Source organism: Typopeltis vanoorti, chromosome 4 (genome assembly GCF_054136105.1).
Source record: "Typopeltis vanoorti isolate ZY-2024b chromosome 4, IOZ_Tvanoo_1.0, whole genome shotgun sequence".
NCBI classification, from domain to species: Eukaryota; Metazoa; Arthropoda; class Arachnida; order Uropygi; family Thelyphonidae; genus Typopeltis; species Typopeltis vanoorti.
In genome coordinates, this window is record NC_143552.1 from 6,416,747 (window position 1) to 6,488,835 (window position 72,089).

Consider the following 72,089-nt stretch of genomic DNA (forward strand, 5'->3'; position numbering starts at 1 on the left):
ATTTCCAACACAGAACTTAGCAAATAAGTCAAAATTTGGTGGATTTCTTATTTGTGAACAAAGGCTGTCTTATTCTTAAACTTATTCAATCACATCTGAGAGGTTTCATTCAATATATTGTGCAGTCCTTAACCTTCAGATAGATAGAACAGACATGCATGCAACAAATGCGGATATTAAGTTTTACGTTTCTGTCTGATGAGGACAAAATATTTCTTCTAACAAATAATATATGTAGATTAATTAAACAACAACAACACATTTCTTATAAATTTTATTTAATCGTCATACTTAGTACGGGGTAAATGTTTACCCTCATTCGGGATTAGAATGGTGTTTAAGGTCTACTGTACCTCAATCCATAGTTTCAAAACTACCTAAGTGTTCACATACCGAATCGCGTACGCCTTATTCTTGCTTTTATTATTTTTGCTTCCTACTAACTCATCTTTTTACGTTTATCAAAAAACTCGCCCATGTTAAATTTAATAACTTTAATATTTTATGTAAAAATGCAAACAAACGAACCTCGTCTATTACAAGTGAACATTAACGTCAAAACATCAGAACTTCGACTCGCAAAGGAGTCCACAAAAATGGCCGAATTTACAAAAGAGAAACTGCACAGGCCCGAGTCTCAAGATTCTGTTGCTGCGGTGTCAAAATAAATCTTCAGTGTGTCGCGGAAAAGAAAACTGTGTCGTAAATTTTTAAAGAGAGAGAGAGAGAGAGAATCCTATTCTGCGTGCGTAAATAAACCCTTTTTTTATTGTGACAGGTGATCGCATTGAAAATTTCGATATCTCTAAAATTCAGTCATTTCAAATAGCATTTTCTGGATTAACAATAACTAGAAGAATTATGAAGCTTTGGAATAGCCCGTAGTCTAAAGAACTATTCATGAATACAACGAACTAGTTCATCAACAGTGAAGGACGAATTTTTATCTCAGAGGTTGGGAATAGTATGAACTCAGGGCTGTCACAAATCACGAAAAAAAATTATTTCCCAGATTTTGCAGTAGTTGCCATCGAGTGAACAGGCTGCGAAAAATAAAGATTTTAATATTATCAAATACGCCAACTAGGTGTGGTCAGCGTACCTGAATTGGCATATATTATATCAGTGGCATTTTTTTTCAAATGCTAATATGATAAATATATGCATATCTCTGGCCATTTATTAAGAAAGCAGAGGGCGAATAAACGCAGCTTATCTCAGTCACATGTGTGCTGAAGTTCCTTCTTTCCTTGGATAACAAGCTCTCTCGAATTTTATAGCTAAAGATTTACGACAATATAAAGGCTGTGTGCGAAGTAAGTTTGTCATAGCAGCAGGTGAAGTCACAGACGTCCGAAATAAAGGTACGAACATTTCTTCACTTTCATGAATATACATCGATGCGTCTCTGGAAACTGAATCAAGACTTCAAACAGGTGTTCTTGTGTATGTTTTACGAAGGAAAGAAATAATAAAAGTTTGAAATAAAGAAAAGGGATTTACTGTAGTGAAGTGATTCACCAAATTACAAAGATATATGAATTATAGTGACGAAGGGCGTTTCGGTCTTCTAAGGCTTGTCTGCTATTCTTTATAAATGCTCGTTTCAGGTTTTTCTTCGTTTTTATTGCTTCGCTTTTTTTTTTTTTAATTATCATTGAGTAGGCAATTTTTTCTTTGTGTATTTCTGCAAAATAATAACCTTAAAAGCCAGCTGCTGAACATTTAGTTGGCAGCTAGCTTTTAAGGTCTTCGAAAGTTTATTTTGGAGAATCCGTCATTGTATAATCAAACAAGAAAGCAAGCCAAACTGTCAGACGAAATGCATGTTTATTTGCATTTCGTATTTCACACAGTCTCGGGATTAATATTTTCGTACTCGCTGAAAAGAATTTTTGTGATAGATTTATACTTTTATTATTGGAATTGATAGGAACTGCGAGAAAGTCATAAGATTACGACACCAGTATGTTTGTTTGTGTGTTAATTGCTTTAATTCTGTGTCCGATGTGTATGTTTCTCGGGAGTAAAAATTCGGTCACGAGCGGACAACTCGTCTTTGCTAATACAAACTTTTCATGAGTCTCGGAGGAAATTTTAACCTAATCTCTGTCAACACGAAAAGCCACTGTTGCTTCGTACTTGCGACTGCGCTAAGAAACAAACGGATTACAGTAATAACGTTTATTTCGATGATGCATGAAAAGTTACATGAAATGGTCGAGGTATATATTAGGATAACACAACACGACACCGCGCACCCGTATAAATATTGAGACTGTTGGAATAAATGGGGGGTTATAAATGATATCAACTTTTAATGAGCCTCTGGAATAAACAGTTACACTAGCACAGGCATTTAATAAGCAATTATATTACAAAATGCCATAAGGTAACAGAAATTCCATCAGAAGTATTTCTGTACAGACACATCGAGTGCTTATCACCCTTCAACATCTGATTCGTTACACATTAGTTCATCATTACTGCCCTTTTGCCACACCATGAAGGTAATATCGATCATGAAAGTGAGATTCGAACTGAGAAACTGGTGATCATAAATAACGAAGAGTAGTTCGTAATCAGTTATGATTATGAACTGCTGCAACATTTTAAGCCAGAAATTCCATACGACGTCTTCAGATTTACTAAAAATCTTCCATTCATGGACAAGAAAGTACTTGGTGATATCTTATGATATATTGCAATGAGATAATATTCTAATGAAATGTAGTATTAAATGAATTATTGAAGACTCCAAACAAGTATCATCTGTTAATCAGTAAGAACTACATTTTTTGATGATCACATCAACGGAAAGTTGAAGTGTTAAATTGTATGTCGTATGGCTTATTCAACAGTAAATTCCTATTTAACGTTGTTTATTAATCTCATTTCTAGAAATAAACAAGTTATTAATGGAAGAAGATGAAAGCAATCAGTTATCACCAAGCATTTTTTTGGAAAAAAATTAAAATAAAAAATAGGCTTGATATGTGTACTAACGCAGTCTGCTTTTTGGTCAAAGATTTGTTCTCAACAGCGCATTCAACATTTTTATCTCGTGTCATCTTTTTACAGATGACCGAAGATATCGAAGTAACTTAATTTTCTTCTTAGTCGTAATTATGAATAGCGTGTGATGGTTATTGCAATCTTTCGTCTGTTTTTTTTTTTTTTCAGTTTGTTTTGCAAACGAGTAAAATTGGAAAGCAAATATTTCCAATCCAGCATATGTTCTTCTGAGAACCCAGTGGCGTTTCAGAGATTTTCAATTAAATAAAGTTGAAAAAAAAAATCAAATGGCTTTGTTTGCTATTTATAGTAAAGTTCTTAATGTTTACATTGCATTATACAATTAAGATAACCGAAAACACATCTAATGTACCGCATCATAACTGAAAATATTGCGCATAAAATCTTCGATGGTGTATTTCGAATAATAACTGATTAAGAGACGCACGCCGTAACTGATTTAAAAAAAATAATTCAGACTGTTCTGAAAATCCAACTGCAATTTAAAAAGGGACTGATGATATTGTGAACAAAACAAGCTTCGACATATAATTGCTACTTGTTTATCGTACAGAGCAGTGGCATGGACATGTGTGATCTGCAGAGCAACCAATGCTCCCGAGGTGAAGCCAATCACCGGTGGTCCGGACGTTGATATATGTTCATGCGTGGGCAGCACATGCCTTTATCATTACAGGTAATCTCTGTCGACAAGCTGTCTGTGGCATTTCACATTTCCGGGACACACCCGAGGTGCCTTCAATATGTCATATGATCGGCGACTATTGGTAGTTCACTAGCCTAGGTCAACTAGTTCACTAGCCTACGAGACATCTTGGAATTAATGTAAATCCCAGGGCATCTCTAAGCGTCGCTACTGTCAAGGAAATGCTGCGATCTAACTGTCATCAGTCAAATTAATGTGCTATTCACGCTAGGTTGGCAGGATGTCTGCTATTAATGTAGACCGTCGGAGTAGACCGATTTCCTTGTTTTCTTACGATGCGACCTCCACATGTATACACGTTGTAACAGAAACGCATTTCCTTGACTATCTAGTCTCACTTTCCTTCTTATATAACATAGACCTTGATTAAAGATGCGTTCTGGAAAACTGCCAGGTTTCTCTTCCTCTTTCGTAGCAATATGACCAGGCGACCATTCGTAGTTAACAACCTCCTGGAGAACGAGTAATCTGTCAGAAGAATCAGCAGTCAATTATTTTCCACTTTTCTTTCTTTCTTTCTTTTTTTTTTTTGCTAATATCCAACACACAAAACCGCACACATCATATTTTTGGAATAATGGGAATTGCATGGAGTAAAAAAAAAAAAAAAAAAAATTCTAAAAATGAAAGCTATATATCGATCCCAGTTATATGACTTCCAGACTCGAGAAATACACCAAAATCAACATGTGCATTGTGTTTTATTGGTTTGTTTTCTATGTTTATTGTAACTTTCATAAAGGGTCATCGTTTTACCTCAAAGGAGACTCCCTGATTTCCTGGAAGTTGTTAAAGTTATATGTTGAATAATCTCACGATAGCGTCATTGAAAACTAAATGCCAATTTCAGCAATACTTTAATAAATAACACTAGAAGTAAATGCTACTTAAAGTGTTAAATTAATCTTGCGCATAACAAGTAGATCTTACCGATTAACTCTCAGCTGAAGCCTCTGAATTTCTTTTCTCAGAAGTTGCCCCCCACAGGATGAACGATGTCGCAATTTTTTCACATAATAGTAAACATTAAATTGTCTGTTCGATCAATCTTAGGACATACGTTATCTAATGATGTGCTTGATTATACCATTATTTATCATAAAGCATTATACATTTTGGGTAAGGGTGGAAGTGGAAAATAAAAGAATTTTCACAGATATTCTTCAGAGACCCTTCATGCTCTTCTTTCTTTTATATGATGGTGTTTATTACTACTAGTTTCTTTGAAGAAAAATAAAGTAAACTCAATTTTCTAGATTTAAAAAATCAAAACATTAATTATAAAATCAGAATTTATCGTTTCGTATTTTTTTTGGGGGGGGGGCTTCAATAAACTATCTAACTTTATTCAACTTAAAGAAGTCGTTATCTCAAGCCTCTTTATTATTATGACAAGCTGGTAATAGGCTGAACCTCTGACACATTAACTGTTAGATAACAGTTAATGTGTCCGAGAAATTGGAGACAACATAAATAGTTTTACTCCACTTCAGTAAGAAAAGTGGGGATGTCATATAGGCGAAGAAAATAATCCATCACGCGATACGTTTTAATCGGTACCCTTTTGATATCATCCTCCAGATATGGCAGAAATATTTATTCAGTACATTTTATTGTATATTTTGAGTTATGAACACAACTTTTGTATGTTTTGTATCTAGTGTTATGTGGATAACAACAACTCTGAATCTTCTTACTGTTAAAAGGAAGCGCACATCGTCTTTTGTCAAGAAATCGTGCCAAAAATAAAGAAGTCCATCCGAAAGAACGCAAGGTATGTTCAATATTCAAAATAATATGCCACTGCAATTTTGTTTCGTATGAATTTGGGTCATTCAAATGACAACAGTACCTACGAATGAGAGTGGTTAGTGAAAAAAAAAAAAAAAGTTGGGATCGCTTCTTTGTGATTCCAGTTTCTATCCATGCAATTTTACAATAAAATATTTTTAAAGGAAGCTGTGAAATTGCCGTTTCAGTCAGCTTTTTCTTCTGAATGACGTAGGGTCATACTTTGAACTTCACGTTAAGATACATTTCCACCATACACATGGCAAATCTGTGCAGTGAAATCCATATTCTGTGCGTTTTTTCTCAACATGTGGGATGGTAATTTGAGTATCATTAAACTAAGAATGACTTACAATAACTGGATGATATATTTTGCATATCTTTCGCGTAATATAATCAGTTTGAAACTCTCTGTTAGCGTTACTTTAGAAATCATTTCCTAGCTTATATCCCCTAGGAATGAACACACTCTGTGAGAGACCAATACAATTAAGCATGTCTTTACTACTTTTCTCTCAATAATTTCCTGTAAGTTCGACCAATTATCAGATCTTGAAAATGTTCATCACTGGAATGCGTTCTATATGTTCTTTCTATGTGTTCGGTAAGACATGACTGTCAAGTTCGTTTGGATCTTTTTTCTGCCTCCTGAATATGGATAATATTGCCTGCCTAGTTAGTCTAGTATTTCTGCTTTCTAGCCTGCAGATCATGTGGCATGAATGTCTTTAGGTAGTAGATAGTTTCATCGTCTAGTATAATCAAAAACTGTAAAAGTAATGACGAGCGTTGGTTTAGCTGTTGGCTTAAGTTTTCATTCTTTCATTTTAACACTTTCGTTGACAATTTGCTTATTTGCGCTGTCTAGACGGATGGAGTTCTACTCAATCACATGCTGACTACACATGCAGCTCAGTAATAAAAAAAACTTGTCAACCACTAAGTCATTTCTGGTCATATAGTTTTCTTTTCCTCCATGAGTTTGCAAATTACACGAAGATCGTAAAAAAAAAAAAAAAAAAAGAAAAGAAAAAGATTAATCTGGTGAGATCGGCAGTCGTTATCGATCAGTAGCACAAACTTGCGAAGCGCATCTCCGTCTTCCAAACAGGAAGCTGGAAACAATTTATTGAAACAATTGTGGATAAGGAACAAGTTCACTAATCTAAATGCGCATGGTAACTCAAATTCCCCAATAATTTAGGAAAGGACAACAGATTCCCTAAGATTAGATCAAAAAAGTACTTTCACCTTTTTTTTTCATTTTTTTTTCTTTCAAATTCTTACCTTCCCAGTCTGCCATTGACGTCACCTACCGTTGTAGACGTTTGAGGTCAAGGTCACCGTAGCTCGAGAAAGCTGTCGTTCAAACGTCTGTAGTGAAGCGCCTCCAAGTCACTGGTCTTTCGATGAGGTTTGCTGACACCGTCTGGGAGTCTATGCGCTATTCAAAAAAGAAAAGAATATTCATTTCGTCTGCTAAGGAAAGCAGACAATAACTTGTGTTCCTTAATAACACTATCTAATAAAGTTGAACAGTTTAGGTGATCTAAGAAAGTAAAAATTACTAGTTTCGCTACTATTCTTTGTTGCAACCATTTACCTGAAAATAGAATACGTTGAGTGTCATTCGCGTTAGAATAACCGTTTATAATATTTCGTGGGTGCAAATTATACTAATCTGAACGCTATGCTTCAAGGTGCATCTTGGTGTGATCTGTTTCTCTCGAGGAAAAGACGGGTTTCATCTTTCATTAGTAGTCGTGAAATATTCATTTGCTGCTGCTGCAGAAGATGATGTTTTCAGAAAGTATAGAAAAAATACACGGGCATCGTGAAAACAGAGAAAAGTTCGAAATCAGTTTATTTGTCTTTTAACTTCTACACATTAGAAAAGAATGCTACCACATTCACTCGTTTGGCAAAGTTTTGCAACTCCACCTATGTTCCGGCAGTAAACATTTCAGATTTCTTCTTCCTGTTATATATGCACTCATCCCTCGACTTACGTCGGGGTTCCGTTCCATCCGGTAGTCGGTCGGACGTAAGTCGACACATTAAATAATTAAATCAGTTATAGGGATTAGGGACTTAACCATAAAGTATTAGGGATTAGGAACTTAACCATAAAAAAGTATACTGTCAATTTAATTTTTAAACCTTATAAAACTGTACTGTGCGTCTGCCATATAAAACAGGAGAATAATCACCCAAATCTTCCTCCACAATCACATCTTCATTACCTTCCTGTTGGAAGGAACAGGTGGCTGCAGCTCTTCTTCGTGTAACCTTTTGTTTTTTTTTTGATGAAAATGTCCGATGTGCTTTGCTTATTCCTCTTCTTCTTTTCATCATAAATTTGTTTATAGCAAACGCAACATGCACTTTCTTTTCTACTAATAAGAAGCATTCAACATTGGGGTCCTTGTCTTCAAAAATTTTGAGAGCAACGCTAACTGCAGAGAACATTTCTGCAAGACCCTTCACTGTGAATTGTTTAACTACCTCTTCTTGTTTCTCTTTTCGCTCTTCCTTTTCTCGTTCTTCCTCTTCTGCAACATTGTTCATCCAGTTTGATCAATTCTTCGTTGGTCAACTCTTCACGGGCACTTTCTATGAGTTGAACTATACCGTCATCATAAAATCATCATCACAAAAACTATTTCTTCGCTTAATTTACGAAGGTCTTCATTTTTTCCAAATCTTCCAAAATCTTGCACAAATCTTTGTAATGTTTTTTTTTCCATATGCCACTCACACACTGAGGGGTCACTTCGTCCCAAGCCACAGCAATATTTTTAATAGCATGATAAATATTGAATGCTTTGCAGAACTGCACGAGAGTTTGATCATTTCCTTCAGCGGCAGAAATGGCTTGTGAAAAACTTCTTCGTAGATAATAAGCCTTAAACACTGAAAGAACCTCTTGATCGGTTGGATCAACGAAGTAGTGTTTGGAGGGAGAAACATCTTGGGGGTGAAGGTCACCGATGTAAGGTGGATGACCTGGAGCATTATCTAAAATTAATAAAATTTTTAATTCTACATTTTCTTTCACACAATAGCTTTCCATTGCACTCGCATAACAGTTGATTAAGGCATCCTCAAACAATTTCTCAGCCATCCAAGACTTCTTATTGTTCCGATAATGAACTGGAAGGGTATGCTTCCTAATGATTTTGAAGACTCGTGGATTCTCACTGTGCATTTTATCACAAATGGTTTCATTTTATATCAGTGGCGGCCGGTGAAAATTTCAAGTGGGGGTACTGCATATACAAAAAAAAAAAAAAAAAAAAAACACTTTTTTCCCTAATCAGTAACGAATTTATTAATAAATAAATTTACATATTAAAAATTGCTTTACTAAAAATATTTCATCCTCGCCACGAACAAACACCAATAATAAAAGTTTCGTATCAATAGCAATGACAAGTGCAAACGAATATCGGCGTTAGATCGCAGTGCATTTGTTTCGTGTAACGATAATAAAAGAAATATTATTCTTTTTATATTTTCAACAGTGACACTCGTCATAATTCAGCCTTGTATCTATAATTAATAAATATGCGGCATGAAACTCTTTGAGTTTCTCATTCGTCTAAGAAACCATATGGGATGTAATATAATATCCCTTAACTTAAACATGTTATGTTGCCGAATTGAAGCCTTGGGCTCTTCATATTATTAAATAATTATATGTTATTTTAACAAGAAAAAAATAGTTCACCACGAACACGCGCCAATAGTAAACGTTTCATATCTCATAGACATAAGGAGCGTAGGCATAAGATACATTGCCCAAGCGGCAGTGTATCTAATGAGGTAACATGCAACGATAGCAAACGAATATCGGCGTTTGATCGCAGTGCATTTGTTTCGTGTAACGATAATTGAAAAAATATTATTCTTTTCATATTTTCAACAGTGGCACTCGTCATAATTCAGCCTTGTAGCTATAATAAATAAATAAGTATATGTTATTTTAACAAAATAAAGTAAGATTTACAAAAAATAGTTCACCGGGCACACGCCCCAATAATAAACGTTTCATATCTCACAGAAATAAGGCGCGTAAGCATACTAAAAATACACTGCCGTTTGAGCAGTTACAGTTGGGAATGACGTAACGTGCAATGACAAGAGCAAACGAATATCGGCGTTAGATCGCAGTGCATTTGTTTCGTAATTTAAAGCGTTAATCGAACAATTCCAATTATTAACTATTCAATCAATGTCAAAACATAAGATGTAACCTTTAACATGTTGTACTGCATTTATATAATGTTGTAAGCATTGTTATTATTTATAAACACAAACAAAATTTAATTTTTTCGTTTTTTCCTTGGGGGTGCTGCAGTGTCGCAGTGCTTATGTACAAGCCGCCGCTGGTTTATATCCAGCCATATTACCCTCTAACAGAATCGTAATATGGTCTTTAAGAGCTTTGAAACCAGGCATAGATTTTAGCGTTTGGTGGATGAATGTTGGTTCACCATACATTTTCACATTATGCAGTGCAAAACGCTGCTTGAATCCATGAACCAACCTCAAGAAGCGTTGAATTCATAGTCATAATCAGGTTCTGCTTTCTCCTTCAGCATGTTGAAGAGACTTAGTGCCTTAGCGGTTATGGTCACTGTGCTAAGGGGTATGCGGTTTTGGTTCAGGTCCCTATCCGTGATGCAAGTAGCGTTTCCATATCACCGACAGGACCTTGTAGTCGCTTCGACACTATCTTCGATTTAATGGGAGCAGATCCTTTCACAGCCTCTACGATTTTATCCTTATTTTTCAAAATGGCCGTCACTGTAGAATGAGGCCATTCGAAGTCATGTGCGATCACATTGATGGGCTTACCAGCTTCATGTTGCTTTATAACTTGCAACTTTCTTTCAAGATCAATTACTCGCCTCTTTTTCTGTGATTCGTCACCAGGTTTTTCGATTGGGCATGTAGGGGTCCATGTTGTACAAAATATCGCGAATTATTTAACGATAAACACGCAAATAACCTATTTCTCAAATAGGTTATTTGTGTGTTCCAGTCTTCTTTAGATTCTGCCTACAAAGATTAACAACAACAACAACAACAATAATAAAAGATAAAATATAAAAATACGAATGAAAGTCTTCCGGGAGAAAAAAAGAAAATACAAGGTCATTCAGTTTTTAATTGCCAGCACTGACTATGGGTAAAACAACAACTAATTATTGATTTAAAAGTTTTTTTAAAAAAATAAATAATTAAAGGAGATGATTATAGATAGAAAGGAATAATCATGGAGTAGGGAAAAGTTTTGCAAGGAGAGGGAAGAGTTAAGAGAAAGAAAGACAAGAGGGGTCTCGGCAATAAAAGTATGTCAACAGTTTAGCTTCTGCTTATAGTTGTGCTGTTTGCTCAACGATCTCAAAAAAGCAAGATAGTGGTCCAGGTCAAAGATCGCGAGGGAAAGAGTTAGTGGACTGGTGAGTCCAATAGCTGAATAATGCAATGAATATTCCGTCGCATAGAGAAACGGCAGAATTTTATCGGATCTCAAGAACGTTTCTGCTATGAATGTGACTTGTTTGCTCCTTTCCATTCTCAATTCGGCTGTCAACACACCGAACTCGCTCTTTCCCCCCCCCCCCCCCACCATTCAAAATTCAAAATTTCTCAAAATTTAGAGCGTACAAATGATTGGATCTTATTTATTATTTTTCTTTTCAATCTTCCAAAGTTATTTAACTGCAAACGTTTTCGTGTTTGAGATTATCAGAAAAGGCGAGCGCTTGAGTCAAGGAAACTATTAAGTTTTGATTGAACTTAATAACTGAAGAGTATTCAGCTGTAAGAAAATAAAAAAGAGCATTTCAGAATAGCCAAAAAATCTTTGTAAATAGTAGATCTCGAATGAAGTGGTAATCCATTAATAATTAACGAAGATAAATAATCAGCGGATGTTTAAACTGATATGCTGGATTTCATTAATCATTTTAGATGGTGTCCTTTTTCATCAATACTAGCAAAGTGTGAAGTTTCGAATAAGAACCCCAAGCGACGAATGCGTTCCTCTTGAACTGAATATACCTTGAAAAACTAGAGAGAGAGAGAGAGAGAGAGAGAGAGAGAGAGAGAGACGGACTTTAAATTAAATAAAAGTTATTAAAAATTTTTTAAATAAATGCTTTGTAAAATTAAGAGTGTTAAAAATAGAAGTCATATCTTAAAGTAATAGTGAAATATAACACAAATAAATATAAAATAAATAAATAAACCTAAATAATGAAATTTATTGATAAACTGAAAAACCCAAAATGCACAGCCTGATGATGTACACGTTTATTTTATTTTCTTTGTTCTGATTTATGTTACATTCTGAGGCTGCGCAGTAACGAAAGTGCTTAGAGTGGATAAGAAACATTTTTTTCCATAGACTATTTTAAGACTAACTGAAAACGAAACAGGAAACTTTGAAAAGGGCTAAAAAATTATAATATAAATTAGAGCAAAAGCAGTTGAAGCTCTGAGTCCAGTGTGTCCTGTCTGCTGTTAATTGCGTGTGCCGCAATTAACACACAGCCAAGCAAACAATTAACAGGATTTAATTGCAAAACAGCCAACAGGCCAGAAGACTGGCCGGTTGCCTGTTTTGCAGATTATAAATCTGAGATCAACGGAGGAAAACACAGCAACCACCGTATTTATGAGACCCGTTAATTCATTCAGTTGAAAAGTCCTTCTAAAGATTCTTCGTATCCTAGTCGGAATTCGAACCCACGTCTTTCCAACCGAAAGACATTGCCAACACCGACTAAGTTTAGCGGATGTGAAGGCAGAGCCTAAAATTATTAAGCGGGAGGATAATAAGAATCCATTGTCATTTTGTACCAAGCAGGCAAATCGTTGACATAATTTTAAATTTTAGAAATATTGAAAGTGATCTTTCTATCTGCAAGAGAGCTTACAAACTTTCATAAATTCATTTCATAGAGTTGCTTTGGTCTTGTTCTACTTAAAATACACGAACTAAGCTCATGAATGGTCTGAAGCTGTTAGCAAATGTTTTCGTAGCATATCTTAAAGTTAGGTAGCTTTCGTAAATATATAGATCAGCATGTTGTTCGGAATTAATGAAGTAAAGAGCCTTAAAGGCTTCTATGTGGAAATGAATTAAAACAGAAGATCATAAAATCCGTCAGCAGAGTACTTACCGATGTTTAAGAACTTCTCCTTCAGGCTTTATAATGCAAAAAAAAAAAAAGTTTGTTTTGCTTAAGCTTTCAAGTTTTGTTTGTGACATGCTTTTCTGTGTCGCAGTATTTTCTCTGCTTTGCAATAAAGTAATGTTCTGTATCCTGTATCGTTCTTGAAACAAGTTCATCCAAATTGCACTTCCTTTGTTGTGAAGAAACCTTTCTTATTGTGTATAAATTTGGTGCATATCAACTAGCTATTTTAATTTATTTATTAACTTTCGAGATTAGTGATTGATCTCAGCCAATATCTTTACGTGTCTTATGGACACGTAAAGAAAAATGGCGCTCTTAGTAATTGACTTCCATAATTGCTTTCCATTTATTTTAATGTCATTAATTAACGTTTTAGGATGAAATTCGAAGCTATTTTCTTGTTGAATCTCTCTAAAAGCTCTCCCACAGAACTACTCAAGTATCTTTATGTTACATTTTTGCAAAGAAGTGTCATGTTTTCTTTTCACTTTCTGCTATCACCTCTTTATTTTATAAATGTTTACTGAAATATTCCAAGCATTATAATATAACTTCTGAAAATTTCGGTTGCGAAAAAAAATTAATTTCTGAAAAAAAGTTATGTTTTTGTGCTGCACTCCCTTTTCTTTAAATGATTAATAAATTTCAGCTGCTGAAATGGGCCAGCTTGGTCTTGCTCTAATTCTGCGTTTGACTTTATCTCATATTTTCAGCCAAATTTCAAAAGGACTCTATGCTGACTCCAATCCGATGTTATTCTTTTCTGTGACAAGGAGTGTTATCGTATTGAACAATTTTAGAGGGATACCATAAAAACTGTCACCATTGCCTAAGACTAGTTGACCAACCACCATGTTGTGTTTTCAAATTCAGCCTGGGCATGGGTGCTTGTCTATACTTTAGTGGTATAAGATTTTCGCCACTCGCTCGGTGTGAGACCTCAATTCCTCTTATTGAAGCGGCTTGAAAAGATTCCATGTTTGGACGCTAGAATACGATTCCAGAATTATCTAACCATCAATCTGCCCACGTCAAAGACGCTAATGTTACGAAAGGTTTACAACTTTTCATGGATGATAGAGTATTAAAAAATGAATAAATATCGATCATGCACATTTGTACAGAACATTCCTGCAATACGTAGCAGTCATGATTCGATACACCGTGACTAACGGAGGTAATCAATACCACAAGAAACAACTTCACATCATTTTAATGCTACACTCAAACTTCATTGTCGGAAAAACATTCTCAGGTAAACGACAGTTTTCAATCAGCCTCCATGTTTTCCACTGATTTCCATGTTTTCCACTGATTGAAAATGACAGTTTTCAATCAGCCTCTTTATTCAAGAGTCCCCAGACACGCGTCCGGGACTCTTGAATAAAGTGAGTGCGTGAAGAGTCGCTCCATAGTACCAATTTACATTGCTTCGCAGTTTAGGTTCTTTGATAATTCATGAAACAGATTTTATAAGATCCGCTTGCAAAACATCGTACCTGGCTTCTCATGGCACATCTGCTTTTGTCAGGTAGCACTTTTTTAAAGACCATTAACTAGTTGTATTAAAGTAAGTTTCTCGGCGTGCACATGTAATAAAGTATATAGAACTTATTCAAAAACTCCAGTACATTTCACCTGGGCATCGTCAAGAAGATAGACAGTTAACTACATTCGAAAGATGAATCAAAATGAGATAATTCATGCGTATATTAAAATATAAAAAATTAATTAATTAAATAAATACCCTATTAACAATTAATAGTGATGACTTCCCAAAACTTGGATATTGGCATACAGTCTGATCGGTTCAGGTCATGATGATTTCTTAACGTTTCACATGTTTCGAGGAAGAGACGTTCAAATTTGAACCTGCTGGAGTGTAGGAGTTTTGTTTGATTCCAAAGAACTCTGTGCCTAATGTCAACAGCGTGAGAAGCAGACAATGTTCTTCAATTCTGATCAAAGCAGAACGGCCAGTCCGACCAAAATAGGAAAGATGACATGAGCAGGATACTTGATAGGCACCTGGTAGGGAAAGAAGCGGCAATATATCCTTTGTTGCTGATAGGAAGGAAGACAGTTTTCGAGCTATTGACACTAGGCACAGAGTCCTTTGGAACCAGATAAAACTTCTTCACTCCAAGTTCAAATTTGGCCATCTCCTCCTTATAACATGTGAAACGTTAAGAAATCGTCATAACCTGAACCGATCAGACTGTATGCCAATATCCAAGTTTTGGGAAGTCATCACTATTAATTGTTAATAGGTTTTCTTTTTTAAAAATTAATTAATTAATAATTATTTTTGTTTTTAATTAATTTATTTTTTATTTAATCTACACAGCTTAATACACTTGTTCCTTTGAACTCTAATAGTGTAATATTGTATACTTCAGCTGCGACCGATACACGAGCTAATATCTGAATGATTTACGATTCATTATTTTCATTCATCTTTTGAATATAGTTAACGGTCAATCTCCTTGACTATGTCCTCGTAACGTTGGATGACATACATTGAAGTTTTTGAATAACTATCTATAATTTTTGTTACGTGTGTAAGTCATGACACTTTCATATTGTTGGATTCTGAATATATAGAGATTGGAGTAATTATTATTTGCTTCAGAACCCAACATGATCTTCCATCACAAAGGCTAGACTTGTAAATATTATTTAATGTAAATAACTTATTTTACAATTTAATATTCATATAACTACTTAAATATTGTCTAATATTTAATTAATTAATCAAAGATATATGTATTAATAATGAAAATACTGTATTAAATATTATTAAGCTATTTTAATTATTATTATGTTAATATTATAAGAACTTGTATTTGATAATTTAACTGCGCATTAATTGAAATGTAAATATTCCTTATTTATTCCTATTTGTAGAAGTTTAGCGTTATGCAATACCTTAATTTTATTATATTTTGTTTGGTTGTCATGGAGACGTATGTAAGTGAGCGAGCACGTTTTGAACACCACGTGAAGAGAAGGTTTATTGAAAAGAGTTTTAGATCACGAGAATAATTTAGGCGGAAGAAGAGATATAAAAATGGAAGAACGCTGAAAATATATAGATATATAGATAGAGATTAGATAGATTAAGAGAGAGAGAGAAAGGAGAGAATTGGCATTAGGTTGGAATCGGAGCATTCGGGAATCACAGTGCGATAATAGCGAGTCGGCAAGTCACTCAAGCAGCTAATAAAGTCTACTAGTCGAGTGCAGTTAGCTAATAAATTGTAGAATAACAATTATTGCTACGGAAGACAGCTGAGTGACTACTAAATAGACTAGCGATATTTGAGTTGAGATTCAATTTCAGGGCCGACCTTTCAAGGACATACAGAACCTTGAGGCAAAGTACAGAGTTATTAGCGAATAGTAGAGGCTGTAAACTTGAAGTTTACGCTAGCTGTGCTTAGAAATATATTGCCTAAAGAATTAAATGAATGCAGGAAGAATGAACAGCTGTGCATACAAAACCTCAAGTTAAGGAATTATTGTGTATTGCCTTAATTCATAAGTGATCAGTAGTATTTCATGCAAGAACGTTTGTTTATGTGTATAGTGACCGACGATTAATTCAGTTATTGCTTAGAAGATTTATTTAACGAGTGCCGTATACTGTTTAAAGTGTTTACAGTTATAAAAAGTGTTTACGTGTAAGTAGATGAAGAAAAAAGATTATCGGTAAGATTATTCCAACCATTAATATTTCTATACAGAGAAGTGTGTGAGTTTCATCCTAGAATTTCCTTATACTAACAGTAGCTATTGCAAAGATTAGCTGAAGTGAAAATTTAAAAGTGTTTGTTTGTGAAGAGGTGTTACTGCAATTTTATTGTATTTGGAACTTAAGGAACTGTGAGAAAACTGTAATAGAGATAGTAGAATTACCATTGTATGACTGTATTGTCAGGAAGGCTGAAGTGTTTCTAATAACTTAATTAGTGATTTGAAGTTAAGTGTAAAATTTGTGATTTTTAAAATTAAATGTTTGTTTTTGTTAATCAAAAGTTGTATTTTGCCTGAATCTCTTTTACTGCACCGTTCATAAAATATTCGAACCAAAGCAGGAGTGATAAATAAGTTAAATATACTCGGCCAGTGTATATATAATATTAACACCTAAAAGGAGAGATAGTTGTGAGTTGGTTTATCTTCAATTCTTGAACTAATTCAGATATAAAGTGGCGCAGTCTTTAAATATAAACTTTCTTTATATTTGAATTAGAAATCAACTAGCAACCTTCTATTTTGTTTAAGAACATCATAGTAAATAACATGTCGGATCCAAGGTATAGATTAAGACGAAGTAGGATCCAACGATATGTCTAGTGCACATGCTTTATTAAAGCTATCAGTGATCTAATTGTATCGATATCACTAATTTTTGATTTCTTTGGAGCATTGCTAACTCTGAACTTCATGAGAATTTGGTTGCTGCGCAAGTGCAGGTACATAATAACCAACTATAATTTTTTCTAAAATGCGTCATTTTTTTCTGTGTACTCATCATTCGGTGTGCAAGAGAGTAATGCCAAGAAATTATATTCTTCTTTAATCTTCTCAATCACCCTCGATACAAGTAGCCCAGTTGTGAAGATACTTCACGCACAAACTTTGTTTGCTAACAACACTTGGATAAAGGATTAAAGAATAACATAATTCCTTGGCAAGTTTAATTTTAAATTGTAACCTACGGGAACAAACTTTCGACTTCTCTATATATCCAGTGTATAATTAAACTATCATTTAGCATTTTGTCACTATCAGTTGACGTACTTAAAAAATTTTAGGCCTGCACTAGGATACGTTATATCATAGCTGAATTTAATATCATAGCTGATTATAGTAAAGCATAGATTGAGCACTTCATTCTAAACTATCATACCCAGATAAAATTGTTAAAATATTTTAAATAGACGTTTCCCGCTTTAGTCAGATTTTTTTTACCTAAGCGATCTTTGGCTATTCATTTCTTGTTTATTTTAATTTTTTTTAATAAATAACACTCATTCTGAATTCGTCAAAACATTACACGAGATTTTAAGCAGCACTCTTATTTACCTAATTCTAATACCAAGGTTGAAAAAAAAAGTTAAATGTAAAAACAAAATATAAAGAACACATATTGGTTTGCTGGACGAACTCGCATGTGGTTAGCATACTGGAAAGTCAAAAATCTGTATTACTGAATATCACATTATTAGTAATGACACTGCGGGAATCAGAGAGAGTGAATATCATTAAACGCTTTGGACGGATTTATAAGTTCTTTTTTTTATGCAACTATTAAACTTAAAAAGAAAAAAAAAAAAGAAAAGAGAGAGAAAATATTTAAAAGCGTATAAGGAAAATGTCCCAATAGCGAAGTGCACACTAAATGTCAATATAGCATTAAAAAGTCCAAAAGAAATCAAAGCTCCACTTGCAGGCTATTTCCTCGAAATAGCCTGCAGGTAGTAAGTTAATAAACTGCTATGAAAATGGTGGTGACCGAGGTTTGTGTGCGTGTGTCATCCTTCAAATTTGATTTTGATTACCCGGATGATATTCAACTTCTGATACTAGTCAACTATACAATTTACAAAATACAACTAAACCAATTTTCCATTTACACGGTAGATTGGTTCCAGAAAAAATCATGTAAATGAAAACCGTGTAAAAAAGAAAACAGTGCACATGGAAAAAAGAAGAATGGTTGCAGATGTGAAAACTCGATACGAACAATAAGTTATTTTCAAACGAAACATATATATATATATATATATATATATATATATATATATATATATATATATATATATATATATATATATATATATATATATATATATATATATGTTTTGCATCTCTTAAAGAAAATAGCGTGTCACTAATAAAACTGAAATTCGAAAAAGTCCACATACATCCGTGAATATGGTTATTGGTTACATTTTAATCGCCGTCACTTTCTGACAATAGTCACATTCTTTTGTATGAGACTGGAATTAAATCACTTCCATCACTTAAAACACTTTGGCCGTGTTGTTCATACTACAATGGCGAAACGTTTTCTTCAGTAAAAGGAACTAAATTAGCACTCATTTCCAATAATTCTGAAGGTTGATTTTTTTTTTTACCACGAACTCTGTAATTAATCGTTGAAATCCTGTTTGCCACTGTGATAATGCTGGAACTACTTCATGTTCTACATATTTACAGGGCGGCATCGGACGATAATTTGACGGTAAAGATAGATTTGTTACCTTTCTTGCAAACGAGTCGAATAAGAACTACTTTCCATGCTGAAGGATGAATTTTGGTAGAATAAAATTAATAGAATAAAAGTATACAAAATGACAACCCAAAACCGGAGTGAATTCTAGAACAGGAACTTTCAGAACAGTTGGAGATATGTTATCAAGAACCAGAAGGCTTGTTGATGTCCAATTTGGTGGGATTCTTACTGATAAAAAATCAAAAGAGGCATTGAATGATATAAGCTTTAAGTGGACATTTATAGAGAATCTTCTTACTTCCCATCCAATTCTTGCACGGATGATGAACCCCGAAGATCCTGGTACCGGTTCAACAAAACCATTCTGCTGATAGAGTGACAAAAAAAAAAAAGAAGCCATGTTTTCTGATATCTTGCCGATACCTATGACAAGATAACAGAAAAACATGACAGCCATTTTAAACGTAATGTAAATCTCTTGATTTTAGAGCTTCCAAAATCAGTTTGGACTGCTGATAGTTTGCTTTCGAATATTTTAATGAAAACTAATTGGAATTTTTTTAAACTGTTGTGGTACATTTCACGGAGAACAACGTAGTTAGAGACGACAGTTTCATAAAGTGTAATTCAGAGTGCATGTTTTCATATTTGTGGGAATTGTTTTAATGATGCGCTCAGTGCCAATGCTCTTGGATAAGAAGACTGAAAAGAAATAATCTAGCCGAGGAAATGAAGCATGAAGCATATACGTCACGAAGATTGTCGTGATGTTGTCGGTGTTCGTGATTGTTATCACAAAGACCAGAATGATAATAATGTCATTTGTATAATGCCAAACAACACGGCGATGAGAGTGACTGTGAAGAAACATGAAGTTGTGATGCGAGTTTCTTTAATTCCCACTGATGTTCAGAGCATACTTGTCGGAAGCATCTGTATGAGTCATTGATGACAGCAAACGTCTCGGCTTCTTTACTTGCTGAATCACTACAGCTGGAAATGAGAAGGCTAGCTGCAGTAAGTAGTGATAGGGAAATTGACAAAAACGATGGCTTCGTAATTAGGAAAGTTGCGCATGAGGAGATCAATACTTAAGTATTGTTTTTCTCATATCTTTTCGATTTCCTTTCTTTAAACAAAGGAAATCAAAAAGTTGAGAATAGATGATGGCTTAGGAGAACGACAGATTTAGCAATGAACATAGCAGAATGGGACAAAGAGAAAGACCCTTATCCAAATAAAATCAAAACGATATTCTAACTTGAGCACTAATAATTCTAACATTCTAATCATTTCCCTTTGCTTGACATCCATAGTTGTTACTTAATATAAGATGAAACTGAGAGTGACGCGGAACATACAGTAATGGATTTTTTTCTAAGTGAAATTTCGATATATGCATGGAGAATTTCATGCAACTGCCGCAGAGATTCTTTTCCCCAGGGCACTTTTCTCCAAACACACCTGCCAGAATGGTGGCTGCCAAAATAATCATTAACTGATCAAAAAACTCTGTAAAATGTTACCATTAGCCAACTATCTAAGGGCAGTCTGCTGAGTAACCGTTTTATGCTGTATCTTCGAAAGAAATTTGGCTTACGCCTTCTTTCTGATGGGTCGAACTGTTCGGGTCATTAGACCTGTTTATAGACCTTCCCAGACACGCTAGCCAATCTTGCATACTATTTCTGCTCCCAAAGAGGTCCTTTAAGGATTGCATTCATTCCTTGTGAATTTTAGGATTTGTCACTTAACTCATTATAAACACACACACACACACACACACACCATAACTGATACTATTTGTAAAAAAAGTAATATACCCATAACATTAAATGGCTAAATGTGTAGGAATAAATACCGCACTCTGTGCTCTGTCTAGAAAAGTAACAGAAAATTAATTGAATATATTAGAATTGCTGCAAAAATAAACATTTTCTTTCTAACAATTAAACTATATTTATGAATAGCTGTTAGTAGTCAGGAAAATGCCGAAAACATTAAAGAAAATGCTGTCCAAAGTGATAAAAAATTTCAACCTGATTGTACTCCACCCAGTTTGTAATTCGGTAGTCAGTGAACTTTGACAGTAAAGGCCTTTATTGCATTCCAAAATCAGCTGGCTATCCAGAGGAGTAGCATTTTTTAAAGATTCCGTGACGAAGTAAGGGGCTTCAAGAAATCATGCGTGAGTACGTATTTAATTAATATTTTTTTTTATCAATTTAAATAATTAAACCTCATCGTACGGAGTGAGAATAGAGATAAATATTGATATAGCCACTGTTATAGAAGAAAGATCAATTTAAAAAAAAAAACTGATTTAGAGTAGAGCTGCACAACAGTTTACAAAATTGTATGCTTTACTTCGTGTATGGAATTTTCCTCGAAATGCCTGACGAACTTTTTAACGAAACTAAAAATGTTCTTATTAAAAATTAATTTCCGAGATTATTTGGCTCTTCCCGAGTCCAGTAATAACTTGAGTGAATACTGATTCGGTGCGGATTTGAATAATTTAAAAAAAATGAAGCTGAATTGGAAAGAATCTGAGACTATTGGCAAATGGATTTGAAAACTTCAATGCCATTTGCTTTGTGTTTCCCGCGTAGCGCACCGAAACCGACAGATGCTCTTTTCTTGAGATGAACTAAATTTGAATTCCTGCTACCAAGTAACGACTCTCTAAGGATTCCTGACAACAGAAATGATACGGCTCCAGTCCTCCTGGAAACTAGAATACGGTGAGGGCTATTTTAAAGGCAGTATTTGCACTTTCAATCTTTGTTTTGGTATTTTCTCTGCTCCAATCAATGCTGCGAATCATTCAGGAATTTGAGAGAGTTTATTCATTTAAATCTTTCTGCAATTCGATTGTTTTAAGTCGAATATATTTTTCATGACAGCTTTGCTGTTCACATCACTTAGTTCTTTCTAATAGAATTATGCTGTTGGTTGAGATGTTGAAACAAGTTTATATCACTAAATATACAAATAGCCCACAATCCCAGTTCCATCCCTTGAACAATATTCGGGACTTGGCATACACAAACAATACTTTTTCCTATCTTTCCTTTCCAGTCTATCTTAAGCAATAAAAATTTTAATAAGGTTCTGACAGAATGAAATCATATTTCATTCTGTCAGTCTTATAACATCCACAAGATGCAACAACATCCTCCAACATATTTCGTAGATGGACCGTACGAGACGAATATGAACATCACTGAACTCTCAATTTAGAATTGGCGTGTCATAAATTTGTTGCTCAGGGTTTTCTAATTGGAAAGTCAACGAATCTTACCATTTCGTCACAAGTTATTAGTAAGCATGAGATGTGTATATTTTAAGAAGTACGGATGACGTAGATGAAACAATTAGCCACCAAAGTTACTTTAAAATGGTCAACACCACCATAGCCACATCCCGTTGATGGTGATATGTTGTTCCTTTAAACAATTAAAGAAGATTTTTAAAAACGGTTGACTCCTTCCCCTCAAAATAAATAAAATTTGTCATTTTTATGTTACTTATCACGGTATTTATTTAGCAGAGTTCCCACACTAAGCCTTCGATATATTCTTTGCACAGTTCGGTATTATGGATTATTTTTAAACAAATGTCTCTGTTAAGATGCACTCTATAATAGCGTCAAGTTTAGTTTGTCTCCTAATGAGATGGGCACAAAATTCCAGAGTGGAAAACTTTTGTCAACTGGGCACTGCATTTGAGAAACGCAGTGTCCAGTTGATAATGATGAGAAAAAAATAAATAAAAACAAAACATGCTGCTTACAACTGTTGTACAAATTGTCGAGTTCGCTTCCTTCCAAGAACAGATAAAATTTCATCTGTTCGGCTCCAATTACAAAAAAAAAAAAAAAAAAAAATCTTTTCACTTACGACTGAATCCTTATCGGAATGATTTTTTTCTAAGTTTTCCAAAGGGGAAAATCTTCAGTTTAAAAATGACATTTTTTTCCACTCGATACCCTTTTGAGAGTAAGTCTCAGAAGACCTCAAAAGATCTTCGAAATGATGATGATATTGCTGAACTTCATTTAAATGAATTATGGACTTTAGTGTAATGAGAATAATCATATTTCAATGCTATCTGAAATGCTATCGTATGTGGGTGCATTACACCGCCATCGTCTGTGGTACATGTCTGGACCAGATCGTCCCGCAGTAATGCCTCGTCTGTAAAGTCGGCTTTGACTTCACTGAGCATGTGTGGGTAAGTGCATATAATAGACTTCTAGACACCTTCTGCACCTGTACGGCGACGGGACTGCAAGAATTATTTAATCGGACCTTAAGCATCCGCCTCCTTCTCGTAGGACGTTAACCGCATCGATCCGCTTTGGAATGTTCCGAACGAATAATGGTGAACAAAGCGCAGAATCCGGCGTAATGTCTGGATGAGTGCCGCACTTCTACAGTTGGCGTCGAGTAATATGAAATTCTACAGAACACCTGGAGACCACTGCGAAATTGTAAGCCAAGCGTGTGCACACTCTCCGAAGGTCCGTGACTGTTATATATGAGGCTGAACAATGTTCGCGTCCGAACCCACAGGTGTTCTTGTTGTTCTGCCAGACTGGGTCGCTTCGATTTCGTCGGTCTGGTCCGTTCTTACGGCGGACTGTGTGTTCCCTCGCCACGTGAATGCTCCGTAAAGTTCAGCCGAATTTCTGTTTTAAATAAAAGCTGCGACGGTAAATAGTTCAGGGTGTTTTTGAAAACGATCTCCACGATTTATTGTGAGAATTCTGAGAATAGCACGGCTGAAAACTAAATAGAATCTGAACTAGAAACGTTGAATTTCATTTACACAAAGAGAGTGTTGCAGTCTGGGCCTTGAAAAATTAATTCTACCGTTTGAATATTCTTTCGTTTATTTTATATTTTTCCTTTTTGAAAGATACTGTCGTTGGCATGTAGACAATAATGGGAATGCTGATTTTTAACAAAATGGTGTTCTGATCTACACTTTCGTAAAGCTAAAACGGAGTTCTTGAAATTACTTCATCACTTCTTTTCGAAACTGTAATCACCATTCGCGTACTCACGAAACTCCAGAGAAAAAAAAAAGGATAGTCCGGTATATTAACAATGCACTTCTATATATTCTATATGCATTGTTAATATACCGGACTATTCCATTTCCAAGGAAAAATAAATATTATATTGTGAGCAGATTTTATTAATCACTTCAATTACAAGAAAGACAGTTCCGGAATTCAAGCTTAAGTGCTCCAAATTAAAGAAACAAATTAAAAAATATTCTCAGTTTTGTCTTTTATTTATTTTTTAATGATGCAGTTTACTTGAGAATCTTGTAGATGGCTTTACGCATAAGACGACCACAACGCCAACCGTGTTACTCTGACGTATTCCATCTGTTAAAGTTTCAGCGAAAGTCTTTATCATACATGGCTCACTTTCTTCTTTTTTCCTATAGGAAAAAGTCTACGAAGAATTTGTTGAAATCGGTTGGACCTGTGGTGGTCTTTGTGGAATTATACTTTATTTTATTTTCTTTATAAAGCACCCTCCATTTGGTGTAACGAGATTCTCAACGGAACGTCACTTGTGAAAAAAAAAAAAAATGACAATTTCCAAAAAATCGAAATTGGTTGAACGATGTGACCTGCTTCAAAATACAAAAATGTATTTTACGAAGAAACTGAAACGTCTCTGGAGAGTTCTATCTCCAGAGATTTCAATTTCAATTACATTCCTGATTACACATCGTGATGTAGTATATAACAGCGATCCTTAAAGTATAAAGAGAGGAAGGCTCGGACGTCAGGTCGATGATGAAGCAAAATCCATTGGTGGCCAGATTGAGAGGGAGGCTCAAGTACCAAAATATATAAAATCAGTTTATTCAGTTTATTTTAAAGAATTAGAAACTAACAAGCCGCACTTTGAACTTCTGTAATCTCTCTCTCTCTCTCTCTGACACACACACACACACACACACACACACACACACACACACACACACACACACACACACACACACACACACACACACACACACACACACACACACACACACACACACACACACACACACACACACACACACATTGACAGTGCTATTCTCTCTCTCCTTTCACGTGGAACAACTCTTATTTACCTGCTTGTTGACGGCCCGCTGACTGTGGCTACGTGAGTGAAATGTGGCTAGCAAAAGGATCTTGTGAATGTGCCAATGACAGTTATGCTGACAGGAGCAGTAGCTACGTACAATGGTTCCTGAAAACTTAACTGTTCATGTGTTATCACATCCAGAGGAGCGGAGGAATCTGCCGTTCTGAAACTGTAGAAGGCTCCATCGAGTGTTTGGAAAGAAAGAAAGGAGTAATTAATAGTTTTAAATCGTTTTAAAAATAGCATATTGGTTTTTTTTTTTTTTTTTAAGGAAAGTATTCATTGAGCATTATTCTTTTCATAACACCCATTTAAATCAAGCTACATCATCGAGGGTTGACAATATTGCACTTCAGTAGACTATAGGCGCAGCTACGAAAGGCTGCATGTTGAAAATTCAGGGAAGAAAAATTGAGAATAAATACATTTCATTCAGTGCAATAATTTAAGAGGTTAATATATTTAATATGCAAACTGGATTCCATGCAGATAAATTAAAACAGAACGAAATCATAGCATGGAGAAAGAAAGCCTCTGTAACTCAGTTGGTTTTGACTATACCTTTGATTGTAAAGACCTAGATTCGAATCCCGTCTGCGGAACGAAGAACGTTCATTTCAACGTTCGGGCTTTTCAACCACAGGTAAGGTAGTCGGTCTCGCACAAAGATTTTTCCCCAGAAACTAGGGGTTTTCATCCATTGAAACAGGCAAACCAGAACCTTAAACATACATATCTACAAATGTAGGATACTACTGGACAGGGAAGGCAAGGGGAAAAACACCTTTTTCTATGATGATTATATAGTAGCATTGCTATCCCGTCAACTATTGAGTTCAGAAAAAACGCATACAGAGAAATGCTTTCACGTTTAGATTTTCCTGTAGTCTCTTTGAAAGTTGTTTTGCTTTTTCATCATATTCATTAAGGCTTTGGACATTATAACGTGCGAAGATGCACTGGAATAGCAATGCATCTTTGTAGGCACAAGCGTGGTTTGCTTTTTATTCAGAATCTCAGGAATTCCCTTTGAGAGTTTTATGGCATCTCGATGTCCTCGCATTTTTTCAAACATTGCTTTCCTATTAAAATATCACGTGTAGTTTCTTATGGGTTTACACATCTATCAGTATTTGAAATATACACAAACAAATAAATTTCGATTTTCTCTTCACTTCTTGGACCGATTTACAAGCATAAATCAAATGGGTAAATAGTTTGCGATTAACAATAATTGCTTTGGTTTTTACTATAATGTACAGCATGGAGGAGAAATAACTACATTTTTTGTATAGTTATGTTTAATTTTATTAACTCGTTTTCTTATTTTTACACAAACCTGTAGCTGTTTTCTTTGCTATAAGCAATAATATTGTAACCATTTTAATCTTAAAGACAGTTAATATGCATGAGAAAATTCCAACGCTACAAGAGCACATAGTTTCATTCTATACCACGATATAAAGTTTTGGCAAAAATAAGCAAGTTTGCTACAAAAGATCGCGAGGAAATATTATAAAAGTGAACAAGATCGTGAAGGCGCTTTTCAGTACAATTAATTTATGCCGATATGATGAACCAGGGTGGAATAAGATTGGAGATAAGAAGTGTAATAGGATAGATATGAAAAGAATTCAAAACAGAAGCGTGCATTTAAAAGAATGCTTGCTAGCCTGCTAAGGAGGTGCGGAGAAAAGATGAGATGTAGCAGAGATGAAAGAATCAGAATCTTGAAAAAAAAAAGACAACCTTTTAAAGGGAGGCTGATGATAAACGCTTAGTAACAAAACAGATTTATTTCGAAGAGAATCTACGAAAGGAAGATTAAATCAGATAGGCAAATGATAGCCGTTCCACCTCCTCTGGCATTGAGTCTGTCATTCCTAAGTAGTGCGTGGTTCCTTAGTTTGGGGTTGTCGCAGGGCCGAAGGTGCGTCTCGCGAGCGAGGCAGGTACAACTCATTTCAACATATTATCCCTTCAATTTCGTCAGTTGTTTTTTGCTTTTCCTTGCTGTTTCTTGGCCATCGCGTTTCCATAATTCAATGATATCATCTGGAATGCTCTAAGTCTACTGCAATCATACTACCCCTTTTCTCGAAGGACACGAGTGGTCCCAAGACCTATGACCGACAATTCCGTGTGGACAAGTCATAATGAATACAGTAGCAATAATAACACCTTGCTGGAAGTCGGTTAAAGACAAATGAAGCCCGTCCCATTTCCAGTGCTCTTCACATCTACTCTCATTTAGTGCATATTCACGTACACTGATAGATACCTTGCTATATCACTTGGTTTGTCACTGGAATGAAGAATTTTGCACTAAAAAAAAGTTATCCGAATAATTCTTAATTCGGATAACTTTTTTCGGATAACTTAATTCGGATAACAAAAAAAATTACTCTTCATTGGGAAAGAACTCGGAACAAATTTCGCTTGATTAATCCCCAACTGCAGTTCTAAAGTTTGAAGGTCAAGTCCAAGTTACGCCCAAGAAGGCGTAAGCTGGCATACAGTTCATACGCCTAAGAAGACGTATGAACTGTACGTAGTGTAAACAGTTGTTCTAATAATTTAGAAGAAATCCTAATTTTTCTGAAGAGGAAAGTCGCAAGATCCCTTTTTGAATTCCTAAAAATGCAATGTAAGCTCCACTGTATCATGAAGAGAAATTAATTTCTTTGAGATCTGCCCTTTTCTTCAGCACCATATACCTTAATCAGCACCATATACCTTAATCAGGTATATGGTGCTGACTACTTAGCTGTGATATCAGATGTCTGTAGATCGCGCGCTGTTTTTTCGTTTTTTCTCTTTCAGTGGTATTACCAGTGCATTAATGATATTAACAGTGCAACCGTCACATGACATTGGTATTTTATTTTCATGAAGGACATGGTTTTGCTTCTCATCAAACAGAGAATAAAAATACACTCCACCAGATCACAGGACACGGAAGTCTCTCTATCTGAAATTCAGAAGCGTTATATTTATAAACGTGCAGCTTAGCTTGACAGTGTACTACAAAGTCAGTCAAGATATCTGGTTGAATTGCCTTCTGCAACAGCTTGCACTTTACAGAAGTTATACAGGAACATCTTCGCGGTTATCCCAAGGTACTAATCAATCCAACTTGGTACTAATCCAACTTTTTTCAAAGTGTTGTGAACAATTCCCTAGTGTAGGTACATTTAAAGTTTCAGGAAAAGATATTTCAAAAAAAAAAAAGAGAAAGAAAGAAAATAATAATGGCCGACTTTATTATACCGAAGGTCGAGTTTAATTAAGAGAAACAACATCTTCACATGTTGCATGCGAAAGGTAACTTAAGATTGAAACTTTCTTCGAGCAAGCCAAAGAGGAGCTCTTTGTATTATGGAAAACATTCATACGCTTCTTAATTAGTTTTTAAACAAATCTATTTGTAATGCGTATTTTTGTTTTTTAAGCAGATTTTCCAGTGTGAGCCAAAATTTAAAGCCAAAACGTTTTAAAAGAAGCTGTATGTGAACCGAGAACCACGTTTAACGATGGAATATATCACTGTAGAAGTGTTATGAAGTATTGCTCATGAGCCTTTGAAATTTAAGTTCTTACTTAATATTGAAGAATATTTAAGTAAAATAAAATGTAAATAAAAAAAAACCTAACTTTATTATGAATAAAATCACTGGAAGAGGAGGGCTTGATTTAGAAAAGGCGGCGTTTCTCTCTTTACTGCCACTTTTTGAATAAACTGAAATTTGCGCATCATTTTTATTCGAAATAACGTTTCTTTCGCCCACATGAATGATTAATTTATTTTATAAACTCTGCAAAGATATCCCATGCTACTAATTAGACATTGCTGTTGTAGTCGTCCTTCACGTGCAACAGGTGCAACTTGTTCCTTCAACCTTTCCTCTCGAATTACCTCATTCGAACACGAATCGCGGTAGAAGTAATGCACCCGTCGAGGTTCAGGGAAGACAACCATCTGCGCTTCTCAACCTTGCGAGTAATATTGCTTCTCCATCTCTTCGCTTTCCACTCCCGTGCGAACATATAACGGAAATAAATGCCCGTACGAACTCAATTTCGCCAGCTTTCATAACCTTCCATCCTACCCGATGGCAACCATGCACACACCGTCGTTGTTGAGAAAATAAATATTTAAATTGCTCAAGTTAACATTTTCTAAAGTAGCAAACTAACAGAGCATGTGCATCCAGAAATAGTCAGTCACTTGTAAAAGAACTTGTAAAAATTAAATCCGGTATATATTGGTTTGAACTGAATTAAACCTGCTTTACCTACTCAGCCGATCGAAATTTGAAGGGAAATCGAATTTAGTAACATGTGAAACAAATACCACTAAAATTGAAACAAATTATTTCCAACAGTAGGTGCTCCGCATTCCCTGTTATTTGATACTTTCTCTCATACACCATGAAACACAATTCAAATTAGTAACACTACAGTTCTAAAAATATCGACATGAAAAACAACACCAAAAAACATAAAACTATAAATCTAACAGAAAGAGTGAAATGCCAAAAATTCGTATCTAAAGGCTTTCCATGTAATCTTCACCAAATTTGTGACTCCCTCTATATGACTCGTCCTTTAGAAGGATAGTTACTGCATACGCGATCTAATACCCTATGCGAAGGAATGCTAAACCTAGAACCCCGCCAGGAATATCTACAAGGAAATAGAATTTTGCAATCATTGAGAGTTTTCATTTTGCAATCATCTTTGGTGTTTAATGTCCACAATTACTCCAAATGACCTCACTTTCCCAATTCCATCGACTACCTGGAAGACATTGGCCTAACAAAAATCGTCTACTCAGTTATCGGACACTTAATAAAATGGTTTTAGAGAAATTCGGATAACAGTTAATCTTCACCACCCAATCTTTCCAAATTCTTAATCTTTTTTTTTTAATCAGTTATCTTTTCATTTATTCTTAATATTTGGCAGGAGATCACTCTTCTTTTCAGTGGTAAGATTTCCATTTCCATGCTTGTGATTCAAAAGTGATCGGATCATCGAAATAATTATTGCAGGCGTGAAGGCAGGAATTCATTTATGGAAATCCACAAAGATCAAGGCCGTTGTCCAAACCAGTATGTTAAGGCAATTCAAAAAAGGCAGTCATCATATTATAATTCGACTCTGTAAAAATAAAATGCAAAAGGTTTGTCTCCCACTCAAACGACAGTCATACCAGCTTGTCTCTTGCCAAGCCTTTGAAGCATCTTTTGTTCCTCTTACATGCGTGCATCCAAATACCATCATAACATCAGTAAGTATCAAACGGATATTATGAAATCATTCGTCGCTTGCATTCTTCTAGAGAAATCCGAGTCTTCTGTATGAGACCGGTGCACTCACCTTCAGTTGACGAGTATGAAAAATATGTCGAAATCAATAAATGAATGCACAAGTTTCGAACACAGTTGAAGAATTCTTCTTCCCCTGAGACATCCTACCCAACTGTGCTCGAAGCTTGCAGTTCAGTTATCATTCATCAATTATTTTTGACATTTTTTTTTTCACTGGATTCATACGGAGGTCACAGGGGTTCCCCTTCTGGAAAGTCGGTTTTTTTCTGGAAAGTCGGGTTTCATCCTGACTTTATCAGAACGCATGCAATTAACAAAAATAAAAGATTGGCTTCTGTTATGTGTGCCGAGAAATGATCCTGCACGATTAAAAAAAAAAAAAAGGAAAAAAAAATAATTTGTGTGAAGTAGCGCTTGAAGTATTGCCACTGAAGTATAGTACACTAATTACATCTCTGGAATATTGGAAATCATTTTCAATTTTCGTGCTCTGTTATGTAGTTTAAGCTTTTAATGATTTAGCGTTATTTAAATATTAAAGCTATTAAACAAAAACTGAAATGATTCGATTTTACTAAAATATGATAAATGCATGATTTCATCAGATATAACAGTGAAATGGCGTTGGGATGCAAAGCGAATCAGGTGAGTGTTGTTTCTTTTCTTCGTACCGCATCAGCACCCAAATCACTCATAATGTAAACCTGCCATTTGAATAGACAAATCAGCCATTTCTTGTTACATAGCGTTTCATCACGTTGTAAATTAAAACATCAACATCGTATATTTATTGCTCATGAAGGAAACAAGAATTCGGGTCATGCGTGAGTTTCAGGAACGCAAAAAACGCTGTCGTGTACTTACCGCTAACCATCGCCATATAAATTACCTCCTGCGACTTGCGCAATTGTTAGCGGGTAGGTGGGCAACGGTCTTTCAGGAGGATGCGTCCTGCGCATTATGACAAGCCATCCCCACCTCGGTGGTGTGGTCAAAGAACAATAGTTTTTGCTAATAACAGCAGCAGCGATAAATGCTCCTAATCACAGGGTGTCTCGTAACGACCGCTTGTAACTCTTTCTCCACTCGCAAGGTTTTGATCGCTTTATTTTGAATTACCGTTGTTTACAAGGCCTACTTTGCCCAATGACTTCACGAGACTTTCATGTTGAGATCATCGTCACTGCTTTTTTCTTTATTCTTCTCCGCAATTTTATGTTCATTATGTGACATGTAAGAATGAAGATCTGAGAGAAAGATGACTCAACAGTATGGTAAAAGTCGCAATGACCTTTGACAGGCAAAGCTAATTCCATGGAAATGTCTGCGAAGCATTGTTCGCTTAAAGTTGTTCGCTTGCAATTACTATCGGAAAGAAGTCAAAACTTTACAAAGCGTTTCAGAACTGATAAATAATCTCGATTTTAAATGTAAAAAAGCAACAGAATATTCTTTGATGCTCTAACGTATTTCATCACGTGATGCAAAAGTCAGAAACATTGACAACAAAAACTCTTTAATCAGAGGGCTGTAAGAATTCTCAGATGAACGAATAACTTCAATCAATGCTCTGAATTAAACTATTTAGCTGTTTTTATTTTAAATATGATGAAACAACCAAAGCAACGAACCATATTAATATTGCACGTCTCTCTCGATTGGGTTGTGTCTATCAGCTGAAAACTCTCTGAGTTTTCAACTAATGTTCTTCGAGTTCTAAATTGTATTGAGAAGAGCCTTTCTTCTGCTGCTCTGGTAAGCGATGCAATACGACATTTCGTTTCTTGGATTTCAGAGGTTTTAGAGTAGTACAGTACTATTAAAATTGAGCCTCCCTCTCTCTCCATAAGTTTGTGTATGTGTGTGTGATGGAATCTCTAGCAATGCAATTACAGTACAAAAGCACCAGCATGTTCGGTACGATCATTGACCGACTTTCAGTGTAACCGTTCGGGCAGCCATCGTTGTTCTGACAGCATTCATTCCACTTGCGTGTGCTGTTCCATACAACGGAACCAGCAAAGACCTTGACGTAAAGGCCTTGGAAATCCGTTATACACAGGGTTCTGTAATTATGCCATCGCCCTATCCTCCGCGTTCAAAACTTGCGGATTCCACGTGATATTCATTATGATGACAACGATGGGAACCGCTGTCTGCTGGCGCCTGTTAATACTTTCAGCCATGCTGCGCAGACATTTACAGACGCAGTCTCTGCTCAAATTGAGGAATTTCCTTTTGTATAAATTAATCAGTGTTAAGAATGGTAAAAAATAACCATTATCATTTCAAACATTTTTACGCTTGCAAGGGCAAACGTATTTTTTCTATTCATCGAAAAATAACGATGACTCTCTGTTATTCTTTTTAAAATAATTTTCATTGCCTGGTTGAAGACTTTTAAGTAAATTTTCTTATTAATTAATCAGTCAGCGCTATATTTCTAACTAATATTATCTGTTACCTCCAAATACCATTTCGTATGGGAAGATAACGGATATATTGAAGAAATGAAGTGAAATGGAACTAATTGGCATTCCCTATTGTTATGGTATCGATATGGTATGGTATGCACCCCTATTCGATGTACCGATAGGGAATACAAGTAGGGAATGACCTTCATTCCTCCAAAGAAGAATCACTGTCTGTATATGATTTTTCTAAAATTATTCACCAGACAAATTTAGTGGTCTCAAAAGTTCAAACAAATAAACATTTCGCAAGTATGAACATGAATAAAGTGAAAAAAAGTGATTTTTATCATAATGTGATGGCTACTTAACTAATCGTCGTGTTTTCATTATCGTTGTATGTTTTGTGTTTTTTAGGGAAGTGAAGAATGCAAAAAAAAATGCAGTATTCTGTATTCATCTTTAACATTTGTATTTATTTATTTATTTATGTATTTATTATTATTATTTTATTTATTTTTAATTTTTTTTGAAACAATGCAACACTCTTTGTATTACATCTTTCTCAAAATACAACGAAGAAACACAAATCTTCATTAAACTACTAATTCATTTAGCAATTACATGATGGACATTATTTTGTTTACACAGAGCCTCCGAGTCCCATACTGTCCCCGTGATGGGCAACACCGCCATTAGTCATTCGAGGGTAATGTTCAGGTTGTTCGTGTTCCTTTACTTGGCATTAACTTATACCTCTGCTGGTAAGTACTCATTTCAATGTTTTAATTTTAAGATTAGCGTTTACAGTGATGTCTATTGAGAAAAGTACTTCAAATGCACTTATACGAAGGTGATATAACGGGTGAATAGGCTTTACCACGTTAAACCTTCGTGGCCATAACCTTCCACCTCTGACGTAATATGCTGTCACCGAATGGCACGGTGGATGCAGCCTCATCTTCCTCGAGCCTTGACCTACTTTCACACGCGGTTGGAAGCCTTGATGGTGGTGAAGAGCCGTGAACTTCAGCTGCATCTAGCTGTATAATAACCAGAAGTGCATCCTTAATAAACAGCCACACGCAGCACTTCTACATTTTGGAAAGTGAAAATTAAATGGCTTAATTGAAACGCCGTAACTATTAAGGATCTTTTAAAAATAAAATTAACTAATTTTGAAAATATTTCAGATGGTTTGCGAAGGCCACTTGGGAAAACTAAACACACTAATGAATTTTTCAGAAAGTGAAATCCAAAATGCTTTACACAACGAAAGAAACACTTTTTTTTCTTTTTTTTTTCTTTTTTTTTCGAACAACCAAAGAGACTTCATCGAAGATTGTACTTTCCGGTGGTTGTGAAGACATTCATCGACTTTGTGGTGTAAATCTAGTATTAACATGCCGTTTTGCATTTTGCTCATTTAAAAGATTTCGGCATCGCTTCGAATATTTAGTTACTTCCATTACTAAAATTCCGGAACTAATTAATTACACGAATAATATTTTAGATTCACTGAAACAAATGTGATGAAAATACAGAGTTGTAAATAGCAGACAAAATAGGGCCTTAGAAGGATCATACACTTTTCACAACCTCCCCCTCTCACTCCTGGTACTGAATAACTTGCTAACCCAGCTGATAAAAATATGATCCCCATCCACTTGAATATTAATTAATTTTTTTTGTTTTGCATTAATAAATCTTTAAGCTCACTATTATTAAATGATATTTCTTAAACTAAGACAGGTCTTAACATCAGCATGAGAGAGCTGAACTTTAAACGCAGGTTCAATGTTTATACTATCAAGAAACTAATAACGCATCCTCTGCTGGTCGCCCTGGTTTGCGAAATGGAGTGCGTCTGCCAACAGATTGTTGATTTGAATCTCTACGGACGTGATGTTTGTGAATGTTTTAATCTCCGGTGTGCGATCATCACTCTGTTCACAGAAGACCTGAAGTGGCTGAAAAAGTCCACATTTGGTCTACAGAGGAGGATTTCCGGATTATGTAGAAAATTAAATGCATAAACGATTAAAAAAAAAAACACCAAAAACGTTTGCCCTAAAGTACTATACGTTTAGAATCTTTCGCCATGTTTCGCCTGAGGAGAGGGATTTCTGGTTTATGGAAGCATTTAACGAGAAGTTTGCAGCCTTTAGTGGGTAGACACGTTAATTAAATAAATAAATGAAATAAAATAAAGTTCAGAAGTCTTTTTGTCTGAAGGTCCTAAGTTTGAATCCTGTCGATACGATTAACATTTATAAACATCATTTGGATCTACAGCGCGTTTCTTCCTTGCAAAAGAAAGCTACCAGAGAATTCACGTCCTCAAATGTGCAAACAGCAGAAATAGAGATAACTGCCCCAAAATTAGATTTATTACAAACCACGTTACTTGACCGCATCAGGAATTGAGCATAATAGCTAAAGCAAGGTGACATGATGGAACATACAAAAAGCATGCAGAGCTATCAAAAAGGAGAACGCATACGAATTAAAATTGTCTTATTTTAATAAATAAGCAAATAAAGAAATAATTGAGTTATGGGGAGTTATGAGATAAGTCTTTTTGGAAAGTCGCCATTGCAATATCTTGTACAGATCATCTGATCTGTACAAGATATTGCATAAGATATCTGTATAAGATATGTCAAGATAATCAGACTGTTCACAGTCCATTTGAAGGCAATTCAAGTTGGCCTTTTCTATTGACATGTCACGAAACATAAGTGATAATAGTTCTGAGTTGCCATTAATAAATATCTCATTTTAATTTGAGCAATTGTTGCTACTTATTACTGAAATGAAATGTCATTTTAGTCCAGTTTCTGGGATATAAATTTCGCAGAACTTGCGATTTTAAAGCTTCAAAGCGTAACAACCCCACTCGTGATTAAGTTGCAACCGTTCCTTGTATTTTATTAAAAAAGTAAGCCTAAAATTACTTGAAGTTTGGTAAATGTAACCAAGAAAATATCATTGTCACATGCCATTACAGTCACAAAATATATACAAAAGTTTTCTATATATATATTTTTTCTTCCATAGTCATAAAAAATTGCAGATAAAGATTAAAATCTAAAGATTGATATAAGGAAGTTACTGGAATGATAACGACCACATTCTTTTATACTCCTAACAAGTAACTTAATTTTTAAAATGAACTACTGAAAAATCCAAATCGATCTCTGTTAGATGACGTCATTCGTAGATAACCGGGTTTTTCCTCCCTGGAAACGGAGTTTTTTTTTTTTTTTTTTCATTGTACAAAACAGGCACTCTTGATTCTTGGAAGCAGGGAGGACTGCTCAGAGACCAAATAAGAAACAAGTGTTGACGAAGGCTATGCAGAAAAGTGCCTCCAGTGGGCAAAAGTGTACAAAGATTGAACTGTCGAGAACTGGAAGAACGTCATATTGTCAGATGAGAGCTATTTCTTTGTAGAAGGAGAGCAAGTACCCTATGTTCGAAAATCAGCAGCTGAAAAGACTTCTCCCACCTACCTTCAACAAGCTCTAAACACCCAGCGAAAATATTCTGAGACTGTTTTACAAACGACGGTCCAGGACCACTTGTGCCTGTTGACGGTATGACGAAAATTGACCAACGCATAAAACTATTGGAGAAAACAGTAGTTCCAGATCCAGAAAGATAAAAAAACTCATCTACCAACAGGATTTCGCTCCATGCCACACTTCAAAAAAAGGTGAAATAGTTCCTCAAAAATCACAACATCCAATTGCTTCAGTGGCCAGGTAATTCTCCTGACATTAACCCAATAGAAAATTTGTGGATCATAGTGAAAAAGAGACTTGGAAAACACTAAATTTTGATACAAAGGATAACTTAATGCAGTCCATTATAAAAGTATGGTTTCGAGATGAAGAAATAAGAAAAATGTATTCTACATTGATAGAGTCCATGCCTAAGCGAATTAATGAACTTAATAGGAACAGGGGAGCTCATAAATTATTAGGTAAAGCTGGAGTTTAATTTTTATACTTATTTTCTTGCGAAATAATTTTTTTTATAAATGTGAATGTTCGGATTACTTATATAATGTGTTTCACACATTATACATGTATATATTTTTGTGATAATTTCTGTTATTTGAAGTGCCTTAGAAAACAATTATAAATATTTCACCTCTGCCATTAAACTGAATTCATCTGCATTAGCGTCGTGGAACACACACATGTACGAGAATATTCCTATGAGTTCCCACAAGAATTCGAAGTACTTTTAATAAAAGTAGTTGTCGGACTCCATATGAACTTAACATAAATCCACGAGGTTTTCGTTCATTATGCTGGTGTATACTCTATTTTCTCGTCGCCTATCTCCGAAGTTTAACACTTAGATTTTTTTCTTTCGAAAAGCCGCGAAATTTGTGCAAAGTTAATAATATTTTCACTGAGTTGTTTCCCTGGAAATATCTAATATGCTGAATTGCAGTGTGTAGTTAAAGGGGGAAAAATTATGCTATTAAAAAAATTGTTTCAAACGGTATAATGGGTTAAAGTTTTTCAAGACGAATTTCTACTTCTAAATTTTTCACCGAACAGCAGTGCGAAACAGTTGCTGCAATCTGTAAGTCTACATATGCTTTATAGTCTTGTTTACGTGTATGAGAACAGGTCGCTTGTTAATTATCCTTTCATAAAATAAACTCCCATTTTAAGCAGTATCCTTTACGGCTTCCATTCTGCAGTTGAGAACGCATCAGAAAGATTTAGCTGCTAAGGTAACCGGTAAAACAAGGAAATCTCTGCAGTACTCGTTTTTAATTCTTCTTAGCCTATCACAGGTTTATTGGTCCTTTCCACTTTCTGAGATTACTCATCGCAGGTCTTTGCCACCGACCCTCCTCTTAGGAGGAATAAATAGTTAGAGCAATGCTTTTCCCGCGATCCAAAATAAGAAGAAATATATTTTTACCGAGACCTCAAATAAATAAATAAAATCTGATTAACTTTTAGTTTAAAAAAAATAAAATAAAATAAAGTCACGATAGAAATTCATTTAACATCGTATCTTAATCCCAGTAAAGTCTCCTTGGCTCAGTTGGATTAGACGAGCACTTTGCAAAGACCCGGATTTTAATCCTATCTATCACGTGAGAAATCTTTATGAGGTGTTTTCAATCAAATGGTGAGTCAGCCGGTCTCATACGGAGGTGGAGAGTTCTTCTCCCGAAACCTCGTCCATAAAAACAGACAAACCGGCCGGAAGAGTACACGCAATCTACAGATAGAAGACACTTAGGGAATAAGGATTAATCACCCTATTCCTTCAGATTTGGTTTCTAATATTTCTAAATGTAAATCAGGAAGAATTCCGGCAACGACACATCGGGCAATTTTTCGTGGTTCAATAATAGGTAGTTCTCCAAATAAATTTCTATTTTTGTTGTTGTTTTTTCTTTTCCACGTCCTCAGGAACCCAACTCTGTAAGGCAGCATTACGTTTCGTAATTCCAACGCATTTTAACACGCATTTCTAAAATGCGTTTTCCTCTTCATTTCATAAAACGCTTCTCTAATGACAGGATCGTTGAGCAGCCTTAATCGAGATGTTGGTGGTGTACGTTCATTTATTATTTTAAAATGTTACCAGTTTTTATTTGCGAATCAATCCCAATCAAACATGTCGTATACTTAATACTTCTTCCGAATAAATCAAAAATATGTAATAACAAGAGAAAATGTCTTGTCTAATTTTTCTTTATTTTAAGGACTTCAGCAACGCATTAATAATAATCGCGAACTTATTATTTATACAAAAATCGTGATGTTATTCGCTAAAATGCAAAGTTGCCACTTATCATTTTTAATGTAGTTAAAGTCAAATGCAAATTTATACGAAATGCCTGCTAATCAAAGCAACTAACGGCGTCATAGTGCCACTTCTTTTTCTTCCTTGTGTCGTCAGTTTATGTAGTTGTTACACTCACATATAACGTAGAAAGAACTTCGGATGTAATGACAGTTCATTTCTACGAGTTTGAGCATTTCTTATATGCATTAACAACGTAAAGAATGTTAAATACAGAGTGTGATATAGCAGTACTTATAACAAGCACTGCCGTTCATTTATTTATTTATTGTCACTCGTGTAAATAATCCATCTGCCAATTATTAAAAAATCCTAAGTACTTAATGCTAATGACCCGAGAATTTCTATATGCGAACTCTGCAAGTTTGATAAAATTTGATTACACCCAATTAAAAACACCTTGTTGAATGATCCCTCAAATCCTGGACATGCGAGTTTTCTCTACTAGATGGCAACACTGATCACTTTACTTCCATGACTTCGTTACTTGTTTTAGTAAGCTGTTGTTTCGTAGTTTCACTGATGGAAAATGTAACTTTTTATTTCCTTATTGTCTTAATGTTCATCCATTGTAGTTAATGTTGAAATAACACCTGAATATATAAAAATATAAACCTGATAGCGATCTTATTCAACACACAACGATTTCTGGGCTGTTACACAGTACATTAGAGACTTAATGGCTTTCAAAAGTTTATTTTATTTTATTTATAAATAGTACTGATACAGGAACGTACTGTATCACACACACACACACACACACAAAAAAAAAAAAAAAAAAAAATTGAGCATACTGCATCAACGCACGATGGCTAAATTGTCTAATATTTGTGAGCGTAAGTTAATGTAAATAAAATTCTGCATTGTTCACATCACATTTACCGAACGACTGTGTTTTCTAAGCATGTTATTGAAATAATTGTTATTTATTCATACAAGTTGTTAATAGTTGTTATTTATTCAATTCGTACCTTTTTTTTTTCTTTTTCAGCCCCTGTACAGTCAAACAGCAGATCTCCGCGTGACAAAGGTGAGTCATAGTTAGCTTACATTATAATACTGTCTGCTCTGCTATTTATGGTTTTATCAAAGTACGAACAAAACTCATAAATTAAAATTAATAAAATTATAATTTTATTCATTTTAATTATAATTAAACTGTTGTTTAATTTGTTTATAATTAAAAAACCGTATTGTATCTTTCTTTGTCTAATCGGCAAGGATGAGAATTATGAAATCTGTTGAATTAAAATTTCAATGTTCTTTTATAGAAAATGCCTTTTAAGCAACGTCTTAAGACTAACTCTACATCAACATCAGCATGCAATTTCGCATCAAGTAGACATTAATTTGTCAGCCTGATGCGAAAGAAACATTTTTTGTAGTTTTATGATTTATATTTTGCAATATAATTTATAATTATATTACAAATTAATGCATTGGTTATTTGAATGATTAAGAGAGAATTGTAATTGGCTAGAAGAAGTGGTTATGCCTAAAAGCAGTGTGGAAATACTTGGAGTTACTTATTTGCGTAAGGTAGAAATCATACGAGGTTTCTGATACGACGAGAGAGAATCGTACTGTGGCCACTTGGGGATCCTGTCCTATAATCGTCGCAATATGCAAAACACCTTTCTGTCATTTTGCATAGCGATGCTGTATAATAGAAAACGAATGAAATAATTAAGTTCGAATTTTGAATGTGACTATTTTCAGAGCTGTCGCAATATTTAATATTCTGACCGGCGTTCTAATTATCATAACCGCAGCTAGAACATTAAATTTACAATAAAACGATACAAATAAACCAAAATTAACTCTCAATGCAACAACTTCTCCCTGAAAGTTTGAGACCTCTCTTAATTCCATAGAAAGTCTGCCATAAACTGAGGCTAATATTAGTAAAAAACAAAGCTCAAAGTGATTTGGAAAATGATGTCTTGCGGCAGTCAAGAATCACGCACTGTATTTCTTTTTGTAAGCAGATTTATATATCGTTGTTAATAAATATGCTGTCGATATCAATTTTCGTTGAGTCGCGGAGATCTGACTGAAATTTGCAAGACTTCTTTCGCTTATTACCGGCGGTTCACTGAAAAACGGAGCCTCCGTAGCTCATTCGGTATAGACCAGGGATGGGGAACCCCTCGCCCGCGAGTTTGTTTCAATTCGCCCCTTGCTGATGTACTCGTATGTACATCAGCACACTACATATAAGAGTTAAAATTTACCAGTCGCCCGCGGACGTTTTTAAATTAGCAATTTTCGCCCATGTTACTAAAAAGGTTCTCCACCCCTGGTATAGATTCGAAAGATTCGATTCGAAAGACCTGAGTGCGATTACCGTCCATGACGTGAGGAACCTTTATCCGGTCTCTTTCGACGAAAGGTGAGCTAGCGGTTTCATACGCAGGTGGTGGTGGTGGTGGTCACCCGAAACGCTGGTTTTTCGTCCCCAGAACAGGCAAACTGGCTGCGTGAACACCCACACGGATTACAGTCAGGAATACTTAAGATGGTCCCTCCAGCTATAGGTCTGATTCGTCAGCCATGCCGGTTCAGAACTCGGGTAAAAATAGGGAGATTGAGATGATGTCGTACCTCCCCGTAAAAGGGGCTCATGGCCGTTATCATCATAAAAATAATAATAAAAAACCCTGTAAAACATAATTAAAACTATAGCTCTTATTAGTGTTATAGACACAAAGCGAAGGAAAAATTAATGAGGAAACACGTCCCGGAGATTTCCATAGGAAGGCTTTTCTAGAATGATGCAACATTATTTCCTTAAGGGAGATCGATTCATACAAATCGGTTAACTTTTTATGAGCAGGTCAAGAGAGAAAGAGAGACCAAGGTAAAGGTAATGGCTATTTGGGGATTTATTTAGATTCCAATAAAGCCTTTGATGGCGTTCCTTCTAAGAGCGTGCTGATTAAAATGTGTGTCGAGATAAGTACTGATGATCACTTAGCGATATGAGAAAAAACTGGCTGACAGACAAGAGGTAGTGTTTATAAGGATCGTTTCTAAAGAGCGAAGAAAATGGGAGACTCTCGGTTAAGAAAGATAGAGTATCCCACAGATACTCATAAATTGTCGGCATTTACCTCCACTTTCTTCTGGCATAAATACATTATATCAATCACTTTTTCAGACTCTTCAAAATTGGGCATTCTCTTCGGCTCAAGGGACTGATTTCTCCCACCTTGCTACTAACTCTGTAAAAATCCAAAATCTACCTATCTTTAGAATTCTTTTCCTTTTTGAGAAGACGCACCTAAAACCTCCTTCCTCGATGGTGTCCAGAGGAGAGATTTTTGACTTATCGATTGGCCCTTCCTCAGAGACTCACTTAAAATTCTACGTCACAGAAGCTCTGTTTCAGCTGTTTGTCTGTTCTGTAGGTGCTTCCATAGTTACAGCTCCACTGAATTGGCGACAATCATTCCTCCGCTCTCTGTTATGCTTATTAAAAAAAAAGAGCAACAGCTTCCAAACATCCACTTTAGTGCAACTGCACACACACACACACACACACACACACACACACACACACACACACACACACACACACACACACACACACACACACACACACACACACACTGAACCTGCTTTTCCTAAAACAGCCTTCCTAATAAGGTGTTTTTCACGAACTCCAATCTCCCTCCAAATCGTCAATAAACTTCTTAACCCTCACTCATGCTCCACATTCGGATTAATGTGCCTATAGGTTCTTCTACCTTTCTTGTATGGGATCCATATAAAAGGAAATTAAATAATTGCGCTTCAGATATTGAGCAAAATTTCCCACTTTTCTGACAGCGTAAAGGTAATAACTATAGTTAACTGTTTAAGAAAATCTCGGTTCTTTGCACAGGAGGATTTAAAAGACTGCAAGAGTGGAGGAAAGCGTAGTTTAACATTTAATGTGAAGAAATGCAACTTATGCGATTTTTTAAGAAACTATTAAGACGGATATATGTATTTTGACTAGACAAGCTTTTGAAAGAGAGTTCACGAATACAAGGATTCGTGAACTCTCGACAGCAAACAAATTTTGGTAATTTATTTGCTGTTTACTGTATTGGATTACAGCTCGTAACTTTACTCGCCAAGGTCCTCAAGGTTCCCAATGGCGAATCAAAGGTCTACTCAGAGAAATTTCGCTTTGAGCAAAGAGGTAAGGCTCCCTCGGAAAGTTCAGTATATATACTATATATCTTGAGTTAGGAGACGTTTGTTTCTCTTGGCCGAACCAAGTGCTATTAGAGTTAGAATAAAGAAGGCAGTGAAGAGGAAGAAGGTGACAGAGAGAGAGAGCAAATCTACGAAGTTGTTTATTGTAGGGAAGTGAATTTAACTTTCAACAAATGATATAGAAGCAGTAAATTTAAATAACTAAACATTTAATGGTTATTGTGGCTAATGCATATAATACTCAGCAGGTAGAACCATCGTCGATTTTGAGCGCATGCATCCTTCAAAGCGCATATTAGACAAGAGACGATGTTTGTAATCATAAAATCACCAAGTTAAACATTTAAATTCCAAGTTTCTGTGAAAAAATCTTGCTTCATTGCTCTAAATGTCTGTTTCATCCCGAGGTGGCCGGGATTTCCTTCCTGAAACTCATGTTTTTCATCTCGCAAAACAGGCAAACCGGACAGAAGAACACACGCGCAGTTTGCAGACATAACACACACCAGTCTCATAGAATTGAACCTATAAAAGTTTCACTGTGTTGTCGCCGGTTACTACAATGTCATGTAGGCAATTGTGAAACAACTTGACTCATTTACATATAAAAAAGATTAGATTTGATATCAACATTATTTGTAAAATTTCGGTAATTTTTTTTCCATTAAAATACGAGCATGCCGTATACTCGCCTGGTACTGAAGGGCGGTTACAGGGCTATAACTAACCGAGGGTTTTCTGTTTTTTAAATAGCCTTTAAGAATAAAAAATAAAAGAGAATCATATTATAAGAAATTTTTAGTGCACAACTGCATCGGCTAAAAGCTTCGAAAGTGATCGCCTCTGATTCTGAACAATTACGGAGCTGCGACTGTTTTTTAATTAAAAAAAGTAACCACTCCGTAATTGACTGTAGTTTGATTCTAGACAATTTCATGCAGAGAAACGTTGTCTGTACCACAAAGAAAATTTGAATGTTTGGTTGTGGATGTCTGAAACTTTTTATAGTTAACCCTCGCTCTTCACGGGGCCAGTTTGTCTGTTTTGGGGGACGAAAAACTAGAGTTTCTGGGAGAAAAAATGCCTACCACCATCTGGACTGGCTATACTGACTGAGCTACGGAAGCTCTATATATTTATTTACATATTTATTTATATGTATCTTTTGCACCTGAAGGAAACTGCTTTTTTCTCTTGCCCATCTAGAGATGTCACCACCATTACATATTTCAGGTAGAAATGCTTTTCTTTACTTTTACTTTTGTTGCCCGATTTAAACGATCGAAGTTAAGGCTGACCCTATTGTTAAGAGTATCTGAATTCCATATTTAAATTAAAATATGCATTGATGATGCCGTAGACTGCATGTGATATTTAATACCCGATATCATAAAATGGAAAGAAGAAGCATAAGCGAGGAAGCAAACCAGTCATCTGATAGTGACCGCTGTTCTGTTTCTTATGAATACCTTGCATTTATATTTAGTCTGGGATGCTTTTTATAACATGCTGTTGATAAACTATTAGCATTGGTAAAATTTTAAACCTCTAGATAGCTTTGAAGTTCAAAATACAAGGAAAATTATATTTATTGCTCTAAATATGTTGGTAATTTGAATTGCGTTTAGGATGCTACTACATGATGAAGCATTATGATAATGGAGAACAAATAGACACCAATGAGCCATGTTTAAACTGCACGTGCGTCAGGAGTACCCTGATGTGCTACCTGCGGATATGTCCTTTCATCAAACCAATTGGAGAAGACTGCATAATCGAAAGGCATCCCGGAGATTGCTGTCCTAAGATTTGGTGTCCTGAGCGTAAGTATATAAATTAATGAATATTAAAGATCTTCTGTGTTGTATCATTATTTTTACATTTAAATGATTTCATTTAATGTATTGTAAACACACACACACACACACACACACACACACACACACACACACACACACACACACACACACACACACACACACACACACACACACACACACACACACACACACACACACACACACACACACACACACACACACCTATAGGATTTAGAGAGAGAGAGAGAGAGAGAGGTTGTACTAACCTATATATATATTTCTCTAAAGACCTATAATGTGAATATGCTGAAAATGATACATCACCTATAATTTTTCAAGTATTCTTTTAGTGTTCGATTGAATACAATTTCAAGTTTATCGAAGAAAGAAGACATTATTGGGAAATTATACGTCAGTATACCTTTTCTAGAAAATATCTAAAGAGGACTTCATAGGAGGAGGATTACACATTGAAGTAGTAAATTATGACTTTCGTGAAAGTGATTCTTAGCAAAATTCAACTTCCGAAGTCTAGACAGGTATTACAGAAAGAAATGGTGCAGATGCCTGTTGTTTCTATCGAATTTCATCAGCCTCCATTTGTTAAATTTAACTTCAAGAAAACCTTGAAGGTTGGATTTTGCCATTTAAACTTCTGAACGAAACATTTGCTCGTTTACAAAGGATGTCTATATAAACAGGGACTGTTAACAGGTCAGATAAACTTCTCATTGATTTACAAAAATAATAAAGGGAATAATTTAAAATTCCATGATTTGAATGACATAATAAATTTAGATGATTTACGTGATAACTTTAAAATTACTCGATAGAATATAATAAAGAAAATGAATTCAGAATTCAATGATCAGTTTACATATTTCCCACCTACGGAACAACACATTTCGGCTTCTGCTCTTTTCTTTTTAATCTTGCTGGCCTCGTTATTATGCGCCACCATTGCGAGATAAAACCGAATAATCTCTGTCGATAACTTTCCTCACTTTTAGGATGACCATTTCAGGGTTAGCTGTTAACAGCCATTCTAAGGCAGCACTGGTGAACTATTATTGATTGATGGAGATTGTTTTTTATTCTAAATTCTAGGAAATGACAAATACGCCGGTGTAAGCGGAAACAGGTTGTTCCGGGCTTCTTTAAAGACCTGAATTAGGTGGGAAACACAAAGAATAATAACAGGTTTCTTGACAGTTTTCTTGAAATGTATTTTGTTTAACGTTATCAACCGTTCAGAAATTCTTAGAATGGTTGAAAAATAAAAGAAAGACGGAACTCATTTACAGTTCGTTCTCTTCAAAGTTTTGATAATTTATACAATCGTCAAGTGCATCCACCGCCGCTGCATGAAACGCGGCTGACAGTTCTTCTTTGAGATCTCGTTCAGCAGTTTCTGAGAAGTGGACGTCATAAATACTTCCGTTATAATAATAATGGAAATAATAATAGAAACTTTCATTTATTAACGCAAACATTAATATCTTTAATGTTTATAACTTTATATCTTTAATCTTTTAATATCTTAATTATAACTTTGTGTGTGGAAAAGAACCCCGTTTAACTTAGTGCAAATATTGATTAACTAATCTGTGCATTAGACTGATATAGAATAATGCCATATGTCATCCAATAATGCCATGCCTGATAATATTTTGCTACTTCATTTTTCTAGTGTATCCTCGGCTTACAAGTACAACAACAACCGAGATTTCTGTGGTACAAGCAGCAGGTAAGCATTAATGGATTAACTGAAAAAAAAAGTCATTTGCACATTTTTTTATTATTTTTCATAAGATTTTAATATCACATATACATTTACACTGATTTGTATTAAATATGATGTAGTAATTTTTAGATTAATCTTATTTTGATTAATCATCTCATTCCAAGGCTGGGTTTGGCGAAATGCATAAGAACTTGCTAAATAGAGCATATCGGTGCAGATTCACTCATGTCAATTGAACAACCGAATTTTTGCTTTTTAATAGTCCATTTTAAAGTAGGTTTCGAGGTTTCTTTAGTTAGTTAGGCGCTTTAACTTTCTGTTAGACTGTAAGGTTTGTTATAATTTTCAGAAACTTTAATTTATTAATTCAAACATTAATATCTCTACATTTGTGCGTGTGTATTTGTTCAGGCAGGTATTACTGAAACTCAGTATTCGGAATCCTTTACAAAAATTTGTTGACTTACACCTCAATTTTCTTTTCTTTTGGAGCACTTCTACCCCAAAATTGGGTACAACGTCTGCAGTATTATATATAGTCTACAATTATTGGAAATATATTTATAAACCACAAAATTTGTTCTATATTCTAGAATTCAATTTCGAATCGCAGTTTTTTGTTATTGTATCTATTATTATAATATAAAATTCTATATATTATAATAACGCTATCATACTTCTAGTGATCAATATAATAGTAAAATTAAATATGAATCGGGTGGTTCGTAATAACCTTGCAAACCTTCTTTTGTGCACACTCACACACCGAGTAAATTATATCTGATCACGAGGCAAAAGTAACGGATTTGTAATAGGAATTTATTACTTTTATAATAGGATATTAATGGTTGTTACATTGAACACGGGAACAAAGGTTCAAATAGATGGAATCACAACGCATATCGGACGCATTGTGCTTCTGTTTATAAAACCTGGAGGAGAAAGGAAAAAGTGTTAGATTTCTGAAATCTGTCACTGCCTGCTTCTGTATATATCTAACAGTTTTGCATTCTGTATTTCCAAATTATACAAATGGACTCTTAAAAGTTTTCATAATGAATGTGTTCTGTTTTCAGGTTGCTACATAGATGGGGTAAACTTTAGGGAAGGAGCAAGACTACCTCAGAATCCGGATAGGCCGTGTGAGGTGTGCTACTGTATAAGAAACTCAACCTCGTGTGTTATGAAAGAGTGCGAACTTCAAGTACATGGATGCTCTCCCGTGTATGGCGGAAGTCTGTGTTGTCCAGCCAGGTATAACTGTAGTAAGTATATCCAGATTGCTCTGATCTCACTAAAGAAAGGAATTTCCTTTAATATCAGGATTCCTTTTCTAAAGCAAGTTAACTTTCGATTACCTTACTTAGTGTAACTATGGCGATTATCTTTTACACCCATGTTTGTCAATAACATGTTTTGCAATATTCGCAAGCTATTTTTTATAACAATGATACAACTTTTTTACAAAAGAGCCAATTTGTGTACTAAATGAAATAACAGTAAGTACTATAGTATTAAACATAATATCTTAATTTGTGTCGTGTTTCAGCAATAAAAATCTCTTCTTAATGTTAGTTTAGTTATTAACAAAAGTTAATTAGACCTGCCATTGTGACCATCAACCAATTCTTAAACTTCAAAATGAGCAGCCAAGTCAGAGAACATCATAACAGCCTCATTTCTAATGATAATATAAAGACTTTTTAGAGGCTCGAAATTCCGTTACTGGTAGAAAATATTTAAATTTACAAATTCATGTGTTTTGACCTTTTCAAATTCACCTGTCACGTAAGTCAAACGCGAACCATGACGAAGGGAAGTGCCTCTGTTGCAAGGAAAACAAAGAAAAAGATAAATTAACAATACAGCCCCTTCTTACTAGAGGAAAAGCTTGACGTGCAGCTTAACAGAACAAGAAATACAAGCGACCTTTCTTATTTGACTCTTTACATTTAGCACTCGAAACATATAGCGCGCTAAGGACAGAACGAAACACACACACACACACACACACACAAATGAACGAATTTTGTAGTGGAAGAAGTCTAAAAGAAATAAGAATTATTAAAATGTTTAAAAAAAAGAAAAATGGTGCCAACGTACGTTGACACTATTTTTAGACATTTAACTGAACATACAGCGCAGTCATATAAAAAGAAACCTCTGAACTGCTCCAAGAACTAGAGTCGTTAAAATTGCAGAATACCAATTTTTGAATTATCAACAATATTAGAAATATCATATCATAGAGGTCCTTCCTTTAAACTAAGCCTATAGAAAATCTAGCAGACACTATTCTAAAGTTAGGCTACGATAGCGACATGCCAGGCCTCTACATCATAATGATATTCTAGCTCTTTGCTAAAAAGTGAAAACGATGTTTGTCGTGACCCGCTTCTCTCATAGTTCGTTTTACTACAAAATCCAAGAGAAGGCTAATAAAGTTTCATAAAAGTCAAAAACTCCAGTCGCCAAGAACTTTTCGAGACAACATTCCAATCTTCCTCTCTAAGTATTTAAGACCAAACTACCAGAATCTGCTGTACAAGGCAACAAAAGCAAAACTAGAAAAAAATACCCGATTTTTAGGAGTTTCTCAAGTCTGTGAAAATTCAGAATCTGGGAAATGCTAAGGAAACAGCTTCTTATGTGGATCATATAAAACGTGTAGGTAGCACCTATTAGCTATAAATTGAAAAATACTAGATACCTCGAAGCACGATAACTGGACACCAGGAACGAATCGTTGCAATGAGAAAAATAGTACGGGCATAACACCTAAAGAAATAATTAACTAAGAAATATGGAAAAAGTGACTGGCCACAAACGGCGTTACACTTAACCATTAAACTCGTGCTGTAGAAAGTGTATAAAAAAGTCACAAAGAAAATCAAAATACGCTCAAAGGTAACCCAAAATCCTTGAAAAACACAAAGCACCTTAGATATACGGAGAAAGAATACGCTACGAAAGAACTAAACTGATAAAATACCGAAGTTTCCGAAGCTGAATTAAAATGAAACATTCAAAGCATGTACAAAATAAAAGTATAAAAGAAACTGAGGCAGTTTTGTGTGAAGTCAACAGCCTCTCTGTACAAGCAATGCTATTCATGAAGATCCTTCACTCTTGAGCTAAAGGATTATAACAAGACTAATTTGCTGGGTATAATTGATAAATTAACCTCTGCGCAGAATGATATAAAACAAATCTGGAATCTGGATAACGAAATTCTTGAATGTATTTGAATGTATTCTCAAGCCTTTAAAATTATAAACTAGCTAACTCTACGGAGTCCATCCTAGAACTACATAAGGATTCCTTCATTCATAAAGTGTTACCTTTCACTCGAACCATAAGCATAGCAGCCACTGTCTTTCAACCATAAAGCAAGAGGAACTGTTTCCTATAATTCAAAAATTAACAAAAAAAAAAAAAAGACCAGAAATCGATGCGTCAAACCAAATAGTTTAGCTTTATTACACTAATTTAAATTTGACTATTACATTTTTGTCAACTTAAAAAATAGCTTTGATGTCCAATAATGATGGTAATTATAAGAACAATGCGCGCTCATAATTGAAGTAACATAACTATTTTTTGATGATGACAGTCCATATTTCATTTAACCTCCTAGAGTTCGAAATAAAATCTGAAGGAACAAAATGTGGTAATTCATAATTATAAGCTTAAAAAGGAAAAAGTAAATGACAAAAGCAAAAACTTAGTGTAAAAGAAAATTTATTAATGAAATTTATCAAAGAGCGATGATAAATTTTATGTGAACTATGACAATGAAGACTACATTATATGCTTTGATATACAAACAAAGAATGCGAAGTACTTGTAACTAGGGATTAAACTCTTTGTTCTGAGAAAAATATAGTCGCTAAAGTTTGATTATATAAGTACAAGTATGCTATTTTATCAATAAGATAGATTAATGTTATGTGAGCTGGATGTTAACTGTGGTAATAGGACTATGCACAGTGTGGCGCTATAATCCAATCGTCTTCGAAGCTAGAATAAGGTTTTATGAAGAGAGTGAGATTACTCTAATTTGTTGTGTTTGCTTGTGGTATTTTCCCTTTGATCTTCTCCTACTTCTTTTTCCTCCCTTTTCTTCTTTCGCTGTTAGGTCTCATTGCCTCTTCTGGTATCGCTGTTTTCCAGGTCATCCTTACATCTTCTCTTCGCTCTTCCACTACTTAACTTTTCCTTTGGTGCCCAGTTCTTTGTTTTCTTGCTCATCTGTAATTCTGCATTCTTTTTATATGATTTTTCCATTCTCATTTCCGTTTTTTATGATTTGCAAGTTCCTGATTTTGTTCTAATATTGTTACGCCTTCCATTGTTCTTAATGTTTTCATCTGAGTGGTTTCATTGATTTGTCTAATTTTTGTAGTTGCTGCACGTTCTGGTGCATATGTTAGTACTCGTCTGATTACTTCTTTGTAGATATTTTGTTTCTTTGCTTATGTCCTTATTCTAGCAGATGAGGTTGTTGAGACATTCAGATATATTCTACTAGCTTTCATTGCTTGTTCTTCTACCTCCTATTGTGGAAAAATATATTTTCTTTATTTCTATTCTTAAATATTTTATCTTACTAAATTGTTCATTTATTTCCCCTATGATTTTTAAATACCTAAACAGAATACAGAAATACATATCCATACTTGAAGCAGAAAAAGCCATCAAAGGCTTGAAATGTTGAAGACATCTGGAGTAGATGATATTCGACCAGAAATGCTCAAGTATGCAGATATAAAAGTCTTGCAGTGGCTGCACTGCGTTATTCAAAAGGCATGGAGAGAGGGACGAATTCCAGATGATTGGAGTAGAGCTCTCATACTACCCATATATAAAATGGGAAATAAAACTGCATGTGAGAATTACAGAGGTATTTCCCTACTGAGTGTTCCTGGCAAGATCTATGCAAGTATACTTGAGAAACGGTTGAGAAGAATTGTGGAAGAAAAGCTTGGTGAAGAACAAGCTGAATTCAGGCCAAATAGAGGCTGTCAGGATCAGATCTTCACTTTACCACAAATAGTCGAGAAAGCATGGGAATATAACAAAGATCTGTATTTAAGTTTTATAGATCTGGAAAAGGCATATGGCAAGGTGCCAAGAGAGAAGCTATTCAATATGCTACAGTTATATGGTGTAAATGGGACATTATATCAAGCAATACTTAGTCTTTATTTCAGCTGTAAATCAGCACTTATTATTGAAGGAAGTGCAGGAAGATGGTTTAATGTTAAATCTGGTGTTAGACAAGGATGTACATTGCTATCTATTCATTATTTATATGGATCGCATTATCAAGGAAAGTGGTATTAAACATGATATCAAAATTGGAGTTGTTAATCTCAGCTCTTTACTTTATGCTGATGATGTTATCCTTTTAAATAAATCAGCTAAATATACTTCTAAGTAAATCTGCTGCAAGATTTCCTGACTAAATTGATTAACTGTTGTAATAGATATCGTATGAATGTCAGCAATAACAAGACAAAGATAATGAAAATAGGCAGAAACATTGAACCTATCAACTGCATGTGAATGGGTAATTATAGAACAAGCAAAACATTTTAGCTACGTTTGCGCGATTTTTAGTGAAGATGGTAAATTAAATATGGAAATAGACAACAGATCAACAAAGCTGGAATGGTAGGAAGTCAACTGAATAACTTTATATGGAATAAGAAAGAAATCAATCAAACTAAAATTAGCTGTATATAAGACAGTGTTCAAACCAATTTTAACTTATGCATCTGAGAGCTGGGTTAGAAATAAAACACGTGACCAAAGACTAGAGACCGCAGATATGAGAGTCCTGAGAAAGATCAGAGGCGTGAACAGAGGGCATCGATAGCAATATCATATTAAAAACGAGGATATTAGGAAAGAACTTGACATCGTCAGCATCCAGGAATGAGTTATCAGAGCTAATCTCAGGTGGTATGGCCACAGAATGGGAGAGGACACATTACCAAAACAAGTGTTCTCTGCCAGGTTGGCAGGAAAAAGAAAAAAGAAGATAGAAATATGAGATCTGATAATGTTGGAGTCTTGGCAGGTAACAGACTGATTTGGAAGAAATTTGTAGATAGGAAGTTAGTAATGATGTAAGTTTTTCATGTAGTACTATCATATCCTGCACACTCCTTGAGGGTACATGTCAGGAATTTGATGATGATGGATTCTCTGAATTGTCATAATTTTAGCTTTCAGTTGATATCTTTAGTTTTTCTCCTTTTTCTTCTGTATGCAAATGTATTTGGTAACCTTTATTTAATTTCTTAAGTTATTTGTTGTTTAAATTCTGAGTTGTTGAAGTTGAGTTTATGTATTTATTGTACTTATCTCATGCATATATTCTTAAGTAGTTCTAAAACGTGTTTTGCGATTTTTCGCATTTTTATCGTGTTTGTTGTATCTTTTAACTGTGTTCTATCAAAGATTTTAATTAAATCAATAAAACACATGTAAAGGATTCTTATTGTATTTTAATGATTTCTCTATTACTTGCTTTAATATAAACATTGCATCTATTGGTGATCTATCGTTCTTTGTTGCTCATCTGATAATTCAGTCAAATTATTTTTTATATTTCCAATTACTTTTGTATATAATTTTAGTGTTGTGCATGTTTTCTGGATCTTCTGTCTCCTCTCTAGAATATTTGGTATTTTCAGGTTCTTTACCAGTCATTTGCCATTTTTCTTTCTTTAAATACTATATTTACAACATCATATAGTTCTTTTGCTAATTGTTTCTATTCCACTACTTCATTCGATATCTTATGTCTTTCAGCTGATTTTCTGTGTTTTCATTCTTTAAGGGTTTGTTCAGAATGTTTTCTGTTATTTCAAAAGTTACCTTATCCCCTTCATAAACATCATATCTTTGATTACATATCGTTATTATTTTCTTCACATAGATTTCGAAATGATCTTTCTATTTATCCAATCCGACATTGTCGAGGTTAATACTTTCATTAATTTTTTTCTTTTTGTTTTGTATTATTCTCCAAATTCTTCTTTGAGATCCATAAAAAATCATCTTCTAAATTTTTGGAATAGTAATTTCAGTATTCCTGTTTAATTTTCCTTATCGTATACTATTTCGTGTACTTTTATGTTCTTCGTACATTGAGGTATATAATTTGTCTTGTGGATATCTCTGAGATGCAGTTTCTTTTCTTTTATTAATCTTTTTTCCATCTTTATACCATTGACTCAGTTCACCTTTGATTGCTTTTGCATTAACCATTTTTTCTCTAATGCTTGTCTGTCCATTTTTCTTCGATTCTTTCTTTCTTTTTATAATGTTTATTATAATAATGTTAATAATATTTTTTAATTTTTTCAATCTGACAGTCTTATCTAGTACAGGCATCTTATGCTTTCTTTCTGTAGAATACTCATATATAAGCGCCTCCGTAGCGCAAATTGGAAGAACGACGGTGCGTGGTGCCCTTCGATTAGAAAAGGCCTACGTTCGATTCTCGTCCTGACGGGAGGAATCTTTATATGGACTTTTTCAATTGAAGGTGAGTTAGCCGATCTCAAGCGTTGGTAACAGGGTTTTTCTCCCCGAAACTCTGGTTTTTCATCCCGCATACAGACAAATCGGCCCTTCAGAACACACGCAATTTACAGACAAAAATACTAGTTGTGGTGGTCGGCGGTAGATGGTTGATGCAGATGATTGGTAGTAGACTTTCGGTGTAGTGTTGGATACAGAGAGTTGTAAGATAGGTGTCCGCCCGCAACAAGTCTTCGGACTCCTTGGAGGTGTCACGAATAATAATAATAATATACTGAATGATTTATTTATTATTATTAATTCATTATTTGCACGAAAACTGTCGTAATTTTTCCAATTTTTATTATTTCTTTATTAAATAAATAAATAAATAAATAATCAATTAATAAATTTAATTAATTAATTAACTAAATCTTTCACACATACCTGGAATAGCCCACATTGCAAATTCTTGCATTTAAACCTCCAATTATTAATACATATGCATTTTTTGAAGATATTCATGAAATTCTTATATTTCTAGTTTTGGCTTTCCGTATTTACTCGAATATATAACTTGCCCTCGCGTATAACTCGCACACCTGATTTTACTTTAAGAAAAAAAGAATTAAAAAGTTTCGCATATACCTCGCACAGGAAAAAAAGTTTAAACACGCTCACTTCGGGACGATAGTAACTCTCTCACCGCGGTAAACAACATGCCCTACCCGACAGCACTATAGTGCAAACGCGGGAAAAACAAGTAGTTTTATTTTACCAGTGAATAAGGTACAGAAACATTTGCAGTCTGTGCAATGTATTTCTCAACAAATAGTGCGATTAGAGACAGCTGGAATAAAAACGGCACTAACTAATGAATCACATGTCCCTCCCAGGGAAACTATGCTGTATAGACTCAAGCAAAACCATATGTTGCACTAGCAAACACAGTATCTAACTAAAAACTATTGTCCAATTTTACAATTACATGAAATAAGTGTTTGATTGCATTTGCAATTTTCGATGTTATTAAGACAGTTCCCTTCGATGTTATTAAGACAGTTCCCAAAGGCTAACTTGAAATAAACGTCTACAGCCAATTGAAACTAATATGCCATATGATGTGTGTGTGTGTGTGTGTGTGTGTGTGTGTGTGTGTGTGTGTGTGTGTGTGTGTGTGTGTGTGTGTGTGTGTGTGTGTGTGTGTGTGTGTGTGTGTGTGTGTGTGTGTGTGTGTGTGTGTGTGTGTGTGTGTGTGTGAGAGAGAGAGAGAGAGAGAGAGAGAGAGAGAGTCTGCCCACCAGCTCGACGCCGGAGCTGCACTCAAACAAGCAACAATGAAATTGAACCGAAGGGTGAAACTTTGTGTGAGTAGAGCAGACCCGCTCGACTCGGAAGTGGTACACAAACGATAATGAGAAGTTCTGTCAGAATGATAAACGTCGGAACGTGAACGTGTCAAAACTAAGAAATACATACTTAGTGTTGTTATGGCAGTTTCAGATATTATGGAATTCGGTTGAAGAGAATAAGCATTTCAATCTAACAATTGTCGGCTTCCCTTTGCCGTTGGGTCGCGCGATCTTTTGTTAATACCGCACCAGTCATATACACGCCTTCATAGCTGCACTATCTCTCTACTGGCTTATGCCTACCATTGCTATCGGTTATGCGCTCTGCTCTCACTTCTCATTTATTCGTGAAGGATTGTTCATTAGGTATCTCAAGTCTTGTAAGTCACTGGTTTTTGCTTGAAATAATGGGGGAAAAGATGACGCTATTTGAGTAGATGACTTTGAGAAATTGGATAAGGAAGCCGTTATCAAGGCCGGAAGAAGCAATAGCAAGTAGGAGATTCTAGGTAATTAGAATAAAAAGCCAAAAGGCTAGTTTTCTGGCAATTGAATAGATATTAAATGGATAAGAATCCTATATTTTTATATAGCCAGTAAGTGAAACTCAAGATCGATAACTACGATCTATGAGTTTCAATGCCGAAAAACTATCGGTGAAGGCAATTCGAAGCAAAGGTGGAGCAAGCTCCCTCACTATTCTTGATATTCTCTCATAATGTAAGACACAGCTCCTAGGAGATGTGAAACCGGTCTGGGTAGTGACCCCCCCTCATAATGTAATGACAGTATTACATCTCCTAGGAGCTGTGTCTTACATTATGAGAGAATATCAAGAATAGTGAGGGATCTTGCTCCACCTTTGCTTCGAATTGCCTTCACCGATAGTTTTTCGGCATTGAAACTCATAGATCGTAGTTATCGATCTTGAGTTTCACTTACTGGCTATATAAAAATATAGGATTCTTATCCATTTAAGATTCTAGGTAAGTCATACCCATTTTCAGTTGTTTTTTGTTTCCTGAAAACTTTAGTTTCCGAAAATCTCAGCACATATCTCGTACCACGATTTTTTAACTTTAATTGTGGGGAAAAAAGTGCGAGTTATATTCGAGCAAATTGCTCGAATTGTTGTTGCTCAGCGTTTAGTGAGCATTGGGTCTTATATGTGCCGTGGAAAATATTCTTTTGTGCAGCGTTTCTAATTTAGGCAGGCGATTTGCAGTGTGCATGCACTGTTATACCGTATCTTAGTATAGTTTCACAGATGGCATCACATACCTTTTTATAGCGTTGATTGCTTTCATATCTTTTCCATCAATTTCTTGTCCGTTCTAGAATGGTTGCGTCCCCCTACGTAAGGGATTTCAGGCAATTTGTTGCGGCTGGCTTTCCATTCCTCTGCTGCATCCTCTGAGAGTAATTACGTATTTTATGTTAAGTATAAAGAGCTAATAAGCTTCATTTCGGCAATGAAAACATTACTTAAATTAAGGGGGATATTAAATCCCACATAGTTTTAAAACCGAATAAGAAACTCAAAGATCGGAATCAGAGAGTTTCTTGCCGAATATAGTATAGTAAACTATAAAGTATCGGCGACACTAGCGTTAGCCAATGCAAGTGATCCTAGTACGTAGTACAATAGCGGGCAACTCGTTGCAAAGGAGGGGAAATTCAGATCGCTATTCTTAGGTATTTTCCATAATGTAAAAACACATTTCCTAGGAAATGTATGCTGTTATTACATTATGGAGGGAGGTCACTACCCAGACCGGTTTCAGCCTTTTTTGAGGCTTCATCAGTGAGTAGCTAGACCTAATACCAAAGTGTATAGCGAAAAGAAACTCTCTGATTCCGATCTTTGAGTTTCTTATTCGGTTTTAAAACTATGTGGGATTTAATATCCCCTTAATTTAAGTAACGTATTTTATGGTTTCTAGACATGTGTTCACGGGACGGTTGCCTGTTTGTAGGATGAAAAACTAGTTTCCGTGAGGAAAAAACCTTTCCACTCCCATATGAGACCGACTAACTCACCTTCAGTTGAAAAAGTCCTGATAAACTGCTTCGCGTTCTGCACGAGATTCAAACTCACGTGTTTCCAACCGAAAGGCTTCGTCTATACGAACTGAGCTACGGAGGCGCCTTCACATCATTTAATTGGAACAATTTTGTTTCAGTTTTGCGACATTTCTTATGGAAATTACTTGCATTGCTAACGCAAGGATATACGTGACTGTGCTGCATATGGTGGGTATGGGATTCCTGGATTTTTAGTAATTGGGGATTTACTGTTTATTATGATTGAACTGTTGTGAAAATACGTCATTAATGCGATTAGCTTGTGAGACGATACTGATGTCTGTATATGCATCTTTCACTCTCTTTGTATACATCATAACATTTTATTATCATGTCTTGGTCGAATAAATTGTATCACCACACTTTCATTTACTTAATTTGCTATTCTTCTTTCATTTACGTTTTTACTGTATGTATGCTTTCGTTTCCATTTCTCCTTTCATCTATCCTTTCTTTTCTTGTTCACAGTTTGTTTTGCAATCATTGAACTTTTAGCATTATCATCATTGGATATCAAAAATGTTTGTTAGCTAAAAAATAAAACAAGAACACGGAAAATGCATATTTTATTTACTTTGTTTAAGTTTAAAGATGCAAATATAAATTATTATTATTTATGCACGGATGAAATTCGTTATCAATTAATAAACTAGACGACTCTCCTGATCCTGATTCACCCTCATCCGTAGACCCACATTTCACCGTGCAGGCATCCGGAAACAAAAATCCCACAGAATAGGTCCGTTCATCCTTATTCCAGGAGTGTCGTATGTCTGTAGATGCGCGTGTTCAAGGGGATGGTTTGCCTATTCTGAGAGAAGAAAATCCCGAGTTGAGTTTCCGGGTGAAAAACCCTCTACTTCCGTGTGAGACCGGATAACTCTCCTTTAGCAGAAAGAGACCAGATAAAGTTCGATCGGTTTGATTCCCGTCCATGACGTGAGGAACGTCATGGACGGGAATCAACTGAGTCTTTCCGACCAAAGGACTTCGTCTATACCGAATGAGCTACGGAGGCTCTCCAGAACACTATAATAGTATTATTTGTCATCCATCCTTAACTACTTGTAACATAATGAAATAATTGTTGCAAGTAGTTAAGGATGGATGAAATAATTGTTGTAACATAATGAAATAATTTTTAGGAATGTAAATTTCATGAAAGACAATAAATTTTAATTAAAAAATCTTATTTCAATTTCCATGTAATCTTAATATATTTTATTCATCTAAAAATGAATACTACACATTAGTTTGTTCTATCTTAATTTATTTTATTATGATTTATAGCTGCTGAAGCTGCAACGACGTTACCAGCAGGAGTTCATGAAATGGTTCCTCATAAGGGTAATTTTTTAAGTGTTTTGTAAAGTAATTATAAATAAATTAGTGTAATAATTTGTGTAGAACGAAATTCTATAATTCGAAATATATACTATCAGACAAAATTCTGATGAAATAATTTAGATGGATTTTTGGTGATACTCAGTTGTTATTTGAAATTGCAGCAGAGGTGAATAAAGCCATATTGCTGAATAAAAACCCTGAGCATCCCTATGAGACCGAATAATCCACCTTCAGTTAAAAAATTCAGTTCAGTTATTTCACTTTCTTAAAGTATACCATAATGAATACTAAACTATTAGAGATTATACATTAAAAAACATCATTCAACAAACAGTCTCCATGTAGCATATACTTTAAACATATTTGTCATCCACACTGAAGCATGAAATACGTGTGAGAGACATTATTTGCAAAGATAACGTTATGTCGTAAGTGGCAGTGAGTTGTATGCGACCATCACATCTTACCGCTTCAATTTATCTTTTACAAGAGAATACTCGAATAGGTTAAGAAAGAATTGCTTTCTGAGAGCTCAGCAGATAAAGAAAAGATTGAATCTGTTGATTCACAACTGGATTCTTTGATGCGTGCAGGGACTTTCTTGTGCACTCACGAACGCACACTCGCACACACGCACAGTTTGATCTGCAATATTTCTGACAACATACTTTCAACGATTTCAAAAATGGCTTAAACTACTGCTTCAGTTTCGATATCGGTATTTTCTAATCGCACGTCAGATAGATGATCTTAGTAGTATGAAATCTAAGAAATCAACTAAATCAGTTTATTTTATTTTATTTTTCCAGGTTGCGAGTATAATGGCCAGTTTTATAGCGACGGAGCACCAGTGCCAACTGATGATCCTTGCAACCATTGTTACTGTATGAGAAACGAAGTTGTGTGTGGCGTTGACGAATGCAAAGCTCCAGATGAAGGATGCATTCCAGAACCGCCAAGTAAAGGAGAATGCTGTCCGCAGAGATATGAGTGTCGTAAGTAGAAATACAAACTGGACGTTTTTCGCATTTCTAATTCCAATTTATTTTACTTGGTTCTTTCCACCCTCTGCCCAAAGTTGGGAGGGTTATTTTATGAGTAGAATTAACTTAATGCTTTCCAACGGCCACGATTAATATGAATTATAGGGTGTGCATAATGGTTTCTCTCTTCCACTATGGGAAAAAAATTCCTTTGGCAAGACAATTCTCAGTTCTGATGATAAAACTGAGCATACATTTATATACTTGGTGCTTTTTTAATGAAATCGCTTTGAATCTACAAGAAAGTAATCTACCACTAAACTGCACTCGTAAGAGGATTGAGTTCCACAATACTTCATGAGGTAGATGTAAAAGTTCTAATATAACATTTTACATGGAGAAAGCGCCTGACTTCGGTCAAGAGGTATAAGTGCACTTACTGTGCAGTTCATATAATTCAATTTTAATTTATTTCTTATAACTAGCACGTTTCCAACACAAGAAAGTTTCGATAATGTCAGTCTTAAAAGTCTTAAAAAGAGGGGGGGGGGGACAGAAATAGCTGAAGAATTCTGTTTTCTGACTTTTTCTAAAATATTAGAGAAATCAGTAAAATTACGTTGTGCAAAATTTTAGAGTAACATTTCTTCTCCAATAAGTTGGTCAGATTTAGATATGAGCTAAGTACCAATGTGCATTGCTGAACTTGAATCACTCATTATTGAATTTTATTCCCCCAAAAAATCAACGTAAGCTAATCGTTTCAATTTTTAGCTCTACAGTAATATTTTGTCATAACTTTCTATGGCATTTAACTTTTTTCTTTTCCGCATAAGCACTAAGAATTAGCCATAATAGTCTTGACTGATTTAAAATCTGTCTAACGTGTGTATATAATAAAAATGTTTATATTATATTATATTATATTATATTATATTATATTATATTATATTATAGATATCAAAGGAAATGTTTATTCTTCGTGCTAAAAATTATAATTTTTAAATTCAAAGTAATGGAACATTACCCAAACAATTTTCCCATCCGCATAAATGGAATTGCTATAAAAGCATTCAGATCTCATTTTGGGTCCATTCATCTCTGTTGATTAAATACCAACAGACGCCACATGGTCACTTAGGTGCTCGATGATGTGCCACACACCAGTCCTCTCCATGTGGTCTTGTTGTATGCCTTTCTGGAGACTTCAACTCTCTAAAGATCAGGCACTCCATACACACCATCTATCCACCCACCTCATTAACGGTGTACCCCTCCCACTTTTCCAGTAACATTACCTTCCATTACTGTTCTGAGGAGTCCTTCTTCCAACCTTTTGATCTGTCTAAAGTATTTCAACTTTCTTCTGTCAATATCCTTAAGGACCCTTAAAATTCCATTGATTCTTTCTAGCACCCATCCATTTGTCCGCCTTTCAGTATATGACATCCACAACAGCCTTCTGTAGCACCACATCTTAAAAGCAGCCATCCTTTTCCTATCAGATTTCTTTAGGTTCCAAGTTTCACATCTATAAGCTTAAGCCATTCCTAATCTTCTTCTGACTTCTGAATTATTTTTCACATTAATAATGGATCCCAGGTACTGCACTTTGCTAACATCTTCAATCATTCTCCATTCAGTACACTTGTTTCTCAGGAGCTTTCTCTGTCTGTATTTACTTTGAGGAGCATAATCTTTGCCTTGCTAGGATTGAGCTGAAGTCCTATATTCTTACTGATCTCGTTGACTTTGTCAAGAATTGTCTTCGTTCTTCCTTGCGATTACAGAGAAGTACTGTATCATCAGCATACCTCAGATTACTGATAAATCCACCACCTATCCTAATTCTTGTCTTAAGCTCATCCAGTGCTACACTGATGATGTCATCAGCATAGATACTGAACAGATGAGAAGAAATCAAGCAACCTTGCCTAATTGCCTTGCAAACCTGAAGCCAATCGTTTAATTCAATACCTGCTCTTACCGTGGCTGCTTGCTCACTGTACAAGTTAGCTATCAACCTGATAACATGTTTATGGACAACCCATTATTTTCATTACCTCTCATAGTATCATATCTTGAACGCAGTCAAAAGCTTTAGAGCAGTCTACGAAACACATGATTATATAGAGTCTAAATTCTTTATACTTTTCAATGATCTGTCTGTGGCAAAGGATCCGAACTCTTGTACCCTTGCCTTTCCTAAAACCTGCTTATTACTCCCGTATCTTCGCCAGAATATTGGCCTTAATTTTATTTAGAATGATTTTTAATGAAAGTTTGCTTGCATGATATATTAAACTAATTTGCATGATAATTTTCAGACTTCTTCCAGTCTCTAGGCCATGATCCTGTTTCCCATATCCTTGTAATCAATCTATGAAAAACTCTTATCCGTCCATCTCCTCTAACCTTAATTAATTCTGCTGAGTTTCCATTTGCACTTGGGACCTTATTGCTATTAAACTGTTTAACTGTTTAATTACACTTTCAACCTCCTGCCTAAATGGAGGAGTTTACAAATCAAAAGTTTCCTGGTGAGAGAACTCCTTCAAATTTTCTTTATCCTTAGTGTTGTACAGTTCCTCCACAGTATTCTTTCCATCTGTTTTTGATTTCCAGTTGTTCTTCTGTTAGTACTGCTACATTCTTATCTTTGATAAAATTCAACTTGGACTTAAACTTGTGTTTTAGATTACAACCTAAATAAAACATACTGTTATAATTATGTCATCTCGTGTGGAACTCTATCTCTTCACATAAAACTTTTTCTTGTCCTCTCTGATGACTCTTCTAATTACTCTTATATTCTTCAGTTCCTGTGTTTCTTTGTTTTTCCAACTGCCCTCTTTCGATTAGATCCCACGTTGAATCTGATATCTATGCATCTCTTGGTAATACTGGGCCGAGATTCTTCTTGGCATTTATTATAAGCTGGACTCCTCCCCAAAGCATTTCTGGTGAGTTCTACTCTCTAGTATCCAAAATCCATCCAACCTTGTTAATGTTTCTTCTGGGAACCCACTAGGAATTACTCTGACATCCAGTTTAGTGGGGGTGTGCATGACTTGGAAGGTTTTGGAGTCTTAGACTTAATTGGGCTCTTACTAGCTGATGGTCTGTATCACAGTCTGCTCCAGGACATGTGTGCACAACAGAAATGCTTGTCTTGCACCAAGATGTAATCAACTGGTGGCCTGACTTCTCAATATCGGATGTCCAAGTATAGGTCCGTTGAGTGTTTCTGGAAGCAGGTATTGGTAATAACTAATCTGTTAGCATGGGAAAATTGCAACAATCTTTCGTCACGGGTGTTACGTTCATTCAGGCCTAACTTTCATACTCTTTCCCACTTTTGCATTAAAGTTCCTGAGATCTAAAGTACATCTTAAGAAAGTACATCTTAAGATCTAGAGAAAACAATCTGTAAGTTTTCAAAGAATTCCTCACTCTCTTAATCATTCTTCTCTGTGTGGGGTGCATAAACTACCACGATTGACACATTGGTAGGATGAGACTTAAGTCCGATACAAAGTATCCTGTCCTTAACGGAATGTTAGCCATGAAAAGTTCTTGCCTGAACTGTCTTCGATATCACAGCTACCCATAATGCTTTGAGTCACCTCCTGAATAAACAACTAGCTTACCATCCCGTCTTTTGAAGAGAGCTTCTTCATTCCATTTGGTCTTCGTAATGCCTATGATGTCAATTTTATACCTGATTTTCTTACTGCATTTTGGATGATGATCAAAACATGAATGCTACGTATAATCCAAGTTTTTTTTTTAATATCTGCAGCTGTTATAATGCTTAGAGCGTTACATTTTACATAGATGCAGGTACAGACGAGGGTGGAGCAGCTGGAAAGCTATGATAAACACCTAGAACAAAAATGATATTAAAGCAACTGATATAACCAAACGAAAGGGCATTGTGGTCGCAGAGTTATGAAGGTAACTTATGTTCTTATAATTCTATATCGTTGTATGTTCTTTCCTGTGGTTATATCAGTCACTTTAATATCATTTTTGTTCTACGTGTTTATCAGAACTTTCAAGCACTCCCCTCTCCCTCCAGTAGGTATTCTAAGCTGGGAAAATTGATAAATTTTCACCACATTGATAAATCTCATTTTTCAATGTGGTGTGATACACTTTTCTATTCAAACTATCAATAAGATTTTTTTTCTTTCTTTTATCAGTTCCACACACGAAAGTTTACAAAATCTGTTAGGCATCAGTGTTACAGATGAGCTGTATGTGATTTTTAAACTTTTTGCACACAGACAACTATACAACATTTCTGCAATAGATAATTGCCCATAGATATCTTATATGTGCATATCTGTAGATATGAAAGATGTTTATGCCAGCAGAGAAGTGAATCAAGAGTGTCTAATGCTATTGTATATTTCTTTATTAATTTCGAGCAAACATGTACAAAACAATAGCGTCATAAGGAAAATTATTTTTCAAATAAGGTTCATGGAATTAATGCGTACTCAAGTTATTACGAAACGAAAAAGGAATCTGATCAGAACGAGATTACTTGAACTTCTATAAGGTTATTGTTTTGTTTTGTTTTTTTGAATTAACTAAATATGTGCTCAATAATAATGAATATTCGTTGCTCAAAAGATTAGCAAAAACTGTTGATAAACGTTTGGTTTCGATGAAACTAGGCCCTTTAGATGGAAAGAGAGTTCGAAACCGGTCTAGGATTCGAAGAACATTTTTTCAAGTCTTTTCGCTTAAGTAAGATTTACTCGGTAATATGCATAAATGGCAGAATTTTTAACTCCCAGAAACTCGGATTTTTAATCCCTCATTAAGGAGAACCAGCCAGGCAATTTATACCCAAAACATTACAATTTACACACACAGATAATAATCCACCGCACACAACCCTTTAAGGCTTGTATACGTGCATTATTAATATTAGCAATAATTTTTCAGACTGTAATTGTCGTATATATTTAATCGTTTTATTGATGATGTTCTTCAATATCCATTTTTGTTTGCTGCACCGTTCTGCTATACTTTGTATCCCAAATCAGCTGTTCCTCTTCGGTGACTTATAAGACATTGCTTTAATATTTTATTTAATTCGTTTTTTGTGTTTTTATGTAATTTATTTTTGGAAATCCTTAAACTCTACTCTGAAACTGTTAAACTGTCTTCTTGCTCATCAGAAAGTGGAGCGGTGGCATATATGATAATCAGGTCGGCATATATGATATGTGATTCCTACACGATACAAATGTGATACTTTTTGAATATATAGCATTCAAATTTTGAAAATTAAACGTATTAAAAAACATTTGAATTTGAAAAAATATTGAATTTTAAAATGTTAAAGGTGTCGTTTACATTATCGAAACTAAATATCGTCCTTGAGTATAAAAATGACGATTCCGCATAGAACACCATATCAGGAAGCTGGGATTTAGCACATTCTCTTTATAATGCGAGTGTCCAAAGAAACAGTAGAAGATCAAATACAAATTCAGCCATGATCAGCTGCATTAATTCTTCACTTCCATGGACGACCTTCCGTCCTCCCCCACCTTCAATAAAATGAAAATGTTCATTTACTAACTTGACCTTCCCTTAGTACACTCATGATGTTCATGGCAAAGTATAGATGCGCTCAACCCCTTTCTGTATGTCAACTGTTATCAACTAATGCAAAATCTTCACCACCACTTGAGAGCTACTGTATTAATAAGTCTGTAGTGAGACACATCAGTCTTTGCGTAATCATGTGCATTGGAATTATACATTCTTTCAACTCCTGTGGAATCTCCTCTGTGCTGAGACTCAAATCATACAACTCAAAGGCCCAGCTAGTTCAACTGAACACTATTGCCGAATTCTTATTCAGTTTACGCAAACGATCTAGTAGTTTCTTCTTACCTTTCTTCATTCACGCAAAAGAGAGCTTTTAACTCCACATTGCACACCTCAGGATAATAGCTCTTAGGAAAATGGACTCTCATTAGTTAAAGATCTTTTTTTTACATTCACCACACACACTATCTGAATTCAGTAAAATATTCTTCCACATTCGTTCTTTCTGTCACTATAATATTCATACTCAGTTTTCCGTACAATAGATACAAATCTTCTAATTCGCACCTTATAACTTTTACAACTAAAGACATCCTTATGTACACACTATTCCTCCCACATAATCTTTTTCTTAAGAATCTCTTGCTTAATAAGCCTCCACTCTTCGAACTATAAGAATAGATTCCGTCTTTGCATATTGCATCTTGGAGGTATTTTTATTACTTCCCATGCACTACGGATATCCTTCCCAACTAGCAACCGATACCATGAGCCCGAACTTAATGTTCTCCGCAGTTGGGCGTCATTTCCTGGTTTTTAGTTCAGCATGTAACCTTTTCTGAGTAGATTATCCATATAATTCACAACTTCCGAGATCAGTACAGTATGATCAATGTCACTAACCGGAAGCAGAACGGTCGACTCTTTAACTGAAACTTGCTGTATAATCAGTCTAACATTCTTTGACCTCTAATTCCGTCTTCACATGCTGCTTGAGGAAAATATCTCACAATAGCTCAATAAATTTGGTTTTTTCAGCAAAGAACAGAAAGAACGTAGTAAATTTAGAAACATATTGACTTTACTTAATCACATTTAATCTCATGTGAGTGCGTTTATTTGGAATGAAAGAATATGAAAGTATCGTCAAGTGATTCCACTCTCAATGCATGTACTTGATCTGTTCTGTAAAGCTGTACTTCAAAATTTATTTAGACAAAGATAACTAGATGTGAACAAAACCTCAAACAGAATAAATAAATGAAAAAGAAATTGAGCATCTGGATTACTCCCCTAGTTAAATAATTACTTGAAAAATAATATAAAGGATTAAATAGATATCATATATATATATATATATATATATATATATATATATATATATATATATATATATATATATATATATATATATATATATATATATATATATATATATATATATATATATATATATATATATTTATATGTGTGTGTGTGTGTGCGTGGATGCACACATATACATATAAATAGATGTATAAATGTAAATTATATATGTAAATATAATAGATTAAAGAAAATAAACAGAACGGTATTCATATCGAACATTGCTAACTGTTTAAAAATGATTAGATCTGGATTGATTTTTTTTATTATCTGTTTCAGCTGCCACAACATTAGGTATGTTTACAGACGTCACAGCAGTCGAAGAAACGACTTCATCGTATGCCTCAGTGACAAACGAAACTTTGATTTCTACTACCGAAGGGCTTGAAACGCAAACTGAAATGTCTCCAGAAGGTACAACCATCATAACTACTGACATCACCCAGCCGGTGAACATTTCACTGGCCACTTTGGGATATCGCATACTTGACACACACTCTCCGAAATTAACAGACGCTCCTCTCGTAACAACAATCTCTGTACCCCAGACTGTTACTAGACGTCCCGTGTTTTTCCCTGGCCGCATCCCTGGAGAAGGTAAGTCTATTAATATCTGTAGGAACATATATTAATGACACCAGATTTGATATTATTTTATTTTTATATGGTTTTAAAGCGCGTGTTTTGAGAATATAATTAGGTCCTTTTATGTAAGCTGCAAACATACTCTTCTCAGATCGAAGGAGAAAAACATTGAAAAAAATGAAAGAAAAAACAAAGAAAGTAGGAAGGAGAGTGACCGTCTTTATTCTTTTCTCTAGAACAAATGTGCGGACGAGCAGTTTGAGACTGCAGTAAACTATCAGTTAAACTAGTGCCTGTCTGTGAATGTGAACAAGTGACACGAAATGTTGGAACAAGATCCCATGAATTAACATGAAAGGAAATATCATATTAATAAATAAAAGTATTAATTGGAAAGTAAATACTCGAAAGGCATGAAGGGATATATTTATGACTTAAAAACTCTCCGACTAAAAAAAAAATTTCAAAATGATTATATTATTGAAGCTCAAAGTAAATTTGAAAATGACGCCAACAAAGACGGTATCTTCAAAAAAAAACAAAAAAAAAACAGAATAATAAAATAAAATAAAATAAATAACGTAATTCATTAAATAAAATGAATTAATTAAGTAATTAATTAAATAAATAAATAAAATAAAATAAAATAAATAATGTAATTCATTAAATAAAATGAATTAATTAAGTAATTAATTAAATTAATAAATAAAAAAAAATTAAAAAAAAATAAATAAAAACACTCTCATTAAAGTTAAATAATTCCAAAACCAAAATTCCTCCTCACCCTATAAAAAGGCTGGCAATCCACTTGCACGGTGGGAGGCAGATCATAAAATTGCAATCTGCTGAGAAGTCTTCTATGAAAAAAAAATCCTTATTGAATGCCTTAGAAATGTTGAGCACGACAGACAGGTTTCTCCAAACATTTCCATTGCATATCCCCAGAAGTGGATGATGCATCATTGAGATCTGTCAAGGATCTTGACTAACAGATTCGCATTGGATGTCCACTGATTACTTGATAGTTCTGCAGATGTTGAAGTTTACTGTTGACCATTTTCTCTATTACTTAAGAAACAACGAGACAAGAGCAACATGTTAATAGTTTGATGGCAAATATTTACTTATTTTTGGAGATTTTTTTCTATCCGGGCTGATCAACAGTCTTCTGATGACTTTCTGGATGAAGGCTACAGGAGACATGCCAAGGAGTATTGAAAAATATTGTTATCTAGATGAAAGAGAGATGGGAACAGAGATGGACAGAAATTGCGCCCCACAATTTTTATAAGGAACAAAAGAACATCTACTCTTGTCATTGGTGTCGGATTCGAGTTTTTACACTTATCCCTGTAAGAATCAGATGTAGTTTTGTTAATCATTATTTTTACAAGTTTGTGGTATCGTTGTAGGCGATGGATGATGCTGAACTTTCTATCTCAAGTAACTTAACAATATGCTTTTTTTTCATCGACCACACTGATATACTTCTTGGAAAATCATAGCTTGGATGTTCTGCGGGTATTTGAGCAGAGTAAGGTATGAAGGCCCTCATTCCAACATGAATAATTTATGTAACATGATCGCACTATCTGCATCTGGAGAAAGTTGTCTGAACACTGAATGGCGGAGCGAAAGTCTGGGAGATCACATTTGGCGCTGTAATACCAAAGGATGTATGATTTTCATTGACTGAGTGGAGGGCGTTCCACTATAGATTAACGTGCAATATTATGACCTGAATTTTCAAGTGAAATGGTCACCTCTTTAATGTACTTGGAAGAGAAATCTTTAAGAAAAATTATCCAGAGTGTTGGGTAAGTAGAGTGGATTGTCGTTTATAAATTACAAAATTATAAAAATTTATAAATTACAAAAGTTTTCAGGATCAGATTTTCACGTTAAGAAATCACTGGAATATAACAAAAATACATTTTGTAGATCTGGAAAGGGCATACAATAATTTGCTAAGAGAAAAGCGATCCTTTCAAAATGCTACAATTATATAATATAAAAAACAGTTATATAACGTACAGAAATTGTAAAAACAAATTTTTATGTAAAAGCAAGTATACGAAGAGAGGATACGCAATATCTCCTATATTATTCATCATCTATATGGATCATCATATCTTGAAGGAAAGAAGCATCATACCTGATAATAATAATTTAATATATTGAACTCAGCTCTTCATAATGCAGATGGTGTACGTTATGAGATGTTACAGTCCTTAATAAATCCACTACGAGCCTTCTTGATTCTCTTCTCTTCATCCTCAGTAGTTTTAACTGGGCCTTATGAGCTTACGATCTTTCATATATGCTTGGATTTCGTAACAACAATTCGTATCCAAAAATTCAAGACTAAAAGAAATGGCGTGTTTTACGACAGAAAAACGGTTGCACAATCAAATTTGAGTTTGGAATTTGTTCTGTACCAAAGATGGATATTCCACCAATTTCGAACACTAAACATTCCACCTTTCAAAAATAAACGTTTTAAAAATTAATTTCCATGATTTAGACATTGTTCCTAAATTCGATGGATTCTTTTCAGCAGCAAAGTTTCTCTATTTTATTTTGTATCCTTATACTTGCTTAATAGAAAGAATGATGCTACTGCAAGTACACTGAACAACTATATGGAAGTGCTCTGACGAAATGTTGAAACGACGGATGGCAGTGTAATGAATTGTGGACTTCTTCTGGGAGTTCACATTCCGTCACATTTTATTATTATTATTATTATTATTATTATTATTATTATGACGATAATGGTAATGGCTGTAATGTTTTTTATAATATAACATATTTCATAACTAAATTAAGCATTAATTTCCATTCATTTAGTAAAGAGAAGAATTCAACTGTTCTTTCAATTAGTGCTCTCATTAATATGGTTATTCAATTATATTTTCCTGCAAAGAAACTACATTTTTAACATACGTTTATGAAAGTAACTGAATAATAAGTCAGGCATTATATTTTTTCATCATTTTATTAATTTTGAAATGCATCGATTTGGCTCGTGATTTTCTTTCATAAAGTGAGAAACTGAACACATTCCTTCTTGCAATTCACTCAAACAGAATTAAGACATTATTTTTCTCTAGAATTCTCCAGAATTTTATACCAGAATTATTCTATTCTTTAGGTGTCTGCCGATTTGGAAACAAAACATATCAGAATCAGGATCTAGTGGTCTCTTATGATCCTTGTCGAGTCAACTGCATATGTAGCAGTAGCGTCATTTCCTGCGATGAAATTTCATGTGCGCCTCTTCCTCCTGGTGGCAACAACTGTAAGGCTGTGTATTCAGCGGGAGAATGTTGTCCTCGTTATGAATGTGGTAAATACACCTTTCTTTTAGTAGTATTTCACAGAAAAATTCATAATAACTTAGAGTTGAGGTCGTTTCATCGGAATAAGCCTATTTAATATTCAGAAAAACGAAACTTATCAATTCTCGTCAATTCACAATGGCATTCCACTTATTCCTATATTGTGCATCTCCTAAAAATGTGGATTTGTCTGTTCAATGTCAAAGTTATGTTTAATTTCCTTTATATAGTGATGTATTGGTCGGCTTTTCCGCTATTTTCTATAATATTCCTCTGGTGATAATATTGGTCATTACTCTTGATCTTGTACATCTAATAAGGATTTCCTTTTACTCTTCTTGATCCCAAGAAGAGGAAAAGGAAATTTTTAATAACCTTTTCCATCAAACTAATCCCCATTATTCAGTAACCCAATCTCCGGAGCCATCAATCTTTTTTTCTATTTCTTTTCCGATAGTCCATGTTTTTGCGACGTATACACAAGAAATCAAGTTGCATTTTTGTATTTATATTGATTTTACTGTTAGTAATATTTCTTTTGTGTTAAGACAGGCTTTAGCTATTTGTATCCTTTTGATTTCTTGTTCACATTTTCCATCATTTGTGATTAAACTATTCAAATATGGAAATCTATCTACTTGTTCTATAGCGTGGTGTTTTAAGGTTATATTTAGATTTTTATTAATCGCTTTAAAGTGATTATCATTTTTTTCTGTGTGCTTATTTTTATTCCCACTTGATCACAGCTCTCTGTTAGTTTCTTAACTAAATTTTACAGATCTTTTTCATTTTCAGTACTATGAATAGTATTGCTTCGTCTGCATATCTTAAGATAAGTTTCTTCCACCATTTGAAATGCCTCTATTTGTTTCGATTTCCTGCATGACCCTTTCCGAGAAAATCAAGAGAAATAGTAATAATACACATTGCTGTCAGACTTCTATTTTATATCGATCTCTAGTGGAAACATTGTTTATCGCCATAGTAAATTGTTGATTCCAGTATATGTTTTTGTTATCCTTAAATCGTTTGTACAAATAATGTTTTCTAAGATTTCTATAAGTTTATAATGATATGCGGTGTCAAATGTTTTCCAAAAATCTATGAAGCAGAGTTGGTAGATCTGTTTTTGTACAGCATTTGACTTTTGCATATCATTCTCAGGATTGGGGGTTGCTTCGTTTGTGCTCTTTTCATTTTGAATAAATATTGCTCTTCACTATCAGTTTGTTTATCCGATTTTGACATCTGCCTAGTATTATTCTAAAAAATAATTTTAAGCCATTGCTAATTAAGCTAACTGTTCTGTAATCAGCATATCGTAGTGGATTTGACGTTTTTGCCATCGAAATGATTATTTAGTTTTCCATAATTTTAGGCAAGATACCATAATCATAAAATAAGTTAA